Source organism: Drosophila persimilis, unplaced genomic scaffold (genome assembly GCF_003286085.1).
Source record: "Drosophila persimilis strain 14011-0111.01,24,50 unplaced genomic scaffold, DperRS2 tig00000124-arrow-pilon, whole genome shotgun sequence".
In the NCBI taxonomy this organism is placed as follows: Eukaryota; Metazoa; Arthropoda; class Insecta; order Diptera; family Drosophilidae; genus Drosophila; species Drosophila persimilis.
Window position 1 is genome coordinate 8070126 of NW_020825294.1, and position 67390 is coordinate 8137515.

The following is a 67390-nucleotide window of genomic DNA, read 5'->3' on the forward strand; positions in this document are numbered from 1 at the left end:
AGAGCATGAAAGAAGGATGTCGCTGCGACCGGAATGTGACACCGTGTCAGTCGCTGGTGCCTCGTAATTGACAGGCCATTATTGTAATTAAAATAACTCATACGCAGCGCTGTCCCACTCGGGAGGTGCCCGTCTCTGTCTCTGTCTCTGTCTCTCGCATAAATCACGCCACACTTGTGCGAGTGTCACTTGTAGCCTTGAATTTATTCATTCTATATGAAAACCAAACTTTGTTTTGATTTTTGCGGCCATTGTCGCTTAGGCAATAAAATGTGATTTATTCTTTTGAACACTCTCGTTCTGATTTTAATAGCACTGCCCCGCAAAAACAAAAAAGACAATGATATTTGAACAAATTGCCAAGCACTTCCGTATCCAAAATGGCCCACAAACGCTCCCAAGTGTCTCGTTGGAAACAGGGCCAAAGCGTCAGGTGTGCCGGGTCCAGTATATCGTTGGTTGCCAGTTTTTATAAAGTCTTAATTGCTGTGAAAAAGGTCCCTTAAATTAGCTTCAGCGATGATTAATGGTGGGGCACTATATATGAACTGCTTTTGTGGCAAATGATTCGTGGCAATATTTCTTAAATTCGGAGTAATTCTAGGAGTAATTTTATATTTTAATGGAAAGAAAATATAAGGCTTCAAGTGCTAAGAACTCTAAAGCAAATAAATCCCAAGACTTAAGGACTTTTCTATACATTTTTTATTTTATATATTTTTAGATACTCTATTTTTATATAATACAAAATATTTTTTATAATAGAGAAATACTTTTAAAACCTTAAAAAAAAATATATATCAATCACTGCACGATACTTGATTTTTTATATTGTAAAAAAGTTCTATGAGACATCGATACTAAGTGATTTAAAAAAAATATAATGAATTAATAGATTGAAATAAAACTTCACACACTTTCATATAAAAGATGTATTAAACTTAACAAAAAAAAACATTAAAGTAGTCGTAAAGCCCTCTCTTATCGAACCGCAAAGCTTATTGAACACCCTTGTGTAAAATAAAAATAAAACTAAAAAATACCCTCCATACATCGGGATTTTTCTATGAATTAACTTGTCGGTCATTTGCATCGAGGAAAATACAATTTCGGGCGTAGATATATAGAGAGATATTTCTATACTCTACAAGAGCTAAAGGTATATTAATATGTTCTATAGAAAGAAGATCCAACCTAAACTCAAACAAAGACACAACTATTGAGTGCCCAAAATGAATAATTTTTTTTTTAAATATAATAATAGACACAAATTAGTGCCTAGTTTCCACCACTTAAAAAAATGGCTTTAAAAATATATTTATAAAAAAAATAGAAATTCTGGAACATATGCTCCAAGCAGCTGTTTATTCCTTTTTATACCCGATACTCAAAATGAGTATTGGGGTATATTAGATTTGTGGTAAAAGTGGATGTGTGTAACGTCCAGAAGGAATCGTTTCCGACCCCATAAAGTATATATATTCTTGATCAGCATCAATAGCCGAGTCGATTGAGCCATGTCTGTCTGTCCGTCTGTCCGTCCGTCCGTCTGTCCGTCTGTCCGTCTGTCCGTCTGTCCGTCCCCTTCAGCGCCTAATGCTCAAAGACTATAAGAGCTAGAGCAACGATGTTTTGGATCCAGACTTCTGTGATATGTCACTGCTCCAAAAATATTTCAAAACTTTGCCCCGCCCACTTCCGCCCCCACAAAGGGCGAAAATCTGTGGCATCCACAATTTTGACGATACGAGAAAACTAAAAACGCAGAATCGTAGAAGATGACTATATCTTCTAGAGTGCAAAATCTGAACCAGATCGTATAATTATTACAGCCAGAATCACGAAAACAATTTCACTCTTTCTCGCTCTGTCTCACTCTAACACACAGGTTTCATGGTCGGTTTTGCCAATTGCAAAATATGAGTTCAAGGATCTCAGAACCTATAAAAGCCAGAGCAACCAAATTTGGTATCCACACTCCTGTGATATCGGACCTTGACCGTTTCATGTCCAAATTTCGCCACACCCCCTTCCGCCCCCGCAAAGGACGAAAATCTGAGGCAACCACAAATCTCAGAGACTATTAAGGCTAGAGTAACCAAATTTGGTACACACACTCCTTTAAGATGTCACTATAAAACGTATATCTCAGAATTTCGCCCCACCCCCATCCGCCCCCACAAAGGACGAAAATCTGTTGCATCCACAATATTGCAGATTTGAGAAAACTAAAAACGCAGAATCATAGAAAATGACCATATCTATCAGATTGCTGAATCTGTATCAGATCAGATCATTTTTATAGCCAAAAGGAACAAATCAATTTGCAGTGGCTACGCAGCGCCCGACGTCACGCTCAGACTGATTTTCTGTCTCTCTCGCACGCACTCTTTGTCGTGTCGTTAAATATTAGCGGCGTCTGCCGGAGGAGAGCCATACTGACTTAGTATCGGGTATAACCGTAGAGTTGCGGTGTCCGCAGCAACTCACAACGTTCCCCCTCGTTTGATATAAAATAATAGTAACAAATTAGTGCCTAGTCCCCACCCCTTAAAAAAATGGCTTTAAAAATATCTCTAACTAAGTAAAAAATAGTAATGCTGGAACATATGTTGAAAGCAGCTGTTTATTTCGTTTTTGGAATATAATAATAGCTATGAAGAGGTGCCGTACTGGCTGTACTTTTGTTACCACTTCAAAGAATTGTCTTAAAACTCTCTTTATCTAAGTACAAAATATACAGATGCTGGAACATCTGTTCAAAGCAGCTGTTTATTCCGTTGCTGGATATCTATTCCGCTCTTCTTCCGCCAGAGAGAAACCTTGCAGGTGAAGTTTATCCAAGTTGAGTCGGAGCCCGAACAGCTTACAGCGTAAATAATTTATTGCTCAATTGTGATAATTATGGTGGCCACAAGACAACGGCCCCGCCATCGTCAATATCAATAACTGTCCGGCGTGATAAATGCTCTAAGTGCGGCCACGGCAGCCGGAAACGAGCTCAGAATTCAATTAAAAAATACTTTCTGGCATTATTTAATGCGGCTACATTTGTTAGCCGCCGAAGCCGGGTAAAATCACAGCAACCCCTCCCCCTCCACCCCCGCCAATCCGTACCTTCTGATCGGGTGGCGGTGCCACAGAAAAAAATCGCATTAAAAGCCTGCGAAAACGAAAACAAAAACAAGAACAAGAACAGAGCTCTCTCCCTGCACTCTGGCCGCATTTCTGCATTTCCTGCATTTCAGAGGGGCATCGCGACTTTGGGGAGGCGTTTAAAGACGCCTCCGGGATGCTGATTTGTGTATATTTTTAGCACAAAATACGAGGGATATGAGGGATATAATCTTCCATCAATTTCATGGAAATGACTTGGAAAAAGGTTTGGGTCTGAATATTTAATGTCTAAAATGGGGATCTTATGGGAAAACGGATAAATCTTCAGTTTAAGAATAGCGCAAATGGATTAAAATTTGTTTTAAAAATACGGAATATTAAATGTAATCCAAGATATGGAAGATATGTATATGTATGTATGTACAAGTAGACCCACCATAAAATTGTTTAAATCCTTAAAAAACAGTGCCACAAGGCCTTGTAATAATAGTAATAATAATAACAATAATTATAATAATAATAATAAAAAATTAACAATAATATTTTTATAATAATATTATTACAAAAAGATGCTAATAAAGTAATAACAAAAAAAAAAACAATAATAACATTAATAATAATAATAAAAATAAAATATTAATATTAAAAATAAAATAATAATAAAAATATTATTAATATAATAATAAGAATAATAACAATAATAAGAATAATAACAAAAAATAAATAAAATCATATTAATGATAATAAAATAATAATAATAAATAAATTAAATGCTAATATTGAAAATAACAAAAATAATAATAGTAAAATAATAATAATGATAAAAAAGTAATAATAATGATTATTAAATAATAATAGTCATGATAACAAAATAAATAATATAATATCAAAAATAATAATAATGATAAAAAAATAATAGTAATAATAAAATAGTATTAAAAAAAGAAAAAATTAGAATAAAAAAATAATGATAAAAAATGGTAATAAAAAATTAATGAAATAATAATAGTTATAATTAAATAATAAAATTATAAAAATACTAAATCAGAATAATAATAATATTAATTCACAAGTGGAGACGTGGAAATACAATATGACGGAGTTTTTATATACTCTGTCAAATTGTATTTCAACGTCTCCAAATCCCCCAATCCTTCTGGAAAGGGTCTTCAAAGTTCGTGGCTCGGTAGATTCGTGCATTTTTTGTGTTGTGTTAGCCAAAGCGCATTTTTCACTTAGCTTGCTGTTCTGCTTCGCCTTTGTTTGCCTCTGTTTTCCGCGCTGGCCAATCACGCATTTGGCCAAGGCCCAGTCCCAGGCCGAGGCCCGGGCCCGCCCAGCGAGCCGGCAGATAAGGCCAGAAGGAAAAAATCAAAGCGGGCAAAAACACAGCACGGCGGAAAAAACAACGGAATCGAATGCAATTTATTTTCTAGTTACTGTTAAGCTGATTGCAACAGCGATGCAGGCGATGGTGCCGCCGATGTTCTGTGTCTCTGTCCGCCCTGGAACACCGCCCGAGGCTCCACCATCTCTCTCTCTCCCTCTCTCTCTCTCTCTTTACATCTTTTCAGCAAATCCTTTGAGCTGTAAGCTGTAAAGGGGGGGAGGGGGGGACCCTTCCGCATCCCCTCTGCGAACAAAACAAAAAACAAACCTTTTGTAGCCGCGAGTTGGACGTTGGTCCGCATAGAAGCGTCACTTAAAAGCGAATCAGCGGTGCATAACTGCCTTTTGGCGTTGGCGATGGAGCTGGAGATCCAGTTGGAGTTTGTGGGTTAAGCCAAGAGCTAGTTCAAAGGCCAAGACTGCCAAAGGTTGCAGGGAATTTGAAGAAATGGGGGCCACTTTATGGCATTGTAAATAAAGTAAATTAACCTATGCACTATATAGAGAATAACCCCTATCTAGGAACCCTTAAGGAACTATTTTGCACACCATTTTGTTGATAGAACTTCTGGACACACATCCGATAGCCCTCAAATCTCCTCTGAAACACCCATCAAACCCCTCCACTAGTTCTTTTTAGTTCTTTTTTGGAACTAGTTCAACCACACATCTCTGCCAGTTCGTTCCAGCGTCTCTGCCATTCCATTCACGCAGCTGGAAGCGGAAAAAATTCCAATTTAAGCGGCGTGTCAAAATTGCAAATCAAAGTTTAGGGCCCAGTTCGGGTCCACAACTTTTGTATGGGCGAGTGTTTGTATGAAAATTGCTTGATTGAATGCCTGATTGAGTGATTGAGTGACTGACGACTGGCCGACAACAGCAGTTGTCGGGAGGCGGCACTCGGGACACCCCCCTCCCTGCTGAAGCACTTCGAAAGGGGTGCACAAAATGGTCGGTTAATTTGAGGCAATCACAAACCAGAACCAAAACCAAAACCAAATCGAACCTACAGCAAACTGCAGTAACTCTCACGAGTAGGGGAAATGGGTGGTGGGTTAGGAGGGGGGGAGGGGGTGTATTGATGGATCAACCAATGGTGCGCACTGACCAGACAGAAGTGCGATTTCTGTTCGTGGGCAATCGCCTGAGGAGCCCCAATGAGGTCTGGAATTGGTCACAGTTTATGCAAATTTATTGGGGCTCACCGAAACAGCAACAAAATGCTGAGAAACGAGCAGCCCGCACGCACAGGATTAAGGAAGGGGGGGCGGCGAAACGAGTTCGAGAAGGAGCAGAAATTGTTGTCCAAAAAGAAGGGCTTATAGTAGAGGGAATAGATATATATTTAACGTGGAAAAATGGAAATCTCTAATGAATTTAAACAAAGAAAGAAGCAGACATCTTCCTTCTTAGGAGATTCGGCAGCCACTCTCTTGAGTGCCCTAGGACCTGCCTGCCATGGCATCTAGTAGTTGAGGGGTTTCATGGGTGTTTCAGAGGAGACATTGATACTCTTGGAGGGCTATCAGATGCAAAATATCACAAAAATGGTCTCTCAAATAGACATGGGTTATGCTCTATAAACATCTCTCCGGTGAGGTGGAATCCACTGGCCTCAAGAGTCTAGGCCCGACTAGGCATTACCTTCCTCTTCATCTTCCACTCCGACCATGAGTCCTTCCATGGCCTTTGCCATAACTACAATATATCCTACCCTATGCATTCCTTTGACGCTTGTGCTATGAAAAGTCGAATCTACTTTAATGAATAATTTGGAAAAACTTTCCTCAATCCTGAATTGTGTCGGAGAACTTGCCATAGCCTGGTGATAGAGTAATTTATGTGGTACATATTTCTTTCTATACCACATAGAGATATATCTTTACCTTTGAGGGGCTGGGAAATTCTTCTAAATAACAGAGCTGTGGCTCTGAACCAAGGCCTGATGCCCAGGCCTGAAAGAGTATGAGTCCTAAGTATCCCATAGAACCAATTAATTATCAAAAGAGCTCATTCCACGCATAAATAGGCGGCAAATTAAAAGTAGATCAGGAGCAAAGTTGGCCTCCAATTAGGTGCAGGCCATGAATGTGCTTTACGTGTCGTGACTCACGACAAAGCCACCCTCCCAGCGGCTTTCTGGCTCAGAGAAGTGGTACATTTCCCCACAGATCTCATCTTTCAATATCGAACAGAATATCCTACAAAGCATAGCAGGGCATCACATATGGCTTCCTCGAAGCACTAAAACGAAGAGCAGCCCAGCGCCCAATCCACAGCCATTAGCACGTGCTGTCCATGCCACTAGATGGGGCAATGCGACGAAAGTCAAATGCCGTAAGCGCGCCTGTAATTGTGTCGCATGGGACCGGGCAGAGGCCTAATCCAGACCCGTAGCCCGTGGCCCGTGGCCACTTTTGCTGCTTCCACTTAAAAATCCACTTAATGCCGCCGTCTTATGAAAATAACAAAAAAGGGAGGAAAAGAGGGGAAAAGAGGGGGAGCTCATAGCTCATAGGGGGGCAGGGGAGCAGTGGAGCAGGGGAACAGCTAAAAGTTTCGCCCTCGCTCTGACGTATTCAAACTGCAAGTCGATTGTTATTTTTATGCCAGCGGCGGAAATAGACATCCTGCCCAGCGTCCTTCCCGCCCAGCCCCCTGCCTCCCGCGGGCGGAAAAACTTTAACACAACTTGTGTCGAAAGCGGGACGGTACATGGCTCCACCCCCCCCGGCCCCATCCCCACCATGAAAACGGGGAAGTCAATGTCGACTGAAGGAGTACATTTTTGCGAGGCAGTTGGTAAAAGTTTTGCCCGGGCCAGGGCCAGGGCCAGGTACGAGGGGAGAGCGGTGCCCCATTATTGAAAGTGCCCGTTGAGTAATTTAAAAGTTTGGCTCCAAGTCTTAACTTGTAGTCACCCCGTGGAGGGGGGTCGAAGGGGTGCATGTATTGAGGTCAAATTGATTCTTTCTTTCTTTGGAAGTAATAAGGAATAATCCTCGGTGTAGGCCTGGGAAATGCATGCAATGGATTGCCTCTCAAGGACCGAAATTCTTCACATTTTTCGGGGCAAAGCCTGCTCGGCGCTCTACAAATTTGATTGCCCCCAAACAAGATTTGTGTTTTATTACCGAAGGCATTAAATATTCTTGCGTCACGGCGCTGTGGTGGTGGCAGGAAGGTCCGACTATGTGGCACTGGCCTTTTGGGATTTGTTTTACAATTCAGTCACGCGCTCGGATCATTTCTTTCGCATTCCGCTGCATGATGTCCTGTCCTGCTGCCCGGGCCACCTTTTTAATTAATTTCTCCTTTCGCCCTTTGCTGCTCGACAAAGCTTTCCTGTTGGCCTGCAAATCACAATGGCAACACGCTGACTTCCGCTTCCGCTAGCACTCGTCGCCTCGTGTCGCATTTGCCGCATGCGTTAATTTATGTTTTCTTAGTTTCAGTTTTCAACTTTTGTACTTAATTAGCATAATGAGAAGTTGCTGCTGCTCCTGCTGCTGTTGTTTGCCCTCAACAACACCCGAAACTACTTGACGACAGGAGGAGTGCACGAGTATTTAGTTAGTTTGTTGACTTTTCGAGTGCCCGCCCAACTTTGATCAAACATTGAGAATTTCAACATTTAAATAACACTTTAAGCCGCAATTGCAGCCGGCAAAACCACCTGCGGTGCGAGCCTTATTAAAGAAACATTAATTATTCAAATTAAATGCGTTTTTGATGGCAGCTGGAGCAAAGGGGCCGGCGGGCAGGCGTGGAAAAACCTAGCAATAGTCCTACTAAGCTTTGTTTAAAGTGTGGGTTGTACTCACTCTTCTGCCACATATTCGGATTATGTCTAGGGTGGACAAGGGCGTGAACCTGGCCGTTTTGGCAGGCCCTCTTGCGCCACCTGAGAAAGTGGTAATGCAGAATTATCAACCATTAGTTTATCTAATCGATTCTCAGTAGGAATAAGTCCAAAACTCCCCAGGTTTCGGTGTCTGAGAGCACTCTCTCTCTCTCCCTGTGTGGCTTGGCAGTTTAAGGGTGAGTTTTCGCTTGCGTTTGGTGCTTGAGGAGGCACCTGCTCTCTCTCCCTCCACCAAACATTCAATCCAGTGCCAGCAAGAGATCATCAATGCGTGTTTTGGTCATGCACACGACATAAAATTAGTTTAGTCAGACAATTAGATACAAAACCTGGCATAGAGCAGAGCGATACACAAAACTGGAACCAGTGACGTCTATATTTTCGAAAAGATCAACAATGCGTGTTTTTTAGTCATGCACACGACATAAAATTAGTTTAGTCAGAAAATTAGATGCAAAAACTGACATAGAGGAGCGCGATACTCAAAACTGGAGCCAGTGCCGTCTATATTTGAAAGATTCCACTTCTACGGGAGACCATAAGTTCATGGCCTGAAAAATATATTACAAAAGGCTTCTATCCCGCCAATCTCATGGAATAGGTGCCACATGCAACCCGTTTTCTATTACAGCGTTACTTAGAGACTCCCTCTCGATCGGATCGATCTGTTTTCATCCGATTACCGCCTTTTATTCAGTATCAAAACTTATGATTGAATGGGAAATGCAAATCTGTTGTAATCATCTGCCAAATGCCTTGAACCCACAGAATACTCGCATGAAACCGAGACACTCGTCTTTCGGTCCAGTCCTTGTTCTGTGATAACTTAAGCCCCTTGCTGTGGCATGATGAGGCGCATTCAAAACTTCGTATCGCCCATTGAAAGTTTTAGAGGAGAACTGAAACAGGACTGAATGCATCCACATCCACATATTCAATTAGAGTTACAACTTTAGAAGTTCAACAGCAATTTGTGTGTGTGGGGAGCACACTGGAGTCTCCTTTTTGGGGCTTTGGCAAAAGATTTCATTAATATTAAAAGAGCGGGAATTCTTTTTATGGCCACAAAAACTAAATGAAACTCTTGTCAGTGCTTCAAGCGCATTCATATAAAGTACGACTACGAGAGGGGAGCAAAAAAAAGTTCCTAAAAGTTTCCAGCTGCCCCGCCAATCTCCCGCAGAAGTCGAACGCAGCCAGCTGTGCAATTTGCTGCTAGCGAAACTCAACAATTTGTGCCTGAAAAGCATAAGGGGCGCCCAGCAAAAGTTGGCGGCAGCTCCAGCTCCAGCTCCAGCTCCAGCTCCAGTTCCAGCTGGGAAACGGGTGAAACGGCTTCTGGACCGGAAACTTTTGGCCAAGTGCGGTGTCATTGTTGGAGGTGTTTGATTGACTGAGCCGACTGCCGACTGCCGACTGCTCCTCTCTATTCGCAGCGACAATTATCACTGGCAGTCCCCATTTCCCTTGAGATCCAGAGGAGGAGGTGCCAGGCGCTCCCGTTACCCACGTCGATGGAGTATTGATTCCATTCTGTCAGAGGCATAGGCTCCTTCTCCCGCGAGTCCTACATGCCATGGCACTGGGACATCCGGAAAAAAACGCGTTCATTGCGTGGCCTTGGGTTTGAATCGCAGCCCCTGCCTCCTCCAACAATGCTGTTACCCTTCCACTAGAAGCAGGACAGAAGGAAGTCCCACAGGTGGACCCGATCAGAACGCCCAGCCCGTCCAGAACTGATGAAGATATAACTATTTCTCGGGACAAGGGTGGTCTAGGAAGGGCGAGCTCTGGCAGAAGATAGAATCAATCTGTGGGTAAGAATGGATGACATTTTGCAGCCCACACCCCTGATAGGCTCATCAGCAACAGCCTTGTCGGTACAGCCATGTCCTTCTGTTCCAAATAAACTCAAACCCCCACAAGTTTTACTTTTATTAAAATATAAAATGGTGTTATATGAGCCTAACTGTCGTCTTTAGCGGTACTCAAGGCTCATTTATCTTTTGCTTAAAAAGTATTCACTGGGGACACATTCTTCTTTCCCCCCGCCCCAATCACCTTGGAAGAGGGTCAGGGCCGCGGAGGGGTCGTCGACAGGCAGGCACCTTGATCCTTCAGCCTCCTAGACACATGACTGTTCGTCACTGACCTGCTCAATCGAATGTGTCTTTAAGGTTGATTGTGACTTTCTTTAAAGCCCAAGTGGAAGACCACCCCCCACCCCCCACTTAATTAAATCCAATGTTCAGCCAAAGGCCACGCCCAGAGACGGCGGCCAGCGGGGCTTGCATTTTAATTTCCATTTCGAGAGCAAGTCCCAGGACCCCGGATCTTCCTCTTCATTGCGTCTCATTAGTGGGCAGATGGTCTGGAATGGCGGCCGGATTGATGGGGGGCGGGGGGCAAGCCGGCTGCTGAGTTGGCAACGCAGTTTGCCCTCAGCTCCAGTCCCCCACTTGTTGACCAAATGCCAGCAACTTGTTATTTAGGCAGATTTGCGTCATTAGTGCAGTGACCCCCTCGCCGCACCCCCCTCTGGCTCCAACCGGGCCAAATTGTGAACAAATGTTTCTTCTGCCGGGGCCAAGGACCAAACTTAAACCGAGCCCGGCAGCAGCTGTCGAGCGGGCGAGCATTTCTCTGGTAGTAATAATTGAGAGGAATCCCAGAAGCTGAAATTTAACTTTCTCGTGGGAGTGGGGGGGGAGAGAGAGAGACCCTCTCCGGATAGGGTATTATTTTGCAGTCGAAGTTTGGTGCAAAAAATTCCAGCACCTCATTATCACATTCTGTATTTTTTTGTTTTGAATAGAAAACAGAAAAGCCACGAGGAAAGTAAGTGAAACCAGTGGCTCATTTTATTCGTAATTATCCTGGAACTATCGTAAAAAACAGTCCTGGGAATCGGGTTTCAGTCATTTTGGGTCTCTGCCGGGGGAGGCTTACAGATTTCCCATCGAAATGCATTGGGTTTAGGCATTAGACGGGGGGGTCTCAACACCTGTATTAGCATTAGGCCAGGGTCGGACTGGACCAGGGGCAAATGTAATTGTAATGTAAGCGGAAATAAGCGCCGAGAATACTCGTAAACGCAGCTGAGGCAGAGGCAGAGGCAGTGGCTGCTGATGCTGTTGCTGGCGTCGCATTTTAATTAAAATTTATAAGCCTTGGTCGGGGATTTGGCACCGAGCCCAGCCTCAGCGCCAGGGACCCGGAGCAGGATCTGGAGCAGGAGCAGGAGCAGGAGCAGGAGCAGGAATCGTACCAAGCAGTCGTTGCTGGCGTGGCGTTTTAAGCTTTTAAGTTGCGGTGGATTTGTGAGGCTGTGAATCGGATTTTATGTGAAAATCAACTGCGGTGCGCATAAATTAAAAATCAGGCCGCAACAACAAACGAGAAGCCCCCCAATAGAGAGGGCGGCACCGGGCGTGAGCTGCCTTTGAGAGCATCATTTGTAATTAATTTGCCGCATTAGCCTGGCGCCGCGTGGCGAGTGCCTCGTGCCTCGTGCCACAGAAATTCGCATTGATCCCAGGTGGAAAAAAAAGGCGCGTATCAATTTGCGCATTTGCGGCTTTGATTGTCCAATTGAATTATTTTTATTTGAGCTGAAACAGTTTCAAATTATTATTATTATCCATTCGAATGCATGGCCTTCGCCATAATTGATTTCGATCAAATTATATTAATAATATCAATTACGATTATTGCTTATGCAAAGAGTGGCCTTCAATTGGCATGTTTATTTGTTATTTAAAACAATAGAAAAGATACGTTTTTTATTTAAATTTGATTGGAATGTATTATTCAAAGAGCGAAAGGTCAAAGTTATCAGGCTTCAAATAGTTGCTAAGAAAACAATAAAGGACTGCTGCGATAGTAGAACTATCTAAAAATTCATATATCCCTTTCTTTCGTGGCTCTTCTCAAGTGTTAGCAGCTCGGCCTAGTCTCTAAACTTAGTCAAGCTCCAATCGTCAAAGGGAATATTATCAAGTACAGCCATTTCAATCAGCATTGGCTGGTGCTGGATTCCTAGATTACAGCCAGTGGTGCAGCAAGCACGTAAATCCCTCTTATTGTTCGTCATTTGCACTGCCCACTGTTCCATATTCTCCTATACATACATATACACACATCTAATCTCACTCACGGCAGCAGCCTATGCAGCCGCTCATGATATACATACATACATACATGTATGTAGGTGGTCCACTCCCGCAACACGCTCCCTTTTATTTTGCTGCTCTTTTACTCATTACATCAGCAAACTTCGTTCTTCACAGCGCTCTCAGTGTCGAAAGAGAATTAGCTTTTAATGAGTTTCATCATGCAGCCTCTCGCGCCTTTCTTGATTTGTTGCCTTCGCTTTCGCTACCGCTCTCCCGATCTGCCGCGCTCGAGCCGAGGCCCTTGCCCGCCTGCTCTTGTCTAGGGTGAACCTAGCACATCGGCGTGGAGTGGTTAAACTGAATCTTTGTGCTCTCGTCTTAAACCCAACTCGAACCGTTCGTTATTTCTTAGCCGCTGTATCACAAAAGACACGGCACAATAAACATTGAACAATCCTCGACTTTTGCTATATACATACATACAAATATCGCTAACTACGCTATTGAAAAAGCTCAGCAGCTCAACAGCTAGGATATATGTATACCAGTATACACGGTATATATTTATTAGATAGATGCATACATATGTATGTATACATGTGTCGGAGCCTGGTAAATATGAAGCGGCACATCGTGCAGTTGTATTTTGCCAAGCACAGCAAGGCGCAAGCCTTACGTTCTCTTTCTTGTATACAAAGTTGAGTGAAATCCTCTCTTTTCAGGCGATCCTCTTTCCTTCTTATTTTGCTCAACAACAAACACTAACAACATGCTCACTCTTTGTCGCTCAAAGAGCAACATTGCTTTCAGCAACAATGAATCCAAACCAGATGTATTCAGCCAGCTATGGTTGCAACTAACATTTATTGTAGATTACGTATTCTAAAAGAAAATACTCAAATTATTTCCTAATCTCCGAAATATGTACGTAGGTATTGGTAAATTTAAAACTGATTTTATGATTTTAGGGAAAAATTACCATTCCGTGTAGAAAAATGATTCGAATTATTAAATGAATTATGATGGATGAATCTCTAAATTAACGTGAAGAGAATTTATTATAGCCGTAACCATTACCACCAGGACGTAGTCATCGGAATATCTAAATTCCGATACGCGCAGAGCAATTATTCCCCATTTCGGTTAGCACGAATCTAATTCTAATTCCCCCAATCCCGGGCTGGGGTTGTGGGTGGGTTATCTCCACTCTGCATACAGCCACAGCCGTAGCCGTAGCCGTAGCCACAAACTGGTGGCCATTAATTGCCAGCATTCGATCATCCACGAATCCAATACCCATTTGAGAGCTCTAGAGAGGCGGATGGTTATTTACCGGAGCTCTGTTTATTGATATTTTATGCGCCATTCGATTAATTGCAATTTTAGGCACGTTTCCGTACCCATTTCCACGCCATTTTCCATTTTCCCATTTGCATAACACGAACACGAATTGGCCATTTAAGTTTTTAAAGCGGTTTTGACCAAAAACCGAATTCAAATTTTTGCGCACATGTCACGGGCCAAAAAAGAGATGCAAAGAAATCGAATTATACATTGCATTGCAGGCCATTTAATTGCAGCTTTAATTGCACGACTCTATGGGCGGGGCACAGTCATAACGGTGTGGCGGGAAGGGGGGGAGGGGGGAGTGCGGGCCCAATGGACTTTTGTTGTTAAGCCAAAGTGCAGTTTGTTGTCAAGTTTTGTGTGAATATCTTAAAAGAGAGCACACACTTTACATTCAAATGGGCGGACGGGAGCGAGGAGTGGGGAGGGACAGGTGGGGGCGTGCCCGGTGAAGTGTCAAGTTTATTACGGGCCATTGCAGTGGCAGTGGCAGTGGCAGTGGCAGGTAAGGAATCACACAGGATCAAGTGTCAAAATGGCAGCACAGCTTAAAAATTTTGCAAATATTCAAGTGTGTGTGTGTGTTTGTGTGTGTGTGTGGATTGTGCGTTTCCCTCAGCGGCCGCAGCAACAATTGCCGGCCGGAGTAAGTCGAAAACCAAAGCCAAAGCCAGAGTTCAAACACAATTTCTCAAATATGCACAGCCATAGCCATGTGCAGTCATACACACACACCCACACACACAAAACCACTGAGCGTAGGCGTGTGTGCGTGTGTCCAGGCCTACACCGAGGGAAAATAAATTAGATTTTATTTAACTTTGCTTTTCATTCATATACAAAATGATTTAAACTTGTAAAAAGTAGTTCGACTTCATTGCCAGGGGATACAGGGCAGAGTATTGGTAGTATTTTGGGAGGTGCCGTCGTTCGAAGCCCCAATTGACGGATGGGAGTCTTCTTTAGAGCACTGAGCCTTTGGCCAACTGTGTTGTGATGGCCAGAAGATGCTGCTGTCTTGCTAGAATGATTATGCGACTGGAGTTCGTTTTCTGGATCTTTCACGGGCCGTTCGTCAGCTGTTTCTGTAACTAACAGCTGTAGTTGGCTCACCTGGGCTACGATTAACAAGCCACTAATCTTCGCAATGGAGTTTTGTAGTCATAAGTCCCATAGATCCATAAGAGAGGGGCACTGAACTCTTCTTTGATTTGAATGCTTCTTATAGCAGAAATTAAAGTGGATTATTTTAGACTGTGAAAGAGGTTCACTTTAAACGAATGATGAATTTAAGATCCTTCAATTTATACATCCCAGTTTTTTTTCTTAATTTATTATTTTTTATTTTATTATTTATTGTTATTATTATTTTTATTTATTATTGGTAATTTTTATTTATTTATTTATTATTATTATTTTTTCTATTATTAATTTTTTTTTATTATTATTTTAAATTTTATTTTATTTTTAAACGAATGATGAATATTTGAGATCCTTTAATTTATATTTCCCATTTTTTGTTCCTAATTTATTATTTTTATTTTATTATTTATTATTATTATTTTTTTTTATTTATTTATTTATTATTATTATTTTTTTATTATTATTATAATTTTATTTTATTTTTAAACGAATGATGAATATTGGAGATCCTTAAATTTATATTTCCCAGTTTTTTTCTTAATTTATTATTTTTTATTTTATTTTATTATTTATTATTATTATTATTTTTTTTTTATTGATTATTATTTTTTTAAATTTATTATTATTTTTTTTTTTATTTATTATTGATATTTTTTTATTATTATTTTTTTTTATTTTTAAACGAATGATGAATATTTGAGATCCTTAAATTTATATATCCCACTTTTTTTTAATTTACTATTTTTTTATTTTATTTTATTTTATTATTTATTATTTTTTTTTCATTTATTTATTTATTTGAAGGCATTTCCTTTTTTGTAAATTGTTAGTAATTATTATGAGTACTATAATTTCTGCCAGTGGACGTCTGCTCGTACATAGTATGTGTATGAGTGTGTGTGTGTGTGTGTGTGTGTGTGTGAATGAGCTCCTCATGCATTGCCCAGCAGCTGCCTTGCACCTCTGGTACTGAATGGTCTCCGGGCACGCCCTTTCAAGCCGTAAAAGAAGATAAATGACTGAAGTGAGCCATATCAGGCACAGTCAGCATCCAGCAGGCAGCAGTCAGCAGCCAGCAGGCGGCGGCTCTAACTGCTTTGCATTTGCCGATGCAGGCCACAGGAGCAGGCTGGGGGCCCCCGAAGGAGGGGCACACTTGGCCATCTTGAGGCTGCAGACGTCAGCCGTCGTCAGGAATGTCCTTGTCCACTCACCTCAGCCCACCCCACCCCACCGCACCTCTCGCCACCTACCGCCCTGTCCCTGTTCCGGTTCTTTGGTCAACTTTGCATTTGATTAAAAGCGGATAGCCGCCCCTGATGAATGGCACATGTGGCATCTTCTGCTGTTTCCATTATCAAGCGGAGTCCACCATTTTGAATTCCCATTCTCCGCCTGCACGCCCCCCTCCCCCTCCCCCGCCCCCCTCTCACCTTCACAACTCGAATGGAAAGAGGGCACAAAATTTAATTTAATATTCATACGACTGTAAAACGCTACAAAAGTTGCAAAAAATGAAACGGACAGAAAATGCTCGTTAAATAACAAAAAAAAAAAAAACCAGCAAGCAAGCAAATAACTGCGAATGTACGTACGAAATAAAAAGGAAAAATGAAACGAGTTTGCCGCCAAAGCGAAAGAGGAATACGCTTTCCCAGGTTTCAGGGACAAAAACCCTATTAAATGTACACAAAAATGACCTCCGTTGTGGCGCCATGAAATGCCAGTGGAATATTCAGAAGATATTCACAAAATTCATAGGCCTGAAGCAAAGGTATTCGAGTACCCCTCGCCAGTACTCGATCTTCCTCTGGGCATTGTTTATTCCGTTTCCGGAGAGTAATATGCGTACTCCCATTAGCCAGGCAAAATACCTTCCGTAAGATGTGTCCCACAGAAATATGACACTCAGCGGCAGTGGGTGGGACCTGGGACCCCTCCCACAACGTCAGACAAAAGTAAACACGCTCTCGGCTCTCGGCTCTGACAGTGGGCATGAAAATTTATTGCTTTTGCCCCAAACACCCTCAGACGCAGCCGCAGCCAGAGACGCCCCACGTCAGCGGCGGCGGCGGCGGTGGTGGTGGAGGAGGAGGAGTCCGACTCCGTGGCGCATTAAATTTTGGTGGCATTGCGATGTCTGCCATGCAGCCACTGACAAAAGCTGCAAAAGTTGGCCATGACCGGCTCTGCAGGCAGGAAAAAGAATTACCCAAAAAAAAAATGAGAATACAGGAAAATAAATTCCAGCACAAGAAGAGGCTACGAAAGGGCGCTCTGAACCCTGAGAAAACCTATAGCTATAACCTATAAAAAATATATAAATATATGTATATATATTTGCCATGATTTCTCTTATCTCTCAGAACTCGGACGTAGCGATAAGAAAATCCCAGCTTCCCATATAGTCCAGCTTCAGTCTACTCGAATCACTTTGCCTTTGCAGTAGCCCCTTCAGAATGCTGCATTTCAGAATATTATTCTCATTATTATTGACAAGTACTTTTTCCCGCTTGAGTGCGGAAAAAGTCTGCGAAATGTCATCGATCCGTAGTAGTTCTCCTTCAGTGAGATATCACATAAATGCTGTGCGGTAAATACTACGCAGGGATTGCTTGAAAACTCTTGAAAACTATTCAAATCATTCACAGAGTGGAGCAGGAGTGCCATAGAGAGTTGTTGAATGATCTGGCCAAGAAACTGGACACTTGCCTGTCCAAAACTGGGCCGGAGACAATGCCTTACGGGAAAAGCTGCGCCAAGCCCACGATCTTGGCGCAGAGCAGCGAAATCATGTCGATCGTGGTGCCCACGTACAGTGATCACCCCTTTATGGTGGCCTGCGACCAGCTGTCTCACGGAGGCGGCTGGACCATCTTCCTGCGGCGTACTGACGGCAGCGAGGACTTCAACCGGGATTGGATTGACTACAAGCACGGTTTTGGCAAGTTGCAAAATGAGTTCTTCCTGGGCCTCGACAAACTGCACGCCATGACCTCAGCTGAGGCCCAGGAACTACTCGTGCTCTTGGAGGACCATGGGGCAGAGCGGCGATACCAGATGTACGACAACTTCCGAATCGGATCAGAGAAAGAGGCATATGCCCTGGAATCGCTGGGCCTTACCTCTGGGAATGCTGGCGAGGCTCTCGCCTTACATCTGGGCCAAAAGTTCACCACACGGGATCGCGATAATGATCGACATGGGGACAACTGTGCAGTCACTTACTCCAGTGCTTGGTGGTACAATTCGTGTCATGACAGGTGAAAACACTTACATACTCGTAGCTCCAAAAAGAAGGGCTTTCACCGATCTCTTTGCTTAGCCATCTGGCTGGAAATTATGGCGATAACTCCTCTGGAAAGGGCATCCTCTGGGCTACGTTTAAGGGTCACAACTACTCGCTGAAAGGCGCTCAGATGATGATAAGACCGAGGAGACAGGAAACAACCAGTCCTGACGTTGGGATTTAAGGCGCGCCCTAAATTATACATCAAATATAAGACCAATTAGCCATATTCCAGGTGTGTCTCTGTATAGCAGGTTGCTCTGGCATCTAGGCGGCACGACACGGGATGGACAGACGTCTATGGATGTGGCTTAGAAACCCTTCCTTCGGGAAACAGCAAACATATTACAAACTTCAAATCAAACAGGCGAAAAGAGGATAAACCTGTTTACCCATCTCTCAGGACAAAAGCTAGCAAAAGCTGAGAGAGATCGTTGTCTATCGAGCGTTTTGTCCGATTTGGTTATCGATAAATCATCGGAAAATAATCGCAGTTACACCAAATATCGAAGGCACGAAAAGGAGATCACCTTGAAATGAAAACCGAGTGTTTTGGGAAACACAGAGCCATAGTCCGAAGTGTACCGAAGGGACAGCAAGAACAGGGTGGAGGGATTCGTGTCCCGAACTTGGAAACGGGTTGATCCAGTACTTTGTCATGTCCTCTAAGCATTAAAAGTCTACAACGAATAAGTATTGGAGTATTGGCAGCGCGGAAAAAGTCAAGCAAAAGTCATGACACTTGTCACTGCTCATGACAGTCCTCAGGCGTGTCCAGAGGGACCTAAAGGGCATCAAAATAAATATCTTTGAACCATAAACAGCTGATCTAAAGCTGAGGAAAGGTGGGGGACTCCCCGCCCACACTTTTCTAATTGACCGGCTTCAGTTTTTTGGCATTGGTTCCCTCTTGTGTGCTTAGTGTTTGTTGCCAATTTCCGTTTCCTCTGCTGACCAGCAAAACTTCATTTATTCTCGCATTGGCTCTGCCCTAAGCCCGACTGCACACGTATTTGCTGATTGCGAAACAAATATTGACAGGGCCCGGAGGGGGCATGGCCGGCCCTGTTCTTCGAGTAACTTATCGGCCAGTCCGCAGAGACATTTCCCTTATTTCTGTTTTTCTTTGCTTTTTTGTTGGGGCTTGGGTTTTTTTTCCGGTCTGGTCTCCATATCGTGTTCCACTAGCACAAAAGCTGAAATTATATTTAAAACTTGTCTCTTGTTGGCTATTTTTTGCGCAGTTTCCCTTCCCGGCTTGCGGGCTGGCATTTTATTTACTTTTGTGGTCATTGTGCGCCCAAAAGCCCCAAAGTTATAATTCTTTAAGTTTTTATCTGTCCCCCCATCCCCATCCCCACACACATTCAGGATCCAGCAACAAAGGGACAAGAGGGAGACCCGTGGCTCTGTCTGGCTCGCTGGCTGCCCAAGTGGGCGTGTATATGGGGGGGGTGGGGGGCCTCTTCACCCGTCATTTTAGCATATTAATGATTTATGAATGGCCAGCGTTTAGAATTAACAAAAGCAGCCCCAAAGTTGCTGTCTATTTTCATTTAGAATTCGCTTAATTTTCATTTGCTTTGCTTATGAAAATGTTAGACACCCCTCGCTGACTTTTTGGGGGGCACTTTCAATTTTAATTAAGACGGAGAACAGCCTCCACCCTCCCCCCATTGGATGGGGCCGTTTGTTGTTTACTTTTGGGCGGGCGAGCACACATTTGTTGTGCTAATGAGGCCATTTTTCGGGCACAATTACCTGGCCAGGCCTAAGCCCAGATCATCCGTAGGCTCCCAGTCATGTGTGTGAACAAATTGCCTACGAGATGCTGGGCAACGATTGGAACTAGTTCTTTGTCAACCTTGTAGAACCTTGCCCAATACATAGACTCCTAGAAGCCACCTTCAAGGCAGTTCTTTGCCTCGGCTGCCATTTGGCCCGTATGTTTAGGCCGCGTCAGCAGAAATGATTTGTCTCTGGCTTACGTAGAAGTAAGTACCTGCCATAAAGCCCGAAGATACTTGGCCACTGTCCACTATCCCTGGGAGCTGGCAAAGGCGAAAGTTGATGGCCGAAGCTTGGGCAAATTTCCATTTAATTAATGGCCACGTTTGAGAGGTGGCCCAATCAGTGGCCTTGCATTGCAATGCAATAAAAGCAACCGAAAGTCTATTAAGCAGGATAAAGCCAAAATGGCAACGTGGCGCTGGCTCGGATTTAATGCCAATAAACCGCGGGAGAGGCCCGGATCCAGCCCGGACACGGTAGAGGGAGCTGGAAGCTGCGGGACTTGTAACTGAGCTAACCAGCCAGAACCAGCCCAGGGGGGGTGGAGGGGGCCACCGAACTGTAACTCGAAACAATGCTTAATGGGGTCGGATGTTGGGGCGGCTGTGGGGCACCAGTGGGGGGGGAGGCAAGCCAGGAACAGGGTAATCTACCGACTGAATGTGCAACATGCCAATGCACATGATGTGTTTAATGGTTAAATTGTTGCTAATTCCATTACCCGTTTGCTGGCCTCCATTTTGTCTACCTCTGCGAGTGTCTCTCTCTGTGTCTCTGTCTGGGGGTCTGAGGGTCTCCGTCTGTGTTTGCACTGGTGTTTGTTTCTGTGTTTGTGGCCAAAGTGTTGCACCCAGCAGCCAGTCCAGAGCCAGCCGCTGGCAAATGGAACGTGCACAAATTAATGTTACGTTGACGCAATGTTGGCCAGGCTCTCGAGTGGCGTGACCCCAGCCCGGAGCGTTTCCCAATCGGCCCGCTTCGAATTTGGCACATTGTTTGCCAGGGCGTGCAGGTTTGTCAAACGTGTCCGAGACGGGGCGTGGGGACAGGCAGGGCTTTCAGCTGGTAGGAGCCTCAACTGAATATCCTTGGCAATCGATTAGGCATACCGATTTATGGCCCCCATCTACCGGCATCTGCACTTAGCAAACGCTCATCCCCAAAAATGTTTGCGGCAAAGCATAAAATCCGATTTGAGGATTTAAAATTTCTGCATCAGAGACTCTAGCACCGACCCCGACCCTCAAATTAGAAGCCTTCCTCCCCCTCGAAACCCCAAAACGGGTAAGCACATTAAATTTGTTTAGTATGTGCACTAAAGTATGCGCGACAGGGCATCAAGGGCTGCACACAAATGGTTATGGGAACCCAAGTTGGGCGCCACCGGCTCCACCGGCTCCACCGGCTCCATTCAGTTAACGCGTCGCAGTGGCGTAGTTGGCACTTTTCTATTTATTTGCCCATTAACGCTCATTTGTGGTTATCAGGTAAATTGGATAAAAGCCAACGTAGCATGAAGCCAACCTGGCCTCTCCCTCTGTGACCCGGGCCTGCGCCTCTGCCTGGGGCAAGTCCTGCCCTGCTCTGTCTCGCTTTTTGCTCCCTTTCTGCCACTGCTTATCTTCGAGTGTTGTTGCAACATGAAATGAAGGCTTTGCCATTGGCTTTGCTTCACCATGGAAATGCTCCTCCGAGTGTGCTCCTCCTTTACCGCTAACTGCGTCAGTCATTAACTTTTTACGACTGTTTTTCTGTCTTTTTTTTTTCTCCTGTTTGATCGCGGCTTACCCCATGCCCCAGCGCCATTCAAAATTGAATTCAAATATTTGCGGTTGCAGAAACGAAACTTAATTTTTCCCGTATTTAATCCGCAATTTGTTTAGCCCCATAAATTTAGCGTCCCCTTCGTCCCATTTCCTCTTCGACAGCAAAGCAGCCGCCGACCTTTATGCATTCGGTGTCCGAGGGAGATGGAGCCACATTTAAATGCGCCATGTTGCAAGCTCAAATGAAATTCTGTGGCAAAAAACAAAAAGAAGCGCAACAAAAATGCAAATAAAAAATGTACAAAAATATATGCAAGGCCCACAACGGATGCGGGATACCTTTTCCGCGAAAACATATCTACTCCTACGATTTGCGGCCCCAAGAAAATGCATAGAACTCGGTGGAAAGGGTATAGCCGGGGAGGGAGAGCCTGCAACACAATACTCAGGCACAGGCGGTGGCATTGTGGCTGGGGATCGGTGTCGTCGCTGTCCTTCGTCGACGTCCACTGCATGCGGTCGCTCAATATGAAAGGAATATGCAGTATAAAGGCTCAGTTCTGAGGGCGAGGGCTGAATAGGACAGTGGGTGGCACGGGCCGAGGTCTGTGGTCGGTTTGCGCTAAATTAAATTTCGACGCGGCTGGGCCCCAAAGCCCCTCCCCCACCCCCCACCCCACACACACACGAGCGCACATGCACTTGCTCGTATACAAATTACTATTTGTCGACAAAATATAGAGAAATATGTATATGGCAACATCTGCCCAGTGTTGTGCAACACCGAGACACAAATGCGGGGGTATCTTTTTTTCTTCTTTATTATTTTTTCAATTTTGTATATTTCAGCTGCACATCGCCATTGAGGAATATCCCCAGGCCGGTGTCTGCATCCATGGGAACCTTTGTGGTCTGCTCAACCTGGTACTGCGAGAGGATGTGCAGGATGGCCGTTTTGACGCTCAGTTGGCCAACACGCATGCCTGCAATGGTTACGAAACGCTTGTCAAAGAATATACCAAGAATATACCATAAGGAACCCCTTTTAAGGGCTTCAATGGAGTGTCTGACCATCTTATGCCGTCCAATACCCACCTAGACAAATGCGGGGACCATCCCCAAAGGGCAGGTAACAGCCCCGCTTGGTCAGAACACTCGCCGCCCCATTCTCGAAGCGATCCGGCTGGAAGAGGCTTGCCTCCGGGTAGAAGGCGTCGTCGTGATGAAACTGGTAGGCGGGAATCATAACACTGGCGCCTGGCTCTAAGTCCGCCACTTGGCCCTGGCCCAAATCCAGTTGGGTGGCCTTCGTGCAGATCCTCATGAAGAAGCCAATGGGCGTGGTCAGGCGCAGAGACTCTGAAAGGAAAAGTCAGAGACTACTCGACTTAGGGCATGAGACATACCATTCAAGCACTGATCCAGATAGGGCAGGGCGTTCAGCTGCTCGTAGCTGAGGTGCTCGTCGGCGGCCAGCGCCTCCGCAAGTTCCGAGCGTAATTTTTCCTGCTCTTCGGGGTGCTCGCTCAGCTGATAAGATTCGGTGACGTTTTAGTGGGGGGGGTTTCGATGGGAAATTGTGAAATTGTAGCTACCGTGTAGAGCATGTGATAGAGCACGGCGGCGGAGGTCTCGTAGCCGTCCAAGAGCACGGTCAGGGCGTGACCCACGGCGTCCGTGAGGGTGTTGCCCCGCTGCTGGAGCTGGATCAGGTGCGACAGGTAGTCCGTGCGGTCCGAGCCACTGCCGCTGTGGCGCAGCCGGAGAGCATCGCGGGTGAGCTGCAGATAGAACTGTTCGGCCGTCTTGGTGAAGAACCGCATCCGCAGGACCTTGCGCAGGAACGGGGCCACCAGGGACTTGTTGAACCTGATGATCGACTTGAAGGCGCTGTTGGTCCAGTCCGTGGAGGTCTTCTGGAAGGGACTCGTCTCTCCCACGGCGCCGGTCAGGGTGCCCGCGTCAATGCCCCAAATAAAGTCGGCCATCGTGTTGGCCGTAAAGCGATAGGCGAGCTAAAACCATCAAAGATCAGTCCTTGGATCTGCAAATCCGGTGCTGATAACTCACGTCTCTGGTCTCGATGATGTCGCCCCTCTCTTGTCGCACCCGCTCGATGTACTCCAACAGCTTCTTCCCACTCTGCTCCCAGATCGTAAAGGCCATCTTCAGTTTATTGGGAGTGAGTCCGCCCACGCTCTCAGTGCGCCTTCGCTTCCAGTCATCGCCGGCACTGAAGAAGGGCGATACCTGCACGAACCTATCGTCGGGATTGTGGCCCACAAAGCTGCTGGTTACGGTGTCCCGGAAGTGGCTGAACTTATCCACCAGGACCTCGTGGGCCAGGGCCGGGTCCAGCACCAGCAATTGGGGCTGGCGGGTGAGGAAAGTGCCCACCGCTCGGTGCTGGTCTTTGTACTTGCTGTGCGAGGTAAAGCCCATTAGAAACGGGTGGCGCAGGACTCGTCTCCGTTGACTCACTTGTACACCTCCTGGACGTCGAGTATGAGACTGCGGCTCTTGTCGGCCAGAACACCCGGATAGGTGCCCAGGATGGTCAGCGGCTCGGCTGTGAGCACGCCCCGCTTCTGCCAGTACTTGTGGTGCCAGGTCAAGTACAAATAGACCGCGGCAAAGGCCACATGAACAGCGCCCAAGAGCAGACCGACCGTCGTCCACATGCTGAACAGATCCCCACGGAGAACGAATGGAAACTGTTTGTTTGCTGCCCAGATAACGCCGACCACAGCGTCATCCGGCGTATCTCTAATGGAAAAAAATCGGAATAATCGGTAATCTGACGTACTCGCAGCCATTACTGGCGTAATTTGTATTAAAAGTGCTATATTTTACAACTTTATAGGCCAGATACTGATAGCACTATCGCTTGGAGTCTGACGATAAGTAGGAGTGTGTGCTCTATAAGAAATGCAAGGTAGGCTAGGGAAATATTACAAATCTGCACTGCATCGATAGGCCATGGTTTATTGGAAATTACCAAACATTTTCTAGGGATAATGATGGGATCTAAGTTACGCTTCAATGCCCTATCATTAGAGGGGCATTATCTGCTGCAATTACAATGAGTACAAATATTGAAAAACTATATAGAATATATAGAACGATTGTAAAGTATATTTAAACATAAAAATCTATCTAAAAAAGCGTCGATACTCCAGATGAACATTCCCCTGGAGCACCACGCCGAAGCCAGCATCGCCATAGGGGACGAGTCTCTTCTTGCCCCGCACCACCTGAAAATCGCTGAGAATGTGGATCAGGGCGGACTTGAGAGTCAGCAGAGCCAAGCGCATGCCTACAGGAGATATGGGACATGAGATAGAGGCATTGTGAGGCCCCCCTGAGAGCATACCCATGCAAATGCGGGGTCCATCGCTGAAGGGGAGAAAGACACCTTTGCGGGTCAGCTCGAGATGAGCGGCATCATCGAATCGTTCCGGCTTGAACGACTCCGGATCGGGGAAGTACTTCCTATCGTGGTGGAACTGATAGTTGGGTATCATGATGGTCATGCCCTCCTCCACTTCGAGTGTCTTTGATTCGTTGAGCTGAATTTGGGTGGCATTCGTGCAGACCTTGGTGTACTGCGGAATGAGGCTGCTAAGCCGCAGAGATTCTGCAGACGATTCAGATAAAAGCAATTACAAAGAAAGGCAGGGAGCATATACCTACCATAGACCACCTGCTCCAGGTAGGGCAGGGCACACAGCTTCTCGAAGCCGAGACTCTTGTCGGCGTCGAGGCTCTGGAGGATTTCCATGCGCAGCTTCTGCTGGGCTGCCGGGTTCTCAGCCAGCTGAAAGGAGGCGAAAGTCAATGGCATCGGACTCGAATCGTTGTGTTGGCCTCACCCACATAGTACAGGGCGTGGAGGAGAGCCGTTCCTGTGGTGTCGTAACCGTCTAGCATCACGGTCAGCGCATGCCCCACCAGATCATCGTGGGAGGCCTGCTTCTGTTCGCGCAGCTGCAGCAGATGAGAGAGATAGTCTGTGCGGGTGTTGTCATTGCCGGCACTGAGGCGCATGTCAATGGACTCCTTGGTTAGCCGAGAGAAAAACTCGTCCGTCTCTTTCGGGTAGAAGCGCAGGCGCAGCAGTAATCGGCTGAAAGGAGCCACAATCGAGGCCATGAATACGGATATCATATAGAAGGCATGGCTGGTCCACTTGCTGGCCATCTGCTGCACCTTGTTGGGGTGCTCCTGGGGCCGGCTCAGGGTCCCGGCATCTATGCCCCAAATAAAGTCGGCCATGACATGGGCCGTGTAGCGAAAGCAGAGCTGAAAAGGCAGACACATCGAATGGGTTCTTGAATGGGACAGCCTGCTGCACTCACATCTCTGGTCTCGAGGAGATTGTGGGGCGCCTTAATCCGATCCGTCATGTAGCTGGTCAGCATCCTGCCGCCCTCCTCCCAAATGGCATAGCCCTGCTTCAGGCGATGCCCCGATATCCCCGCCTGGGCGTCTGTGCGGAGGCTGCGCCAGGTCTGGCCGGAGGCCCAGAAGGGATTGCGGCGCGCGTACTTGTCCCACCTGGCATGCCGTATATACGAGCTGGTCAGCGAGTCCTTGTAGCAGCGGAAGTTCCGCACCAGAATCTCGTGGGCCAGCTCCGGGTCGAGCACCAGGATCTGCGGCTGACGCGTCACAAACACCCCCACGGCCCGATGTTTTCCCTTGTACTTGCTTTGGACGTTTACAGGGAACTCTTAGATGGACTGAAAACCAAAGCCAAAGGGCCAACTCACTCGTAAACCTTCTGCACATCCTCCACCAGATTGCTCGTCCTCGTCAGCAGTCCCGGATAGGTGCCCAACATGGTGAGCGGACGCGCCGTGACCAGGCCCCTCTTGCGCCAGAACCTGTGATGCCACGTGAGATACACGTAGAGGGGCAGCAGCAGCAGATTAACCACGATCAGTCCCAGCGTCACTAAGATGTACATGTTGCCGCGATCCGCGTAGTTGGAGGCTCCCCGGACTCTCGGCCGGTACTGATCGACTCGACTCTGCCGCTCAGACCTCATCCAGCGCCGTCGTCGATCCGGGCTGCTAGTCTCCATGTAATCGTAGAAGACCGTGTGAAACGGGGTATTCGGAAGAGGGGATAAATATATATTATATATTGAAATATATTTAAATGCTATTGAGATGTTCTTACACCGATATTTATAGATGAGTTATCAGCACAGCCAGCTTTTGTGGGAGCCAACGACCCGGCCGATTGATGAGCCCCCTGGTCAATTTTCCAGCAGAATAAGCCTTAATATGCACATTTTCGAACCAAGAAAATATGGTGAAATGACTATCGCTTAACATTGAAGATTAAAAGGCCCTTGGGCTGTGGCACGTTGTGGTGGCATGACTGAGACATGGGGTGAAGCGATACTTGACACAGAAGCACGCAATATTCCTTGATCGTCTCTCTAGTGCGGACTCCCATTTTTCCTTATTCTTATTCGAAATACGACTTCTTAATTCTTCTCCTTCGATAAAGCAACAGCCCTATTTCGTTATTTATTATATTTGGAACAACGCTTTTTAGTTCCAAATTGAGTAGTTTTTGAAACCATGCAAATAGGTCGATCCTTTGTCATCAAAGAGCAAAAACGTCATCCGAATTTGAACCTTTTTGGCTATGTTTTGGTTGAGTTGTCCATAAGAAACTAGACTTCACAGCGCCATTGATAATTTGGCTACCGAATGTGGTAAAAATCGTATGATCTAATCATAAAGTAGATATTTTGCTCTATGCTTTGTATCGGAACCGCCCCTAGTGTTGTTAACAAGAGCTCTTCCCTTCACAATCCATGGAGCCGCCTACCATCCTACTTTCGGAGTGTTGCTCGATATAGGAAAAACTCTATTGGATCGGTCTGATAGTCTTCTGCTTTCGTGAGCAGGTATGATCAGGTTATTGGCAAAAGAACACCTAAGACTCTGTGGACGCCAATAATTCCAATATATTTTATGTAATAGTACGAGTAGAACAGGAAATGTTCAAATAATACTCTTAAAGGACATCTTAAGTTATGAATAAATATGAAAATGAGCTTAATTATAAGTGTATGCTATTCCTGAGTGGCATTTCGACCTCTGACATAATAAACTGTTGTTTTAAAGGAGGTTTGGGCATTAGGAACACCCAAGAAGAGGTATACATATCCTGCTCATCGATTCTAGTCGATACCATTGAGCAAGGGCACGACATAAAACTGCACAAAGATTTCCTCCTGACCCTCTCCCTGCATCACGAGATGCAGCTCCAGTAGGCCGAGGTTATTCGTTTTGATGGACACCTTTGTGGCCGCCTGCATGGCCTTGTTCGTGAGCCGTATCTGCTGGCTCTTGTATCGGGCCACCAAAGTCTGGGGGCAGTTGAACATCATCATCATGGGGCTGGTCTTGGCCACCTCAACGCTGAACACCGCCTGCATGATGCCGATGGTGGTAATTTTGAAGTACGGCCGATCGGGCGAAGTGATGAACTCGAATTCCTCCGCCGACTTCTCCAGTTCATGGAAGATCTTGGACAAGTTTGGACCGCGCACGAAAATCGTGTTCAGATCCGAGTCCTTCAGGTTCAAATCGTACTCGATGGGCTCCTCGGAGTCCATGGTCTTGATGGCGCACTCTGTGCTCACATCTTCGTCGTCGTACGGGTACAGAATTATCTTCAGGGGGTCGCCCTGGTCCTTGTACAGCATCCGGACGCTGCAATCGGCCGTCCCAAATAGGTTCAGACACTCCGAGAGGGCGTTCATTTTCAGGCCAAAGCTCTGAAAGTCCTGCACATGGAACTCCGTGAAGGCAGCGGGGGGCATAAAGAGAGTGGCTTGGATCGACCTGCCCTGCTCCACTGTGATGCGCAGTCCCTCGTCGGAGACTTGAAGCATGGCATACTGTGGGTGACAACAGAATTTAAGCCAAAAACTATCTCGAGCAAAGCAGGGGGAGGGCTTACATCGTTAAAGCATATTGATTTGATGGCGGCGTTGAAGGTCTTCACGTGATCCAAGCGACTTACAAATTTGTAGTCCTCCAAATGGTCCTCCATTCTAGTCTAGGTAGATGGAGCTACGCAGGGCCCTAAACTCTTCATCAGCGACTGCCTGTTCCGCAGGATGCTGCAGCAATTGATGCAGCTTAAGGGCCAAAACGTGCGGGCAGGTGTACGAAACCCTGCTGGCGTCGCTCCAGCCGTCCAGTGTGGTGGTTATGTCCCTTGGCAGGTCGTGGTACAGCACTCCGCTGGGCAGCTGCAGGACATGGCTTTGGAAGAAGTCGCACTTGCAGTAGTTATTCCCTGGGATCACTCGGTAATAAAGCGTTCCTTTGTGGAGTTCCGCAACGCACTGTTTGCGATTGTTTTTGGAATAGTAGTAGATGAAGCTATATCTGTCCAGCAGGTGCAAGGATCGCTCCACCAGCTCTGCTCCCAGCAATTGCGATAAGTGGTAAAACAACTGCTTTCGGTCCTCTGCAAGAGATATGTTTTATAATTGAAAGGGTTTTCAAATTGCTTGTGCAGGAAAATTCACCTTTCGAGAGGCCGCAACTGTGGGATTTGTCTTGGTAGTTCTTGAAGATGAGATCCACTACTTCAGGGAGGAAACTGTCTGTTAAAGTTGCTAATTCCACCGCCATTCAACCGTTAAAGCTTTCATTTTCATTAAGTAATCTAAATAAATCAGAAGAAACCAAGCCCGCAAGCAAAGCGCCAAAAACATGACCATAAACAGCTGACTGCCGGTGAAACGGTATGGCAAAAAAATACTAGATTGCCTTTGAGCTGGTCACTCTAAAAATTTCAACTTTTGGCGCCATTCCAGAAAAATGTTGCTTGCAACCAAAAATCTACAAAAACTTTCTCCCAATCTTATTAGACCCCTCCGCCTTGGTCAAAATTAAGCACACGATTTTGGTTCAGATTGGAAAAATATCTTCGAGATCTGTAAAATAGCCTACATGTATTGAAGTAGTGTATAATCCGTTAAATAATAAACTTAATCTATGGTGAATAACTTTGTGTTTGGGGTTGTTCCGTTCGGTGCTCCATAACATAAAAACTAAACTAAACCATGTTCTCCTTCCCGTTGACCCCGCTGGTGCGACGCTTGCCGTTCTGGATCTTCAGCATTTTGTTCTCGTCCGCGCACTTTGTGGTGATGGCATTGCGGACCTCCTTCTCGCTGGCGTTGCATTTGTGGGTGACGGCGAAGATAATGTCCTGGATCTTGGCGGGGTCCAGCATCTGCTTGAGCGGCTTCGGCTGGTCCCTGAAGGCGGGCGAGGGCTTCCCCGTCATCGAGTGGGTGGCCAAGGTTTCGCGGTCGAAGATTGTCACGAGCAGCTTGCGGGTGGCAAGGGAGCAGGCCGTCCAGTTGATGTTCTCGAACACGCTGGCCGGAACACAGGTGTTGTTCGGCCCCAGGGAGATCATCACGTTGTCATTGGACTGGCCGTTGCTGGGATCGCTGGTTCTGGGCTTCAGCTTCAAGGGCAGCTTGGGTTTTGTCTTCGGAGACGGGGTCTCCTGCACCTGGATCTCCTGCAGCTTGCGCCGCTTGATGAACTGCAAGGGCGCGGTCTCCTGCTGTCTGGACAGTTCTCGCTTGATGTCTCTGTTCAGTATTTGGGGCGAGGGCTGTGTCTGATTCTGGCTGTCCGTCCCAATGCACATTTCGAGGCGATCCGAGTCGGAGGAGGAGCTCAGGCTGTTGAGACTCTCTGCTGCGAGGCGAATCTCAATGGCGTCGGCGTCGTCCGATGCCGAAATGATCTTGTAGTCCAGCACCTCGGTCCGCTGCTGCTGCGAGCCTTGGACGGGGGCACAGATCACCGAGCTGGGCGGCGTCAGGATCTGGTGGCTTGGATAGACGGGCGGCGTTGGGGACGCAGCATCCGCCACTCCCAACGACTGTTGCATGCGCGCCGAGGTGGCATGGATCTGGGAGAGCAGATCCGTGTGCTCCTTCAACTTGTTCTCCAGGTAGCGCACCTTTTCGAGCAGCACACGGTTCTCGGCATCCATATTGGAGTCGATGTTGACGCTGCGCAGCACCTCGAAGTCGTCGCTGGTGGTCTGGGACCAGGCATTCAGCATCAGTGGCTCCTCCCGTCCGCGATTCTTCTTCTCGTCGTGCACACTGACAAAGTGCGACCCGTTGGCGCTCACGACGCGTTTGTATACCTGCAGGGAGTCATCAGGGTCAGCACTGTTCCTGATCTGGTTTGTGTAGCCAGAAGAGACACTTACGTTCGAATCCATTGCGTTTTGGTTGGTTTGGTTCCAGTTGAGCCGTGTGTCTGGTGTTCTGGTGTTCTCCTCGCCGGATCAGCGTCAAATGAGCGCAAAAGACGGAAAAATTGGCGGCAGAATGTCAGAGAATGCTACGCGAAAAGCAGACTGCAGGCTCTAGGCTCTCGGGGTAGGTTTTTAATAAACAATGGATTCCAACTACAGTAAGCTACCTGGAGCGCCGCATACACACAGGAACAGGCGCACGCACACGCACACGACGGCAAAACTGCATTTGTACCATGTACATGTGCAGGGGCTGCGCTTGACTGTGCTGGAATCTCTCCCTTGTTCTGGTCTCTGGCTTCCCTTCACTTTCTATTCAATATTCTATTCTATTTCCCAACTAGCCGGCCCAGCTGTCGCCTGTCGCTCCGTCCCTCTCGTTCGTGTTGTCTTTCATATGTTTCGCGCGGGAACAAGCCGCTGCCCTGCGAACGGCGACAGAGTTGTATTTCGCAACATCAGGGATGGAGCGAAACTATTCCGCTCTGCAGACGTTATTTAAATTGCAACTAAAGTGGAAAATATAATTTAAATAGGATATTATTTCCAAAGAGTTTTCCCAAGAATCCAAAAAATACAATAAAATTTGTTTTGTAACAAACCGGTTTTGAGGCTCATTGAAATTCGTTGGAATCCGAACCGAATGCAATGGGACCACTACCAATAAACAATTTCCTTTAAGAATAGGCATACACACACACACACACACACACACGCGCGGGACTTATATGATCCTCTCTGATAGGAAACACACCCTTAAATTCTATACCGAATTTTCTGGTATTGGCACTGATATTAATATATGTACATAAAAAACCATCAATTATACGGTCAGGTAGGTGGATATTCAAGATGGTATCCACTCCCAAAGGCCTTGAACAATTTGCTACTATAAAAACTATTTAAGTAAACCCAAACTTAAAGTCTCTAAAAATCATTCGAAAATCTTAGCTATATTTCTGCCCATGATCCTTGGTCTTCAGCCCTAAAAACGTACAGGTAGAGCTGCCATCTGCTGAAAAGGAATGCCGTTAATCCAAGATCATAAAATACAAAAAAAAATTCAGAGCTTAAGAATTTTCGCAAATAAATCTAGAAATCGCAGTGCAGCTGCACATTTGCAAAACCCAAGGAATATTTCTACCTGTTGAAGAAATTTGAGGGAATGGCGGCCGGCGGGACCTACTCGAGCGATCACGTATCTAACCCTACAAATAGCGAGGAAAATGAGATTTGCATGTCAGTAGAGCCGCATCCACTTGCCGCAGCGCACTTTCAACCGCAGACATCGTTTCGACTGCCACCTGTACAGTATTCGCATCCGTATCACCAGTATCTGAGCCAGTTTGCACCCACGTTTGTGCCCTACTACCAACGACTGCTCACGCGTCCGATCGTGAAGCTGGAGGAGATGGACATTGAGAACTACATCAACTGCGAGGTGGCGGCGCAGCGCACCACACTCATGCGACAGACAGCTCTCAGGCCTTTGGGCCAGCACCAGCCAATGGTGGAGCCCAAAAAGGGGCATACGCAAGGCCCTCAGAAGACGCTTTCAAAACAGACCAAGGTGATCCCACAGGCCAGCCGTCGCATTGTTGATGCCAAACTGATGGCCATGACCACGGCAAGCGGCAGTATACGGAACATGCAGACCGCCATGGAGCCGCTGCCTCCCGTCGAGGACTCGTTCAGGCAGCAGGTGGCCAAGGTCCAGAAGAGCCAGCACCACTACGAGCAGCTGTTCGGCAGGCTCACAACCATGCTGCAGACGCTGAATCAGCGCTACGACAAGGAATGCGAAGATGTGCCGGCTCCACCCTCGAAGCGACCACGCCGCTTGTCCACCAGCTCGGCCGAGTCCCACCTGCAGGACACCACGTCTGACCACGAGCGGGAGAGCCTGGTTCAATACCCGCAGCGGGTTAAGGGCAACGACGGCAGCTATGTGTACGTCCTGGGGCCGAACGGCACGCAGATCAGTGCCCATCAGTACGGGGAAGTCTTCTGGACTAGCGCTCCGGTGGCCACCCGCTCCCTGTTGGGTGTTGTCTTCAGCAGCGACGAGCTGGCCACGCACACGCTGACGGGCAAGCCCTCGCCCGCTTTTTACGGCCGCGAGAGACCGCCCAAACTGCAACTGGATCAGCAAAAGGTGGACGACATTGTGGAGTGCGTCGTGAACCGCACGGGCGGCAAGGAGCGCATCATTCGAGCCACCATCACCACGAAGTGTGCCGACACGGCCAAGAAGTACAAGCGACGGGCCAAGAAGGCGCTTAAAATCAAAGAGGAACCCTTCTAGATTGCCCCTCGGGCACCATTAACAATAAGTAACGAGTGGCTAGATATGGTCCAGTCATAATTATAGGTACATACAATAAAATAATCCTTGATCTGCGTATACAAACGTCTACGACTCATTTCCCTTCGAGGGTACGACTTACACACAAATAAGTTAACAAATTGAAATTTATTAACATAATTGCAGCCATTTGCACTCGAATTTTAATATTATTGTAAAGCTATTGAACTCCTATTGTTTCTTCGCTGAGGGATCCCAGGCCTCCACTTTGGGGGGAGTGGTGGTGTAGGGCATATAGGCCTCTGCAAGAGACGCATTTCAAACAAAAGTTGAAAGGAGCCGCGCATGCACTTACCCTTGGTGCCGGAAAGGTTCTCGCTGTGATCCGCTATCCACTTGTATTTGGGTCTGCAGCCATCGCGAATTGGTGGAAGATCGGTCTGCAGGAAGAGTTAAGAGTAAGCGTTAAGAGCAAACAGAAGCTGTAGCTATTGCCATACCTTGTAGTGCATCCATCCGTACCACTCGGCGGGAATCTGGGAGCCATCGTAGTCCATGTTCACATGGGGAGTGAACTCCACCCAGCGATTACGTCCGTAAAAGTAGTACGGGTTCTCGAAGTACTTGTTGCCGTACTTGTCGATGCCCACCAGGGTGCCGATCTTCAGATCATCGTTTCTGCAAAACAATACGGAATTGCTGCTGCAAGAACTTATATAAGAACAGGACTCACCTGTACAGCTTCAGGTAGGCCTGCTTTAGGCCGCCACACTCCTGGACGATCTGGAAAAGCTTGGTCAGCCGATTGAGGCCCAGGAACTTTGCCATGCTGTGCGGAAAGCTAGTGTTTTACCAAATTTATTAATTTTGTCTCTACGAAAACTCACTTGAAACAACAACAAAGTAAATCTGCAGTGTGGCCAGATGCGGACGATGCCTGTGACGCTGTTCAACACTAAGAAATACTAGGAAAAATACTAACAATTTTGTGTGCATGTGGCAGCCCTGTCTTCACATCTGTTCGCCGCTTGTCTTCTTCGTGATTCATTTTCCCTGCCCTGCAAAGAAAAGTAAAGAACGTAAAAAATGGCAAAGAACACCTCGAGCAGTGCGTTCCGTAAAATCGATGTGGATCAGTACAATGAGGACAACTTCAGGGAGGACGACGGCGTGGACAGCGCCGCAGTCGGGCCGGACGAGACCGAAATCACAACGCTATTGACGCAGGGAAAGGTGGTCGAGGCGCTTCTCAGTGCTCTCCAGAACGCTCCGTTGCGCTGTAAAAACCAGATTGTGAAGGTAAGCAGGTGCACAATCGGCTCGAGCGAGGCGTAATCATTGTACTACCTTCGCTTCCAGGACCACGCCCTGAACATTACGCTGCGGGTGCTCTTATCAATCAAGTCCACACAAATCGACCAGGCCATTGATACGGTTGACCAGAACGATCTGATTGATGTGCTGATGAAGTACATTTACCGCGGCTTCGAAATACCCTCGGAGGGCTCCAGCGGGCATCTGTTGCAGTGGCACGAGAAGGCGTTCGCCAAGGGGGGCGTGGGCTGCATAGTCCGTGTGCTCTCCGACACGAACCGCGCCTAAGGGCGCCCAGCAGCCGCAACAGCAGGAAAACCAAAGGCTGGCTCTGGCTTCATTCCCCCTATTTATACGACCCAAAAACACATACACGAACACACAGCGCGGAGCATTTAATCAACGCAACGTTTAGTCATAACTGGAACGCGTATCGCACCGTGGACACCCACTATAGGATGCCGTCAAGGAAATGCCACACCTGAGCTGAGCCCCCCCTATCATTTTGCCGCAATACAAATGACGTTTTCCAAATTAGATTTTAACTGGTATTCAAGTATTAAAGATTTTATTATAAAAGATGAAACAGCCACTCGGCGGAGTATGGATTTGTAATGGAAAAGCCGCCACTGCTGCCACACACCTGCTCATCTCATCTGATCCCATGTAAACACACCGCACGCAGCCTTGGCATAGTTTGAATCAACCTTTTCTTCTTTTATTAGACTATTCAAAATGTAATAAGTGCTTTGAGTAACCTAAACAAACCAGTCGTGGTTTCTACATTGACGGCCACTGCTCTGAAGCGGGGACAGAGTGGAGTCGCCACATCGGCAGACGCGGGTCTTCAGTGACGACTCAAAATGCTCGAATAAGAAATGAAAGGCCTACAGCAATGGTGGGTCTGCATGCAATTTGATGATTTTTAAGTGCCTGGGGGTAAACATTCAACAAAGGAGGAAGGAGTTCGCTTCAAACGTTGTCTTCAATAAATAGTTCGTATGCTGCATATATGTATGTATTGTTTGTGGGTTATTAAGTCGAAGCAGGCTCCAGATTTTCGCCCGCATCAGTGTCCACTCCGGTGGCCTACCACATGTGGGTCTCACGTATCTCGCTGATGATGTGATTTGCCCTGGTCAGAGCCTGCCACAAAAAGAATCAAGTGTCAAGCGAATAGAATGGCATATCGTTTCACGTCTGGCGCTCACCTTCAACATGTCCGCTGCCTCTTTTCGGCGCACTGCAATGTGATCGGACTCGTTGAGCAGCGTTTCAGCCCGGTCCGACTTGTACAGATGTGTGACCAGCTCGCTCTGCAAGTTGTCCTTGACGTGGTTAACCAGGAAATGCATAATGGCCTTCGGTACAGAGTCCTGAATGGATTTGCGCACAATGTAGAAATACGATTTGATCAGACGCTCTGCAAACACAATCGGTTAGTTACTTAGCTTCCAATTTATCAGCGAATTGATGCCATTGATCAAACATACCAATGACATCGCAATCCTTCTGCTCCTTGTCGGTCAGACGACGGGGATTGTGGTTGGCCGGCACATCGGGCAGCAGGTTAACCGGCTTCACTGGGCTCACCAGGTTGTTGTGCACTGGCGTGTTGCTGGCCGAGTTTTCAATGCTGTCCGGACGCGTCGGGCCCGGTGGTAAGATGTTGGACAGCCAAGTGCTGGCCATCGAATGGACCGAGTTCTCGCCAACGTGGTTCTAGAGTACAAAACAAAAAACATGCATCTTGTCTGGATTAAAAATAAAACAAAGATGGGACAGCACCTGCTCAGGGCCGTCATGCTGCTGCTGCTGTTGATTATTTTGCTGCTGCTGCTGCTGTTGCTGTTGCTGCGAGCCTGTGCTGTGCGACGAGACCTGTGGAGAGGGGTGATTGCGCGGAGTATTCGCGCGACGCTGCCCCATGTTCATCTGCGAGTAGGGATCGTTGTCTGTCTTGAGCAGACTCGGCACCAGGGCGGCATCCTTGTGGAAATCTGGGTGCTTGGTGTTGATGTACGCCAGCTCGATGGCCACAATGTTCTCCACCATCACATTGGTGGCTGGCAGACGGCGACGCAGCAGCTGCGTGACCACATCCACAATCTTTTCGTGCAACTTGGGGAAGCTGCGCAAAGGGGAACACAGATCACAGATCAATCGTGGATCACAGACTCTACTCTATGGCTCTCTTACCGCATCATCTCCTGCTGCACTTCGTTGCCGCAGTGCTGCACAATGCGCTGCATCTCCTCGTGTATCAGCTCGACGCAGCGCAGCGAAGGCTCCTCCAGGCGGCGGATCTGCCGCTTCACCAGCAGCTCGAACGAGACTTCCGGCACGAACAGAGCTGGTCGGGGCCCTGTTGCGTTGCGTATGGCCGTGAGTATGTCCATTTTGCTCAAACCCGCCAGCGGGTGTATGGAGTCCAGGGTACGGCCGAAGGTTTCGTGGAAAATGTAGCAGATCCGAGCACCACCGCACAGCTCGGTGGTCTCAATGTTGCGCGCCGTGCCCTCGATGGTGGCGTTGTAGGCGCTGGCAAACTTCGTGATTATCTGCAGCAGGGTCTGGCTCTTGTCAGACACATCCTCGCCGTAGGAGTTAAGCAGCGATTGGAATTGCGTGGACATGATGTTGACGCGTGTCTGTGGAGCATTGGGCAGAGCCACAGTCCATTAGTGCATTTAAAAGGGAAAGCGAGGAGTACCTACCTTCAGATCGGGCAGGCAGTCTCGGATGTGGTGCATCAGCAATCGGTTCAGTGTCTTGGCCAGATACGGAGTGCCATTGCGGGTGGCCAGAGTCGGGTACTTCCTTTGCAGGAAGGCTGCCTCGTCCTTCATCTGCTCGTCGATGTGTTTCTGGTCATTGATGTCTTTCTGCGAGCGATTCATCACGCCAATGATGCCCAGCTTGACGGGAATCACACGGCCACAGAGTATATCAATGGCATCTGTGCCGGCGTCCATCAGATCCAGCTTGGTGACCACGGCCAGGGTGCGTCGGCCGTCGGGGTCCACATCTTTGCCCAGCTTCAGGGCCTCGCTGGTGGCCATGTCCGTGTTGGCTGCCGTCACAGCCAAAATAATGGAGTTGGGGTTCTCAATGTACTTGAGGACCAAGTCTTTGATCTGCGCCTCGATATCCTCCGGCTGATCGCCCACTGGCACCTTGGTGATGCCCGGCAGGTCGACCAGCGTCAGGTTGACCACCCGCGTGGAGAAGATCTTCAGGTTGATGGGCTCGGGGCAGATGCCCTTGTTGCTGCCCGCCGCCCGCTCCGTCTCGTTCTCGATCTCGCGCCGTATCTCATCGAAGTCCGTGAAGCACTTTTTCGTGTGAAGAAAGCGGCCCCACTCCTCGGCATTGGAGGTGCCTGCAAGGGAAAAGCTTTAGAGGAGGTCTCCTACAATTATAGACAGCCACGATGCTCACCATTCTCCGCCGAACGATTCTCGCGATCGTCCAGGGGGCAGTAGATCAACTGCAGCACTAGGGGCCGCCGGGTGACGATGCCCGTTCCGCGAGGCAGGAACGAGCGTCCCACCACGCTCTCGATAACCGAACTCTTGCCGGAGCTCTGCAATCAGTAAAGTAGTTAGAGTTAGAGGATTGGTTCGTTCAATGATAGGGCCGGGCCGATAGCGCGTGCATCAGGGAAGTGTTCCCGACAGATTAGCAGTGTTATCTTGGCAGCCACAACTCAATGACCAGCTCTGGCTCTGAGAGATCTCAGACATCGTCATCGGCAAATGAATCAAAGTGCAATTAAAGCCGCGATCGAAACATAAAGACAGCACATATACATACATACTATGCACATATGTGTGTGTACCGGAATGTGTCACGGCGACAGCTGCTTTTGTGGAATGCTGCGGAATATTGATTTTTCATAGCAGACCCGAAACATTGCCAAAAAAGTGCACTTATATAAATGGGTGACATATTTTTAAGCTGCAGAGAATAAAGGAGGGGTGGGTCGGGGGAAAACACCGTTTGCCGGCAAACATTTATCCCGTTATATAATCCTGGGGAGGGCCGCCTGAAAATCGCGCGGCAGGAAGGGGCAGGGCGGCCAAGGAAAAACCGTCCATGTGGGACCACCCCGGGGATGGCGGTCATTTTGGGAACTGGGACTGCCGCTGACGCCGCCGAGGCGCCGCTGCTGCCGCTCTGCTGCGGCCACTGCCACTGCTTACCTGACTTCCGAGTACAACAATTTGCGGCAATTGTATTGAGTCAGAGCCGACTGTATTGAAGACATCTTGCAACTTGTTGATAACTGGAATAAGAGCTTCCATTCTGTTTGCTGAGTGCTGGCTGTGCCTTTGATCGCTTTCGACTCGATTGCCTCTTTATTTCACGCACATTAAAATGGTTCTCTTGTTAGTTTTTTTTTGGTTGACGCTGTTTCTTCTTTTTTTGCAAATTGTGTGCCAGGGCTGCCAACCACACGAGGGTTGCCAGATCAGTGAAATGAGATGGTGAAGGGCTGCATTCTGGAAGTTATCGATTGTTCTTTGAAAATACTGCCATCACCAGCGAGCGGTGGATATCTATCGAAGGACTGCCATCACAATTGCGAAACGTAAACAAAGCAACAGACACACATTTGAGGACGACAACATCCACGGAGGAGGAGTGTGCCAGGCTTTAGGCCGTTCCCTAGCCGCGGTTCATGTGCCCACGATGGGACCCAAGGTTTATTTGCCCCAATGGGCCCGTACAGTGGTGGATGGTAAACATAAACAACATGTCACCTGCCTTTATTTACCAAGAGCATTTTTAGAGTTTTCTTGCAACGGATGATTCTACGAACTGGTGCATGTGATGGCCCTGTTCAAGCACCATATTCCGCAATGCGGTCTGAAGGTGGAGGCTAGAGGCCACATCTTTAGCCTGTGCTGCCACAGCCAGGAAATTCGGACCAACGTCAGCAGCATCAGGGCGATATCAAATCTCAGCTGCTGAGCGGCTCCTCGGCTTTCCTGAATACCGACACTATGTGTGGGAGGATCTGATGCGACAATATGCTGCGCTCGCAGACAAGGAGGATTTGAGTCTAGAAGAAAATAAATGCAATTGAATTGCCCGTTCTAGCAGTCACACACTCCAGTAACGATTGAACCATCCTCGTCCTACAAAGTTCCTGCCATTATCCAAATAAAACAAACAAATTTTAAAAAACCCAAGTGGAAAACATACAGTTTATAACAGAATACCTGAAAGAAACAAATAGATACCACGCCATCGTAATAATCTTAACTTTGTTATAACACAAAAATAACCATCATACAATTTAGACAGTAATTAAACTTAATAGTCTAGCCGTACTACAGCTGCACTATACCAATGTACATATATTTAACTGAATCTACAGTCGATGGCCCTGGCAGCTAGTATTATTTAGATCTCATGCCTTAGAAGCAATTCCTGATATCAAATAAATCAGGTTTATTGTTTATTGCATTACTAATTGGGTGTTCATGTTCCCATGTATTTTAGAAAATATTTTGTAATCATAAATCATCAGAATTTATTCCTTAAACGGACTGTCGTGAACCGCAGCACCTTACTATTCATAAAATCCCTAATTCAATGGCAGTGGTGCAGCCTTAAGTAAATCCCCACTATTGTTCACTATTTGTACTGACCACTGTAGAAAAAACTTATCATACCGCATACCAATTGCATTCGGATAATATAAGTTCTGATATTCCAAAGGACAGGGAATTGCAGGGCATTTTGTATATATTCCAGGGCTCTAACTGCACCTGTTCGAAGTATATATGGAGGAGTGTGTGTATCCAAGATTGAAAACTGACTATAAGTCCAATATGTATACAGCCATTGTCTCTACTTAAATGAGCAAAAATTTCAATTTGGAGACATCTTAATAAAGCGCTGCCATAGCCAGGACATTCCATCGCTTTAGTGGAACCTGTAATAATTGAAATACAATATAATTGTAGTTTTAGCCTGTAAGAAGTCACTACATTCAGCCAAGAAACTTGTTTGGGGCAAAAGCACATATGAGTAAAGTGGAACCCATCAAAAATTAATCAAAATAGCTGCCCCTTCAAGTAGTCTAAATTGGATCCCTATACAATAGCTTGAAGCTTAAAAAAGGAGCTTGAATTCTCATACGAAAGATAACTTTTTAGGACACTTACTTTATATTCATCCTTCGATAATATCGGTACAAAAATATGCATAATATTCAATAGTCAAATTGCACATTTCATTCTTATCTTTTGCTGATTTTTTCGAACCCAATTCTGTTGAAAATTCCTTGGGCAAAAGCCACAACGGGAACGCTCTAACAAAGTGCCAGGCAACAATAGATGGATCCATTCCATGCCACTCCGTTGCCTCCAGTCCGGCAATAGTGGAGGATTCGTTTTTAAGGATTTTTATTCTTTTGGCCATTGCTGACCAACAAAATGCGCATGTGTGTCCTCCATTGTGCAAACGTAATGATATGGGCCGAAACTACTACCCCCTGTCCCCCTGTCCCCCTACCGAAACTACCCCCTGCCCCCCTACCGAAACTACGAGCACTACACCACAATGGATTGTCGAAACCATCTCAATATATTCGCCCAGGGTAATAGATAAAAACTCTGAAGGAGGAGGAGGAAGCAGCAGCCAAGTGGTCAGGCTTCGAGGGGAAGCCATCTCCGAGCACAAATAGAATATAGAATGGTAGGAAAAAGGCACAATAGGGCTGGCCTCGCCTCAAGTGCCCGAAGCGAGATTTGCATGCGGCCAGGGGGCCTTGGTACCGGGTACGGGCGTGGCTGTGGCCCATTTCGGTTGCTACATGAATTGGACCCAACCACAGACAAACCAATGGATGGCAGGACGGGGCTCAACTGTCGATTCTATCGTTTTATATACGAGTATCAGTGTTCGAGGATACTTGTCGCCCGGCCCGGTACACTAAGCATTCAAAAACCCAGATAGTGCCCCAAATGGACCAGAATATTAGATGTGCGATTCACGTTTTTCATGTGAGTTATTCGATAACAATTGGCATTGTTGGTTGCCCCTCCCTCGCCCGCCTGATTTCCCTTTGTGAATTTCGAATTTTTGAAGACACTTTTGTGACTTTAATTGAACTGAAAGTGGGACTTTTGTCGGTGTTAATATTTCCACAATGAAACCAAACCGAAATCTATCATTTTATTTGATTTTATTCGCATTCCGAGTGTTTGATGGTCTGCAAAACACCTGAATTGAAGCGAATACTGAACCTTAAATTATTACCTTAGGAAATGAAGTGACAAATTTTTGTGACAAATTCCTGATTGCAAAAGCTTTTCCAAGGCAAGAAGTACCAAGAGAAGTGGGGTTTTTCACACAGGAGATGTGGCCACATCGTCCCACACGATTCCACAAAATAAGGGGTTTTTAATACGTATTTGTTCACCAAAAAAATATGAAATTAAACACGAATAATCAACCGAAATGTTTTAAACATTGATCATAAATTTCTTACTATCGTTCACAAAATAAATGTGCCTGCCGGAACCCAAAAAAAACCTCTTGCCCGCGTGTTCCGGCCTTACCTAAATGGAAGTCTATAGGGATGCCACTCTTAGTGGAAAAGGAAGCGTGCCAGATGTAACCAATTCAGACTGGAGACCCCACTGGGTTCTCGTTATATACAGCTGTTCCACTAGCACACATTCGGGTACATTCGGCTGTGAAACTTTCACCTAAACGAACGGCCACATTCGCTGTGAATAAGGCGTACAAAAACCATTCGCCTTGAGTGATTCATGATTTTTCTGAACAAATGCTTTGAGCCAAACAAATTCTGGTTCATTGCCGGCCTAATCATGCTCTTCAAATGCTAAACAATCTAATTTCTTGCTTCATTGTTATACAGTTTTGTGAAGTTCTTTAGCATTTTCATTGACAAACTTTTGGCTTCCAATTAACGAATTTGGACAGCTCGGAGTCGGAACAGGAACACCTCTCCGCAGTGGAGAGTGGCTTATAAATATATTTCGAAAATGTCGCTCATCAAATTGCCATTGTTGGACCGGACAAGTTTCGTATTTGGCCTGACAACTTCTCGAAAAGTGCGCCTTGAAGATGGGAGCTGCAAAGTTCTTGACAGCCAGGAACGGAGCCACAACTAGCTCCACGGCAGACGCCATTGGGACTCGCTCTGGGGGCGGAATATTAATTTGATAATTTTACGGCTGAATGCAAATGCGGTGTCAGAGTCCTTTGGCCCCTAATTGACTGACGAATATTTAAAATATGAATTTCAAATGAAGTTCAACAAATGTCTGCCACCATTTGGCGCTTTCTTTTGCTTTATGGGGGATTAATTATGGATGGTAGATGATCGGGGCGGGGGGGATGGATATATGAAGCGCCTGAAGCCATTTTCTGTGGCTGCCACTGAACACACTTTTGCCCCGGTGGAGCATTAATCATGTGAAAGTAATTTTGCGCATTTGCATGCGTTGCAGAAAACGATAATTTTCATCCATCATTTTCAAGTGTTTCCCCAGGATTATAGTGCCTGGCAGCCAGCCGTTGCAAGGAGTCGTCTGCATCCACTTGATGATGCGTTGCCTTGTCATGTGCTCCACTCCACGCCGCTCCACCCCGCTCCACCACGCTCCCCTTGCTGCTGTGCTGTGTATGTGCTCCCCTCATTATCGTGTCGTCGTCAATTATTCTTGTTCTACAGCTAGAGCCAGCACTCTTGCCGAGCCCCAAGCCCGGCCATGGAGGAACTTTGCATTTAGTTGATGAGCTTCCCCTTTCCTCCACCCCCGACCCAGCCCATACCATCCCAGCCCGATCCAATGGCTCATTTTCTTGGTCCTTTGTGCCCCATCTTTCTGCTGGCTGCAAGTTGATCAATGGCTCTGTCCGCTCCCTGGCTGTCCCCGGCTGTATAGTGTTTCATGCAATTACGAATTTATATTGCGTATACGCCATGTGGAGACACAGACACTGCCAAGGAAGTCTCCTCGAATGTGCTTACCACAACTGCAGCAATAATGAACTTTGATTTGGCCCTCCCTGTGCCCCCGGCCTAGACCAGAAATGTTTCACAGTCTGTTTCACAGCTCCTCCCTGGGCCGGGTGCACGAGAAATTGTATATAATTGCTGATTGATGCTGTTGTGGTGCTTGCCATATCGTATCTAAGAAGAGGCATTAATCACCACAACTGGAGCACTTTCTAAAATTGCATTTCTTGATAACCCATCCACCGAGTACAAGAAGGCTATAGTTTGCACGATAACCTGTCCAAAATGAAGGTTTTTCTGCCAACACCTCAACGTCTTAGGGATCGTTTGATTGAATGACGGGAGATTCTGTCTGATTGAAGACCAAACCCTCCCCAGGTTAAAGTTTAGTAATCATCATTTTATTCATTGAGGAAAGTGTAAAGAGTGTCAAATGATAGCTTTTAAAACTCTTCTCAATGCAGAAAGTTCTTTAATGTCAACAAAACCTGAAGACCAGACAGAGCCACGAGGCGATCGTCTGCAGAGAGCAGTCTTCAGTTCTGAATGAGCCGAGAGCGAATCCGAGGAGAGATCCCTCAGTTCTCTTGGACCTCTACTTATGAATAAATGTTCATCACTGGTCATAGCGCCATTGTTGAGCCATAGAGCTTCTTCAGAAGTGTAAATGCGATCCGGAACTGTTTGAAATGAGTAAACAATTTGTTGGAATACATATTATACGAGTATAGATTTTGCTAGGGTTGATTTAGGTGCGAGAATTACCACAATCGGGCCAGAATTGTCCCCTGTCTAAGCGATAACAACGTCTTCTGATTATGATGAGATTATACAGAATATACATACATTCCAATCTCATCATCGCCAACCAATGAATCGATCGATTCTTAAGTGTTTTCCGCTTTGCAGACGAGCCCCCTGGCAGCTCTCTTCGTTGAAAATCGATGAGCAAAAGCGATTGAGAGAAGCGTAGGGAGAATCCCCCAACGAGTGGCACTACGTTTAGAGATCTATTCTTTGTGCTGCCATCAAGCAAATGAAAATTCTAAATAAATATTTGCAGGCATTTCCCACAATCTGGGATGATCATATAATTTAAACTAATTTAAAGACATGCCAAGGCTTTCCTAGTTTAAATGTTGAGTGTCACAGCCCGCTGGCTGTTCTTTAGTTATGGTTTCTGGGAGTAATCTTTGCCCTGGCTGCTCTTGGCCTGGCTTTCCAGTTCAAAAACAGAGCTCTTTGGCTGCATTTCTCTTTTCAGCCTCTGGTTACTGGATCCAGTGCTATGATCGTATAGGCTCAACCCCCAGACGGGCAGTCGTCGACGGTCGTGTTCGGGCACTGAGGGAAACACAAAGTCGGGCTTATACGTGGGCTTTGGTCGTGGATCTGTAATACGAGTAGAGTCGAATTATAAATCAAGCCATAAAATGCTGGGAAAGTAAACCTTACTGACAATGGAGCTGCCAGGGGAGACGAGAGCTGTGAGCGTGTACACCATGAGGAGTAATCCGAGTCTCCGTAGATTCCGCATTGTGGCAGTAAACCGATCCGACTGATCCGAGGGTTAGAGTTCTATTGAGGCTAGATCTATTGCCAGCAGTCAGTGCCAAAGCTCTTGCTCTCTCTCTCTCTCGGGAATGCAGCTTAAGAGCAGATTTTTATATTGATGATTCGTCTGATTCATTGAAATTTCTCAGTTTATAACTTTGAAAATTCCCAGTAAGGCCCCCCCCCTACCATGAGGCGTATGCTGATCAATGACTACTGTTTAATGACTATAGTTTTCCCCATAATATTCTGTATTCATTCGTTGAAACCTCACTAGCATTAGGCCATAAAACGTCGTGGCTTTGGGCCATTGAAGTGTCTCGCAAGTGCGTCCACCATCTGCTTGGCCTGCTTTAGATCTTGGCGGCACCAAGTGGAAACCATTCAGCATATGTTGCCGTTTTCTTGGCACCGAGCCCCTCCGTTGGCCATTAATCTACTGGGGAACGCCCTTGCCAGATGTTCGTGGGAGTGCGAAAGCATTGCACACATGTCTCTGCCTTTCTTTCTTTTTTTTGGCAGCATTTAGTCTCTGTTTAATTGGATTTGGGGCTTAGCTGAATCAGAGCCCCAGAAGGATGGACAGAATAATATTTGCATATTCGAGCAGTGGCGACAGGCGACAGGCGACAGGCGACAACAGCCAAGTGTAAATTTCACTTGAACTGATAATTTCACTCAATTTGTGTGCGCTGATGAGCAAAGTTTTCCCATTTGCATGGGGCTACGTGGGGCACCACCTCCCGGGCGAACGGGCGAATGGGTGGCAAGTTTTCATCTATGGCTGCCGCTGCCGCTGCCGCGATTTCTTTTTTCTCGACGCTGTCGTCGTGGTCCTGCGTCCCCGTCCTGCGTCCTGGCCCTCGTAGTCGAGGCTGACTTGAAGGTGCCAATTAGGGATTTCCGCCTCAATTACTTTCGCGAGCACACGAAAACCAAGTTTGTATGATTTTCGCATGACAAACTTAGGACTGGCTCCAGTCCCTGCCCCTGCTCCACCCTCCCAAAAGCGAGTGCCTGAACCTGCTTCCTTTCGCAGAGTATTTGCTTCCTTGAAAGTGTAATTGCACGAGCAGCGCCCCCGAATGTTGTGTGTGCGTGATAAAAAACTCGTTTGCATTTTACATGTTTCATCAAAAAGGTGGGGGAGGTGGGTTGCCGCCGGGAGCCCGAATACTCCAAGTAGTTCGTGTGGCTTTCCATCGAAATGGAATTCCACCCAATGAGGGTGGGGGCTGGGGGCTGGGGGGGGCCCAAAGTAATTTGAATTTCTTGCGAATGCGTTTCTAGTTCATTGATTGGTTTTTCGAATATGTTAATACTTTGGCAACTCTGGGGACATGATGGAATGCGACTGATTTTACACACATACGATTGTAGGAAATTGGTGTTAAAGTAAATGAAAGTATGTCTGCTTGTGAATTTCAACTTATTTTAATAGATTTTGCAGCGAGATTTTGTCGTCTAGATTCAGGTGGTAAAGTATTTTCATTGATCTGTGGCGAAGATTCAGAAGCAAATTCGATTCTGGCTTAACACCTCAAGACTCTGAATTATCTACTGGAGCTGCCCGCGGAGATGGAACGTCCACCTCTTAAATAAACCCTTGATCTTCTACTTCTGTTAGACCTTTCAAAAGGCAGAATTTTTTATGGTAGAGGACAAGCTTGGTGTCTTTTTTGTATGGAAAAATGCTTGATGCTTGACCGCCTCTACGATCGTGTCCGTCCTGACCATTCGACTTTTCTCAAAGAAAGCCATTAACGATGCCAATTGCTAGGCGTGGACGGTGGTTTGGAGCCACAGGAGCCACAAGAGCATCTAGACTTCTGTCCACAAAAGTCTGCCAGGACTAAGCTCCTATCAGCCGCGACCGTGAAGTCTGCCAGCAAGCCCACGCCTCCCCTTCGGCAAAGATCAGCTGGGGAGGAGCTCCGTCAGGGCTTTGAAATGGTTCTACCAACGGGTGGCCCTCTCCTTTGGTCTCTGGCAGGAAAGCCAAAATGATTTGCCACGCACTTCCGCCAGCCTAAGGTCTTTGAAGGTCTCTTTCGAGGAGAAGTAGAGATCCGACCAGCAGAGCCACAGCCACATGACCTCCAGACTGAGGAAAAGAGTTCCCCATCCTTGAAGGTGGTGGGAAATGATTCGTTAAGCACTTCCACCAGCCTCATTAAGGCCTCTTCAGAGGAGAAAAAGCCACAGCCACATGATCCTCATCGGCCTCTAGAATGAGGAAAAAAGTTCCCCAAAGTCCGCCTCGAAAGATCTCCAGCTGAATGCCAAGAGCGAGCCTACAGCTGCAGGAATTGATTCCCTCGTGAATGGCAGCTGCTGGATGTACCTATATTTATATGTAAAATGTAATAATGAAAAGGAATTAATCAATCAAAGTCTCAAAGGAGGAGCAAAACCACAGCAGAAGAATACTTCTGTGTTTCGTCTCGATATACGAGAGTGCACCGAGGCTCTGGCAATCTATTTCATGACATTTGCAAAGAGAATCCTGCCAATATACTCGTTTGTGGGCAAAAATAAATCAGGGCACAAACTGAAGGCAAACCCATGGCCATGGGCAAAGGGGGGTGGGGGTGGTGGGGTGGTGGGGAAGGGGATGTGTAATCTGTAGCAGAATCTGTAAATTTGCAATACCTCAACTAACAGCAATCGGTTTATCGGAGCCTTTCAAATCAAAACCAATACCGGACTAACGACAAAGACAAACTTTCAGCTGTGTTGTGTGCCTACCTTTTGTCAAGTCATGGCCCAGCCCAGTTCTCCGAGCACTTAGCAATATTGAATTGCAGTCGGAATCGGATCGAAGTGGTTAGAACGACAGGGAATTATTTGCTGCCCGTCCTTGGGCAAGGGGCTGTGGGGGGTGGGGGGGAGTGTGTGACGATTTCGAGTTGAGTCCTGCTGCTTAAGTGTAATTAAATTCGTTCTGCTACCCCTGCTGATTCTCATCAAATGGATTGATTTATGATGATGTGAGAGTCTCTCCCTCTCCCTCTCTCTCTGTGACTGACTGACGGGCCGTGACATAATAAATCGCTTGGTCCTGGGGCCGGTTCAACACTCACATGAGAGCTGCCTGCCAGATTTCACATTTGAAAATTAATTTGCGAAAAACTTTTGCCCAGGCTTTCGCCGGCTTTCCCCCGGGTTTTCTATGCTCGTAATACTACAGAGTATTTATTATTTAATTTTGTGCCCCGTTGTGTACTTTGGCGTACTTTTCCGCTTGGCTGCTGATGTCGGGCTCTTTTCTGCTCTTTTCCGTTGTGTTGACGGCAAAGTTTAATTTTTATTGTTGTTTGACTTTGTTAAATGATTTTTATTGCCTTTTTCTTTGGCAAGAAAGAGCAGCGAAACCTTTGTAGGAATTTAATAAAACTGCTGTGACCATATTGCCGAGCAAACACACACAATGCAGGTCCACTCTTTCGTCAGGACATCGCAGGGCATCTCCTTCTTTGACAGAGTGCCCTTCGTCTTTTATTCCACTTGGATTTATTGAAACGCTCCGACGAGTTTTACGTGAGATATGAGAACCATTTGATTGTGCTTTTACAAGGGCCCGGCGGATTGTGAAATATTTCATCCAGCCAAAAACCTGAAATATTGCCGCATCTTTCCAGGCAAAATCAAAGTACAAAGCATAAATAACCCAAAAACTTGGTGGAAAACCGCAGCAAAGTATCCTAGAAATATACGTGTTTCTTCTCCCACCCCACCCCCCTCCTGTTTCCACCTTCAAAGTCACCACAATAAAGGCTCCTCTGGAGTGCCTCACGCGGTTCAAAGAACTTTTGCTTTCCTTTAAGTGGAAGAGGTGAAAATTAAATTTAATTACAGAAGCCAGACCTGGGTGCTCATATTTGGAATACGCTTAAGTCAGGCAGCAGGCCCTAGACCGCATTAGGCGTGCAATTTTGGTCCCTTAAAGTCCCTTAAAGAAGCAAGAGATTGGTCCTAAAGGAGGTCCAAAGACCTCCAAAGACCTCAGTGATTCGATTTGCAAAGGTATTGAGTGGTTTGGGCCAGAAGAAGGTGCTGAAACTCCAGCACCCCCATTGGGCAAATAAGGGAGACTATCACTGACTGATACCCTTCCAAAACAGTGGCTTACTGCCTTCCTATAAGAGCCTGTTTGCAATGAATTGATTATTCGATTGGCCAGTAGACTATTGTTAAATAAATTGCATGTGGAACTATTGGAAGAATTCCCAATGAATGCCTGCCAAAGCGAACAAAGCACGGATTAGAAGGACGATTTGCAGTTCACTCAAGATACCAGGGGGGCAGAGGGGCAGGTTGGCAGGGGGGTCGCTGCATTTGTGTCAACTGGTTTTGTTATGGATGTTTGCATTAGTGAGCAATATATCTTTTTCAATGTGCCCCCCCCCACTCCCCCCTCGTCCCGCCCAGACCCCTTCTGTTGTCCGAAAGCGAACAATGTACGCATTGCGTCACTGCGAGAGATACTGCGAGCCTGCGAGCCCATTGTTTGACCTGAAACAAAGCCAAAGCTCTGCGACATTGTGCCCCTTGTGAGCATTTCGCTTTGGTCATAGTTTTAATCTCACTAATGGCAGCGCCAGTGCCAGTGCCAGTGCCGGGCTCCTGGGCCATGTGGGGCACAATAGACCAGACTCTCGAGCTCATGTCAAAAAGGTCCTGCCTGCTGCAGACGACAATTCCATTTTGCCCTCCCTCAAAAGATCCGCCAGACAAAGCCATCAAAATCTGAATAACCTACATACGAGAATAGTTCGGTGGACTCGAAAGAGTATTTCTTTCTCCATTATTTGTAGGCCTTTAGCTATAGGTAATGCCGAAGAATTATCCATTTTTGCATTGACTTATGATCTGGTTTAGGCAAAGCCTTCCGTGTTGGTTAAACATTCACAATATCCACTGTATTTGTAAAGTAAATTATAAAATTAGTGCCTGCTGAAGCATGTTTGAACCCCATTGAACCCCCTCACTATGAATTATATATTCGATAATCCATGCTACAATGCCTTTTACACTCGAGAGAACAGCCCCGATTGTGACCCTCAGGCATGGTGGAATTACCCGTGAATTGTAAGGCATCGAAAGGTAACAAGTTCTTATATATATCACCAATACTAGGGCATATTTCATAGAAGTAAACGACCCATTTATCTCATATGGAAACCAGGTCCCTCTATAGCACGAGCTGCCATCGCTTGCATCTTTTTTAAAGTCCCAAAGATATTGCTGGCCTTCCTTAATGGTTCTGCTGCACTCTTAGATCCTCGCGTTTCGGTAACTACTTGAGTTCCTCCCGCCTGCCTGGAGTTTTGAAGGCCGTTTCCCCATTGGAAAATCTGTGAAATTGTTCAGCGAATAGTTCTACAACTGAGAGACATCCCCACCGACGTATACTGTGTAATTTTCTGGCCCCAAATCTATTGATTCATTCCCAAAATACCCGATCTAGAGGGGACCCTAGTTAAGCCCTTCGAATGGTCGTTCTGCCGCCCGTCGACAGGTGAATCTGCAGTACATAAATGCAATTAAGTATTGGCCAACGTCACCACGCATTTTGGGATGTTTGGCTGGTGGCTGGTTTTTGCATTAACTAGGGGGCCAGGAGCCGCACTTTCCCGTTGCCGAGCCACAATGGAGCAGGGCCACCTTTTCAACAGGGGGCTAGAGAGGACGGGGTGGGGCGGGGTCTAGCGAGGCTTTACAATTTACACATTAATTATGAGCAGACATGTGTTGTAGGCGTCTGGGCAGGATCCTCGAGTCGGGTGGAGTCGTGCAGTGCAGTGCAGCGCGGTAACAGGTGCCTGCCTCTCTCCACCCAGAAAGTATGCAAATTCCGAGGCAAGGCGAAATATGCCCCTGGCCCTGGTTTTATGGCAGCGAATTAATGAACGCAGCCAACGAGCAAACCAGCGCCAGAGCCAGCAACCAGGAAGGGTCATTATTTTGCCCGTATCCCTGCACCCTGCTCCCTGCAACACATTGTGGCATGGCTTGGTCAGTTATGGGTTTGTGTGTGCGGTGCGGTGTGGCGCCTCCTCCTGTGCAATAATAGCAATAATTTATCACCCAGACCAAAATTATGCATGGACTCAATTGTGCGTGAAATTAAATTTTAAGCGCAAACAAGCCGACTTGTCGGCTCTGCCCCTGTTTGCCTCCATAATTTGGCTAATTTCACTTGGGAGGCCTACTCCCAGTCCCAGTCGCTGCCTGGTAATAATTGAAAATACTTCACATTGCTCGTCTCTGCCACAAATGACAACTCGCCGGACAGCTCTTCGATGTGTCTTCGTTTCTGCCTGAATTGATTTCAATTTAATTAAATGTCTCCGAAAGCTAAATCTGTGTGTTTTGAGTGTTTGCAAAGTGGATTTTAATTTGAAATTAATATTTTTGGGCTTCATTTGAAGGATTTTAACGCCCCAGCATAGCCAGAGTTTATGACTTTTAACCAGCTTAGACATAAATATGTACAGATGCCAACAAAAAGATAGACATTTGAACCCTCAGAAGATATTTTGGACCAAAACTCTTGCAGGTCAAAATATGACACCTGTCCTCATATTTTCATGACAAATAAATGGTAAAATAGTAAAATAGCTCTGGTTAGGCTCCTGTATCTTATTGCTATCTAAATTGTGGAGACCTGCTGGAGGCGGCAGTTTAGGAAGGCCTCATTTATGTAGAAGCAGAAAAAGAAGGCCAATGGAAGGCCATTAAAATTAATACCCTTTTAGTGAAGAGATTCCATGGGGCTAGCTGAATATTCCATCTTCATCGCTGAAGGGACACAGCGCCTGCCATCCAGCTGGTCGCCCAATTGGTCCTCAAAGAAACGGGCTGCTCCTTGGCACCTGCCTCTACAGCCTTTTTCCTCGAATAAAAATCTTAAACCAAATACACCTGCCATTGGCACAATTGGCAGAACACACAAAATTAAATAAATTCCAAAATGGAGCTCCACTCTCTCGTCCTGCCTTGGCCTGAGGCACTTCCACACTTGGAAGATGTATGACGTGTGTGTATAGTGGCTAGTGGCTTGTGGCAGCTAGTAGTGGTAGGAAAATTCTCCAAAGACATAAAATACCAAAGTTTTCGATTGCATTTTTGTCGCAGAAGTAGCTTTGATTGCTTTAAAAATAATTTATTGAGTCAATTGACTTTTGCAGTGGAGTCTCCGCAAATAAACGCAGTGCAATCGAACTTACAATCACCAGAGAGACCGGGAGACCAAGAGACGGAGAGATGGTGGTGGGGGGGACTCCGGACCACCGCAGCCCGGGCCCGGGCCCGGGCACACTGATTTGATTGTGTTGACTCTATAAGGGGCAGAAGTAAACTTAAGTGCAGAAGCAGGCAGGCCATTCCTTAGTTTCGGTTCAATTTGAAATTTATTGCGGCCGGAGTTCGTTCACTTGGCAACTTAAAGCTCCGGCCGGCTACATGACTCATTCACAGGGACGGACACAGAGAGACTCAAAGACACGCCCTCCATTTGCCATTTTGGCATTTGCTCATTTTGGCCTAGGGACTAGCCCGGCCAGACCCGACCAGACCCGACCAGAGCAGACATTTTCCAAATTCTGAAATGCAAACCGAGTCACACATGTCAATTCAATTTGATCGGAGGACCGTGACGGATGGAGGCCTAGCCTGAGCTCAAAAGCTGAGCCCTTGTATCCGCCGGGGACACAACACAACTCCGTACGATGCTCGGCATCGGAAAGGGCGGCGGCGGGAGCAAAGGATGGGGCAAATAAAAGTGTCTCGTTCTCATTCTCATTCTCATTCATGTTGATTGACAGACAGATGGAGCTGAAATATTGAAATGTCTAGCTTGATATGCGGACAGTTTGGTCTGCCACTTAAAAATCATCAATAATTGGCTTATCCACATGCACATTCAAGAGTTCGAATATACATATGTATTCGAGCACACCCAGAGAAATATAAAGCCCTATGAATCGATATTAGATTTGAAAATGTATGCCCATGGAGTGTGAATTTTAAAAAGAATGTTTTTTCACCTTTTTCATATAAAAATATTTCATCTGAAAATCTAAAGATACTTAGATGAAATATATTTCTTGCAAATTTTTAATTTTTATTTATTTTTTTGTTTTTTTAAATGAATTTTAAATTATTTTGTATTTAATTAGCTCAGTTTAATTATGTTTTTAATGAAAATTTATACATGTATTTTATATACACTTTAAAGTTTTTATTTAATTTAATTTCGATTCTTAATGCAAATTTATATATTTTATATACATTTTAAAGTTTTTATTTAATTAATTAAATTAAATTTCGTGTTTAATGCAAACTTGTTTATTTTATATTAATTTTAAAGTTTTATATTTAACTAATTTAATTTCGGTTTTAATGCATCTTATACACATTTTAAAATTTTTATTGAATTAATTAAATTTAATTTCGTGTTTAAGGAAAATTTATTTATTTTATATTCATTTTAAAGTTTTTATTTAAATAATTTAATTTAATTTAAACTTAAAAACATTTTATATACATCTAAAAGTTTTTTATTTATTTAATTTAAATTAATCTCGATTTTAAATACATTTATATTGAAGTAAAATTGTCTTTTAATTAATTTCTAAAAAATCTAAATTGTATTTAATTTAAATATGGTTATGTTTCCTTTTATCATGCAATTTTTCTCTGAGTGTGTGTACATATGCTTCTAAGTCTGAAGCTTAGAAACAGACGTTAAGGGCTGACATCAAACTCACAATTTTCTTTATTTTTCGACCAAAAAACTTTGATGAAAATCAATAATAAAGCTAACATGTTTTATCGGCTCGGAAAACTATCCTTTGATCGGGAATTAAACTTATACAATCTTTTTCCTTGTTACCTCATGTCGTAAGGAAACCAAACACCAGCGCCAACAGCCACTGCTATCTATCTATCTGGCAGATACTCAGTTAACAGACTCTCCACTGGCATTCAGCGCCTGCCAAGCCACCACCAACCCTCCAGTGGCAGCCGCAGAGCCACTGTGCAACAGCCCCAGCAAAGCTACAAAATGTTGCTGCCTTTGTGGCCGTGTGGACTGCGAGTTTGTAGGTGGCTTGTGGGATGGCTCTAACCCGTATAAGAGTCGTAGACTGTGTGCAGATGAGGGGGCGATAAGTCGGAAATATATTCACTGTTTGTTCATGAGGAGTTCATCTAAAAGAGAATATTTATAGTCTTGCCAGATTTGTACTACAAATTAGCTAATTTCGGATATATTCCATTGAGATTTTAGTTTGATTTTTGGCTCAGGTTCAGGAGACTATTACAATTTTAGTATGAGGTATTTTCCTGCCTGTGCTTCCCTCTAGTTCCTCTACAATCCAATTATGTGAAATTAAATATTGAATTGGTTACTTGTTTTCTGAGAAGAGAACACAAGTCTCTTCATGTAGTTCCTTCTCTTGGTCTATGGGAAAAAACTTCTAGAGCGTACAAAAATGTATTTGTACTTTCGAAAAAATCTCTTAAATTAATTGAATTTGTTTGTACACAAGTCAAAACGGAAAATTTATAACTGCATAACGGAACAATCCCATATGAATTTGCATGGGAAATATATTTATTGCTTTTCGGAGTGCGAAAATATGAGAAATGTGTATCAATCCTTTGCCAAAGGATTGCCGCTGCAGTGTAAATATTTTTTGGTATACGGTGCCGCAAGTGGCACCCAGCAAGGCACTCCCCCCCCCACACATACTTTTGGGGGCCATAAATAATGCGAAATAGAATATCATAAATAAGAATATTGAAATTTTGCCATTTGGCAATGTTTTTGGGTGCAAAACAAGCTGAATATCTATCGTATTTCATTTTACACTTGCTGATAAATATATATATGAAATATATATATATATTTGAGTATATGTTGTGCACTTATTTCAGCTTCTAACTATTGCTCTTTCCTTTGAGGCAATTGGCATGGCCAAAGGCATAAAAAAGGAGTAATATCTTTCATCTAGAAGTCATCAAATGATCGGTTATAGGGACATATTAGAGGACTGATTAGGTCTTGATCGAGGGGGTTTATCTGGTGTTTATAGACGTCTATGTTCTTCAGATGATTCCCATTTGTTAAAGACAACAATTTTGTTTGTTGTTTCAGTCGCTGGTTAATTTTCTGGCCGTTGTCCGGTGCCAAGTATTTTCCTTTTGTCTTGCCGGTCTGGTCGCTTAATTAATTTATTTAATTACATACGAATTTGCATTCATTTTTAAACAGTCGGTAATGCCGTCATTATGCTGGACTTGGATTGTTTTTCTACCCCAACGAATGCCGAACGAAATGAATAATAAATCGAATAAAAATATCACTCAATTATAGTTTTTCCAATCGGTCCAGAACAAATGCCAGAATCAATTACGATATGTAATTGTGTGGAAATAATCATAAATTGAGTTGAAATTAATCGCAACAGTTTCAAAGCTAAGCCCAAAATATTTTCGGCTCGAATAAAATACATTAAATATTACAAATCCCCAGATTGAAAGGACTCCGAACAGGGCTTAAAACTAAATTGCATAAAAAGTCTTTTAACTGTTTTAATTACGATAATTATACACGGGCCCAACACTGAAACCCTTTTAGCGGAAATCCCCCCCCCCCAAAAGGGTTACCATAAACTGGAGCCCAAAGTCGTAACTGGGGAGCCCAGGTGGGACCCATGGAAATCATATTGGGATTCAGGGATTTTGTTATTTTTTTACTGCCTTTATTTTTAGGCCGTTTATGGCCTCAGATTTTTCTGTTTAGCCAGCAATTACTTGAATAAATTAGCAAATGGCTTCCTCTTTGGCTTTTTTAATTGATTAAAAACTGTATGCATGGCGGCTGGCTGGCAATTAGTTTAATTAAAATTTTAATTAAAAATTCGACATGACCCGCCAAAGAAGTCAGCCACCAAAGCCGCAAATTTGGATTTTGAATAGCATCCGAAATTGTTTTCTGTGGGGGGTGGGGGCGACGTTTCAAGTGGTCAAAATAATTATTAAAATTTATTTGAGCATAGATTGAATAAATGCCGTGTGCATTCAGCCCTAAATCAGTTTAATTTGTTTAAAATTCATCACTTGAACCTCGAAACCCCCACCGATTCGTATGGCCAGAGCCAATTTTGTGTGATTTTAAGAGCTGAAAGCTGTGCATCTCTTATTTGCATTGGAATTCGAGCCCAGAGTGGGGGGATAGACACTGGGGCACATACATATTCAGAAAGATTTCGCATGCGGCGCACATTTTTGAATACATTTGACAATTTTCGTTAGAGAAATGAGAAATATTTGCATTTACTTGAGTAGCAAGCGACGACGACAACGGCAATGCAAAAATGTAATTTCCATGAAAGCAGCCACCAGACGGTCCGACCGGCAGTCGAGTGGAGTCATGAGCCAAGCAGCAGGAGTCATCCGGAGTGGCTGCAAGTGCGCAGGCATGCGGGATATGCCATCAGTTTTACTCTGATCCCATTGCAAAGTAGTACAGTCCCGACTGTACACGTACCCACTAGTCAGAGAGGAGCTTGAGATACTCAAGGGTTTCAAGAGGAGTTTTTCTATCCTTCGGGAGATCACCATCTGATTGGCTTTTTTATACTCTTGATGAATATCCTCTTTTATTGTACATTTCTAGGGTATTCAAATTTGTAGGCAACGAAAGTTTTTGCCGGGCGACAGGCGAGACGGAGCGTTGACGGCGGCGTCTATTGTGCGGGTTGCATTTGCATACCGCCAGCAGATGCTTCTCCCTCCATGGGAGGCCTTCCAGAGGCTAGCCGGCTAGTCCTCATTCCGATGCATGGCATGAAATATTTGACTTTTGATTAAAGCACCAACTCAAGTGCTCCGCTCCGCTCCGCTCGGCTCGGCCGAGGCTCTGTACTGTCTGGGGGTACTGTCTGCCAGCCCTGCACGCCACTTGACAAGATTCACTTGTCTTTCAAATGCATTTCATATTGTGCTGCATAATTTTCTGGGGTTTTTCCTCTAATGTGAAATGTGCGCGAGGAAATAAAAAGCCCCAGCTCCCTCCCAGGGCAAACTTTTCTAAGAACTTTCTGGGAACTAGTTGGGTCGCTGTTGCCGCTACTGTTGCAGCCAGCATTGCGGTGTTGCATTGTTTGCTGTGGTGCAAATAACCGCCTCTGGATGGGGATAGTGTACGCCGAGCTGCTGCCAGACCGAGACCGAGACCGAGAAGTTTTATGGCATAAGATGGCGTCCCTGGCATGTGATGGAAGGGAAGTTGTGCAATGGGTGATAGCACTTACTTCTGCGAAGGATTCAAGTCAGAATTCCGGATTGCAGAACAGTCTACTTACTTCGCTTGCATTGAAAGGATCTCTCTCTGCCTGTGGGTTAATAATCATGATCATTATTAAGAATTTTCTACCTCCTTTTGCCTTCGAACCTCCAGCGCAGTTAAGCCAACAATTTTCTGGGGCTACGACAAAAAATTAATCATACGCTCCGGCTGCCAGCCGCGTCAAGGGGAACTCGCGCGTATAAAGGGGGTGGGGGGCGAATATTATTGCGGTACAAAGAGCAAATTAATTTTTCATAAAAGGCAAACCAAGCGGCGGCGCCTGGCCTCAGAGTGTGGGGGGGGGGGAGCCCAGCGCTGCTGCGGTTGCCACACACGCACGTACCTGTACACACACACACACACACACACACAGGCAGCATTCGTCCACCCACACGGATGAGGCAGGGCGCAATTAATTTTCAATGTGCGCTTTATGCAGCTCCTTCCAGAGATGGTGGGGGGGGGTGGCTGGCCACGGGAATGCGGCTGCCAAGGTCCCCCACGGCCGCGGCGGAGAGTGCGGCGGGGCGTGCTAATTGCCACACAAAAAAGGCGAGGAAAGAAATGCATTCAGGCCCGTTTTCGACGCTGGCAGCCCACTCGAACGCTTCTTGATCGCATCGCTGGCTAATGCGATGTGTGTTTAATTTCCGTATTCCAGCTAATTGGCCTCGTTCGCCTGGATTTGGCTAATTACTTAATCATCAACAGAGGCCAGAGAGGCTCAGAGAGCCCCAGAGAGCCCCTAGAGAGCTGAAGGTTCTTTAAAGCGGTGACATAGACCAAGGAAGCCCCAACATCGCGACATCGAGGGTGGAAAGTATACCAGATTTCCTCTCCTAAGAAGTCATGGCCTTTGCTGGGCTTTTTGAGCTGTCAAGCCTGATTTTTGGTGGATTTTTATACCGAAAAGAGTGTCTAAAGTCCTCCCCTGCCACTTCTGAATGATTTGAGAGGTTTTCCGGCTCTTAAGGATCGGGAATGGTGATCTTGCAGCGGAGTTCAAGTGCCGGTGGAGTGGCATTTCGGTAGAGTGCAATCTTATCCATCAAATACAGCATTCGAGTGACAGCCCCTTGAGTCCATCTGGGTTACCGTGTCGCCCGCTGGTGTCTCAGTTTCGAACTTAGTTACGGGCTCATCCGCAAAGATTGCATTGCCCACAGCCCCCAGCCCCCGGCCCCCTTCCACGGCTGTCTGTCAAATTGAGCGCAAAAGCCCCTGCAGCCCGCCTCACGTGACATCAGTTCCGTCTCGTTACAGTTTGAGGTTTACAGTGTGTGACAGACAGGTTGGGTCGAGGGGGGGGTGCGGGTGTGGCCAACCCCAAAAAAGTTGAGCACAAACTTTTGGCGGAGAAATGCTGCTGGGGTTGTGTACGTTCGATTTGTTTTCGGTGGGGGATCAACTCTCGGGCAAAAGGTTTTATTCACGGCCTAGAGTATTGTGTCGCGTATCCACGCCACGCTGTTCGAGGGTGGGGGCGGGGGCTAAGCGGAATTTAGAGGGTATAAATCGAAATATTATCAAGATGCCAGCTCGTCGCGTCGCAACCAAATTGTTTCCCTCCAGAGCGACCAGGCGGCGCCTTCTGGACAACGACAACAGCCGTTGAAATGTGTGCAAAACAAGTTTTATCCACCTATGTAGTAGGGCCGCAATTTATACCCGTATCCCAGCCAAAGAGAGAGTTTTTGTGGGATGTATTTCAACACCAGGTCCAGGGCCAGGCAGCCCGGCCTGGGGCCCAACTTTGGGCATAATAAATAACATAAAAATGAAGCGAATTCAACCTCAAAGTTCAATTCAAATAACCACTCAATAGATCTAGACTCCCAGGAACTCCTTGGAAGTCCTCCTCCCTCCGCCTCTACTGTGTGTGCATACGAAATGGCCGCCGGCTGGCCTGAATAGACGATGAATTTAAATACGGCCAAATTGAGTATTGGGCACGTAATAAAAAAAAGAAAAAAAGAAAGGGCTACGGCTGGAGGAGTCTTCTGGCCCGAACTGCCCCGGACGGCCCTTATGTATGGCATCGTAAATAAACCCTTTTTTTACTTAATCCAAATTCGTCCCCGGGGAACAATTTGTTACACAATTTAAAAGAACGGAGCAGGAGCAGGACGGAGCAGGACGGAGCACAGGCCACGGGCTTAGATTTAGTCCAAGTCCAAGTCCAAGTCCAGGCCGTGTCCTTGCCTCGGCCTCGGCCTCGGGCTCCGGTCAGTTGTGCATACATTGTCCCTGTCCTAGCTGCCATATTTTCGCCATAAAATATTTACATTTTCCTCTGTCCTCCCTCCCAGTAATAAGGTTTTAAATTTCCATTTGAAATACATATTTGATCCTGGGGCAGATACGAGAACGCAGGGCCTTGGAATTGCTTCGCTTGTTAATGATTTGAGTGCTGAAGGAACAGAAAGTACATACATATATCATCACTGTTTTCCTATTCAAATTGGAATGAATAAAGAATTGTAAAGGAGAGCTGGTTCAAAGGGCTTTCAATTATTCTTCATGGCCCACATACAATAAGTTGGAGAGGTCATAGTTCGCAGAGTTGAGGGTTTTTCTAGATAAAGTACACACATTTTTATACGCCCAATCCTTTATATTTTTAGTGCAAGTACATTTAATGCTCTCCTTAACTCTAACAGTGTGTTATTCTTCATCCTTTTGGTGGCGAGAGGTATTCAAAGATAGACCAATACGTCTACGTCTCAACCCTGAATAGTTTGTCCTCAAAGTCTCGTTTCCCAAGTCGAATTTTACGCTAGGGTAGTCAATGGGTAGTTTTCTAGGACCCATGGATCGTGAATGAAATTGTCAGCAAATTTGGAAGCAATCTATTTTCATAGATCTTTATGTATAGAGCGACTGGCGATCTATGATTCTATAGAGGGAAAACCATTAAGTCGAAGGTACTCGAATTCGAATGTACGGATTCTCTACAAGGAACCATCTCTACAAGGAACCATCTCTACAAGGAACCATCTCTACAAGGAACCATCTGTAGAGGGAACCATCTCCACAAGGAACCATCTGTAGAGGGAACCATCTCTACAGAGAACCATCTCTACAAGGAGACCATCTCCACAAGGAACCATCTGTAGAGGGAACCTTCTCTATAAGGAACCATCTCTACAAGGAAACATCTGTAGAGGGAACCATCTCCACAAGGAACCATCTGTAGAGAGAACCTTCTCAACAAGAAAGCATCTCTACAAGGAACCATCTGTACAAGGAACCATCTCTACAAGGAACCATCTCTAGAAGAAACCATCTCTATAAGGAACTATCTGTAGAGGGAACCATCTCTACAAGGAACCATCTCCACAATGAACCATCTTTAAAAGGAACCATCTCTACAAGGGACCTTCGCTTCATTGGCCTATGGAAATGAACAACATTACAGTGCTTATCGGAAAGAGGAGATTACTTTGGTTAGCCCTTTCAATGCTACTGAGAAACACCGAATCCTCTTTTATATGGGGTTTCCCCTTCAGCTACATTCCATGATTAGCATCGTAAGAACATCGACTGTTCATCCTCTTCCAATCAGCCAATTTCCCTTTTTGAGTCCTGTTCTCTATTGTTTTCCCATTGGAGCGGGACTGCATCATCGGGATGAGCTTGCAATGTAATCAACCGAGCCGGAGCGCCTTTGAAGCTTGTTCGGCTCTAAAAATACAAATAGTGCCGGGCAGAGGGGCAGCCGGGAAAGGCCGTAATTCGGCGCCAACTTTCCAAAAATTAGCGGAAACGGAAGCCAATCAGCTGGCAGCGGAAACCGCATTGTGCCGCAGTACTTCAATTTCGTGGCTTCGATTATGATGAGGCGCTGGACACACACACACACACACCCTGCCCTCCCCTGGCCGCTTGGGTCTGCGGTCAGAGCCAAAAATAATGGCCAAGAGCCAAATTACGTTTCCGCCATTCGGGGCTGGGCGGCAGCTCTCGCTTGACCGGAAATTGTGAAAAATCAACTCGGTCAAAGGGCCGGACGGACGGGCCACTGTTTCGGACTGTACGGAAAATTGACTCTGGCCACGAAAATTGCCGCTTAACGAGCAAATTTCAATATAAAATAAACTTGAAGAAAATACGACCATTCAAGAGCCACCAAAAGAAATGAGCGAGCAAATTTGTTTCACTCCCGATTGAACGGCCCCAAGGAGTTGAGTGAGTGCCAGCCTCCTCCGCCCTCCGCCCAAAGGAGGGCAACGGCAAAGGCATCGCTGGAAAACTGTACTGAACTGCTGGCATCTGGCAAATGTCTGTGAATTTCATAATGAAATTCCACAGCGTTTAATTATGCCCGAAGCCGGAAGCACTTCATGCCATAAGTCCTATGATCTGACTATGGAATCCCAACTTTGTTCAGCATCAACTTGCGACCGGCACTAAAAATGCGTAAAAATATCACAACGAATGCCAGAGCTCGCTGGAAATCGAATTTGGCGTAACATCAGCCATGTGCAGGCCATTTCATTCAATTACGAAAATTGTGTAATGTGCATTAATATTTTTAATGGAATTTCAATAACCTGATTACCAGGGGGCTCTGTCAATTATTTTGGATAATAATAGCAGAAGCTCTTCCTGGTGGATGGCCATATCGTCTGGCTGGTGGATGTTGATCACCATCACCCGCTCAGAGAAGGTTCTTTGAGTTCGGTTGGATATTCAGAATACTTTCTGCAAGAGTTTCAGACTGATGTTTTACATTTAAAGGACGAACATATTACTAGGAGAGGAACTGGCGGTTTTCCATAGCTCAAGTATTGATAGTACTTTCTGCAAGAGTCCGTCTGATTATTTTCAGAATGGTCTTTCACATTTCAAGATTTAGGAATCGGTTGGCTTGGACCAATATATACGATTTCAAGGACAGGAACTGGCGGTTTTCCATAGCTCAATCGTGAAATTTGATTCCCAGCTGCTGGTTTTTTATTTGTATATATTTTTTATATGTATATATCTTTATTCACACAATAATTTCTTTCTCTTCCAGGCCGGGCCTTTTGGTAAGTACCTATGAACGTGGCTAAAAATTTTCGATCGGTCGAATGTGGCTCAAGCGGGATCTAAAAGAGAGGCCCGTGATCACCTCTGCCTCAAAGACCTTTCTATTATTACTCTAATGTTTAATGACTGTTCCTTCATCGAGCAAGTACTTTTTTGCTTCTTAGATAAAAGGATCCGTAGGTTTTTGGAGGCACAGCCAGCAGATATTGGAACCGATTCAAGGGAAAAGTTTCTAGGGGTCTGTTCCATAAAGAAAGGACCCATCCATGCGGACCCAAAGCGGATCAAAAGCGGACCAAAAGCGAACCAAAAGCGGACCAAATGCGGACCAAAAGCGGAACAAGAGCGGACCAAAAGCGGACTAAAAGCGGACCAAGAGAAGAGCGGACTAAAAGCGGACCAAATACGGACCGACAACGGACCAAATGCGGACCAAAAGAGAACCAAAAGCGGATCAAAAGCGGACCAAGAGAAGGGCGGACTAAAAGCGGACCAAAAGCGAACCAAAAGCGGACCAAAAGCGAACCAAAAGCGGACCAAAAGCGGATCAAAAGCGGACTAAAAGCGGACCAAAAGAGGACCAAGAGAAGAGCGGACTAAAAGCGGACCAAAAGCGGACCAAAAGCGGACCAAAAGCGAACCAAAAGCGGACCAAAAGAGGACCAAGAGAAGAGCGGACTAAAAGCGGACCAAAAGCGGACCAAAAGCGAACCAAATATTCGTATTTTCAGGGAACTATAATTATAGTTTAAATATAGTTTTCATTCGCCTCCTCATCAACCAGCAGCAGGACTGGCGGGCGATATTCGGCCCATTCATCCTGCGGTTCTTACGCCCATTGTTCGCTTTGCTTCTGCCATAATAAGAAAAGACATCACTAGACACTATGTAAATGTCTGGAGGCCATGTGATGGGAGTAGCCGCCTGGGGGTGAAGAAAACTCCAACGACAGCCGCTCCAGGGCTGCCTATGAGCGTTTGGGCTCATCATAATATACGCCTATCCATTTTCTTTTGTTTTATAGTACCTATGGAACTTGTATTGTCCCAAGGACCTTGCCAGGGGAGGCGTACAAATCGCTTGCCGGTTGAAAGACCCACAATTTAATATTGACCTGGGCTGAAAAGTGACTTACAAGTTGATTCCGGCTTAAAGTTCTAACGCTTAGGACTAAATGAAATGCCCGTGTAAACACGGATCTGGGCTTCCACTTGAGATATCCATCCGGGATAGTTTGTCCTCCCGGGGGGACAGGGGGGAGGGGGGCCCTACGTGGCCGCACGTATGCGCATTCGTTAGCCCTAACTAAAGCTGCGTGCAAATCCCCGGCAGACCATAAATTACACACCAAACCAGACATATTTTTGGAAAAATCCTTCAGTCGGGTCGGAGGGTCACGTTGCACGTGAGAAGTTTGAGCAAATGTCGCACGGAGCCCAGAGCCCGGAGCCCGGAGACCGGCAAGGGTTGCCCCTGTTGCTGCTGCATTCGTAATTAAATAAGGCAACAAGATGTCGACAATTGGGGATTTAAATAAACACACGAAAGCAATTCCCGACTGTGACCCACATAACTCTCTTCAGGCCAAGCCCATCCGCTCCTGGCCCGCACCCGCACCCGGAGCCGTGGCGCAGCACACGCAAAATCCGGGGAAAGCAAAGTTAAGGCGCCGCGGTCGAGGCTCTGTGAAATTAAATAAGTTGGGCAACCGCTAACGAGAAAGGTGTCTGGCACTAGGAATTAATGCAGCGGTTATGTGAGGCCTTCACCCCGGCGCCGGATCTGACGGCGGTGGCAACGCGTAAAATTGCAGAGCACATGTGTTTGGAGTTTAATCTGTTTAGGCAACACGAGAAGCGAAGCGCCTGCCGACAACTTGGGCAAAACTTCTGGCGCCAGAGCCAGGTAGCAGCAACTTCCGCCGGAAACCGAGCAAAATGGTGGGAGGGGGGGCAGGAGCGGCAGCCATGCGGGTCACAGAATAATGCACTAAACGCATGGAGCCAGTCTGCAACACTTTTACTCGTTAACAATAAACAAAAAGTCCATGGAGATACCCCAGCAAATCGATTGTTTCACAGCCAGGAACACGCCAAGTATTCGATAGTTCCAGGTGGCAGGATATACAGGCACTTAAAGGAGTTGGAAACGCTTAATACCCACTGCCAGAGTATACAGATGTTTGTGGCCAGCATTTAATTGCCATTGCGGAGGCCTTGTTGTCGGCTGCCAGCAGGCATCAAATTTCAAACAAGATGTTCCCAGACACTGCCCGTAGGAGCCAGGACTCTGTCTCCTAAGTTATTCATTATGCTGCCACACCTAAATTAATACACAGCATTTCGAATTACCATTTCCTTTGGCCAAATATGTACGTTTTTTGCTGGCCAACCGCAAAACAGTCCGAGCCCACATTTCGTTTGCGGTCGGAATTCTGGCACGTCAAGGAAAATGACAATTTCTAAATTCAATCTGCATGTGTACAGCCTTTAGCTGCATTTTCTTTCAAGATACATTTAAATATTTAAGGAAGAATAAATTGAGCCAGATAAATACCTTTCTTTAAGGGTATTATACGCCTTTGTGGCTCTTCGAATCCATCTTTAATCGAAAGATCTACCCTGTAAGCTAGATCTAGCTAGATATCCCGCCCTGATATATCTCTGCCCTTCTTTAATCGAAATGTCTGCCCTTCTACCCAACTGTTCTTCTTTATGTTCCCAAACTCCTTTATATTTAGTCGTAATAGGTCATATATTTCCGGCCTCATAAATTTCCAGGGATTATAGAAAATATTTGTTTTCCATTACGAGTCTGGGAGTCCTTTGATTTAATTACGAGTGCCCTCCCTCCCCCTCGTGGACAGCTTTAGCTTGGGAATTTATCATTGCCAGGACACGGGCCGGGGTCGGAGTCATGATAAGTTTGCTTGCGGCAGTTTTCATTTTGAATTCTTGCTTACCTTTGGTCGGGTGCAAAATTAATATTCGTTATCGTCTCGTAAGTTGTTCGAGTGCGAGTGTGTGTGACAAATACCCGTAATGCCATCTGATTTACGGCGTGCGAGCCACACAAAACACCGTCAAATGGCCAGCAGGCTTAGCAGGGGGCTCCTGACAACTGCAGCTGCACTCGGCCCGGACACGCCAGGACACGATTACCGAAAGGACCCAGGACCAAGGACGAAAATTCAATTCAATTTATGTGAACGCGACCCAGATGGGCAGGTAATATTTTCCAGCCAGGACTATTTCCATGATTAGTTAATTAAAACGTCAGCTTTCATTCGAAATGAACTCGGATTCGGTCCTGGTCCTGGTCCGGGCTTTTGTTTGCCTGTTGGGCTTGTGTTTGACATTTATTAATTTCGAATAACATTCGGTAATGACACGTTGGCCAGGTGCCTTTGCTGCTCCGATGGCTTTGTGCAATCGAAGCTGACACAGAATTTAATTGCTTAATTGAAGATGGACACACACAGAGCCCGGAGATATAGCCGCAGGCAGTGGGAGTCCTTTGGCTCGTTCTTTGAATTCGTTTTCCACAATTTTCGATTTACATAATAAGTCCGTAATCTAAATTAAAATCAACGAGTGGCTACCATTTGCATTAATTAAGTCTGCCCGGCAGTGCCCGTCAGGCGGCCAAGAGTATTGATTGGGATCATTTCTTTGGCCCCCCCCCCCCTCCCACTTCCAGTCACATCAACGCCATCATCTACCGCAGAGGGAGCAGATCCAGAGACCCAGAGACAAGTTCATTTCGAGCTCCCTCGGAGCCGCAGAGCATCGGAGCATCGGAGCATTGTCAGCGCCCTTTAATGGTCCAGGTAATAAACATAAAAACTAATTTCCCCCCCAAAAAACGCCAAGAATGTTAATCAAAAGATTGTCCTGCTAGATTGCGGCCACAACAGCAGCAAACGATTGCAAGGGACCCCCATACACCCCACAGTATGTGTGTGTGTGTGGGGGGGGGGGGGGATGGGGCACCGTATACGAGTGTGTCCTCTGGTGCCGCCGTATGGGGTTGGTTCGGGGCTCTGCGGTTTCTATTTTGTGGTAATTTCCGTTTATGTTTTTGAATTTTTTACTCACGGCTGCGCAAACACAACTGACTGCTGATGATGGCCTGGTCCTGGTCCTGGTCCTGGTCCTGGTCCTGTCCTGGCCTGCTACAAGGCGCAATGTTGTCTCCTCTTCTCCTATTTCGTATTTGTTTTTATGGAATTAAAAAATTGCTGAAACTTTAATTAAGCATGTCCCGCAAAAGGGCATGAAAAGCCATCTGGCTAACAAGTTTTTCTCTTTATTGTAACAATTTTTAAATATTTAAATACAGAACATCTGCAGGACTCTTAGGCATCGAATGCAGAATATCATATGAAATAAAAACTATGTATTCACAGAGGAAATTCGTTATGCAGAAAATTCATAATTATTTTCGAGCCAAATTTGAGGTTGGGTTGGGAAATAATTATTTATAAATAAAGCAGAAGCTTAAAAACCCTGAAATAAGTGTCAGATTTAGGTTAATGCATCAATAAGTTATCTATTTTTTTCTTTTCAATTAAGATTCGTTTTCGTCGGGAAAAAATATTTTCCTTTTGAAAAGTAAGAAATCTGGCGGATTGTGAAAACGGGAGCCCCAATTTATGTGATTT

At 46.0% G+C, this 67390-nt stretch overlaps 11 protein-coding genes across 12 annotated transcripts; 3 read left to right on the plus strand and 8 right to left on the minus strand.

Moving 5' to 3' along the window:
• Positions 1-17483: 17483 nt before the first annotated feature.
• On the plus strand, positions 17484-18494 carry LOC6596381 (ryncolin-2). The gene is made up of 3 exons (XM_002021498.2): positions 17484-17569; positions 17628-18239; positions 18302-18494. The coding sequence occupies exons 1-3, from the start codon at positions 17514-17516 to the stop codon at positions 18447-18449; spliced, it is 816 nt and encodes a 271-aa protein (XP_002021534.2). The 5' UTR covers positions 17484-17513; the 3' UTR covers positions 18450-18494.
• Positions 18495-22640: 4146 nt separating this feature from the next.
• LOC6596382 (probable cytochrome P450 309a1) lies at positions 22641-24518 on the minus strand. Its single transcript, XM_002021499.2, has 6 exons — positions 24304-24518; positions 23893-24244; positions 23418-23837; positions 23229-23352; positions 22918-23181; positions 22641-22805 (listed from the first exon to the last, which is right to left on the minus strand). Exons 1-6 carry the CDS (start codon positions 24501-24503, stop codon positions 22645-22647), a joined length of 1521 nt encoding a protein of 506 aa, XP_002021535.1. The 5' UTR covers positions 24504-24518; the 3' UTR covers positions 22641-22644.
• Positions 24519-24737: 219 nt separating this feature from the next.
• LOC6596383 (probable cytochrome P450 309a2) lies at positions 24738-26944 on the minus strand. The gene is made up of 6 exons (XM_002021500.2): positions 26595-26944; positions 26181-26532; positions 25699-26124; positions 25516-25639; positions 25196-25459; positions 24738-25138 (listed from the first exon to the last, which is right to left on the minus strand). The coding sequence occupies exons 1-6, from the start codon at positions 26906-26908 to the stop codon at positions 24975-24977; spliced, it is 1644 nt and encodes a 547-aa protein (XP_002021536.2). The 5' UTR covers positions 26909-26944; the 3' UTR covers positions 24738-24974.
• An 844-nt stretch (positions 26945-27788) lies between these two features.
• On the minus strand, positions 27789-28909 carry LOC6596384 (cell cycle checkpoint protein RAD1). The gene is made up of 2 exons (XM_002021501.2): positions 28810-28909; positions 27789-28747 (listed from the first exon to the last, which is right to left on the minus strand). The coding sequence occupies exons 1-2, from the start codon at positions 28900-28902 to the stop codon at positions 28025-28027; spliced, it is 816 nt and encodes a 271-aa protein (XP_002021537.1). The 5' UTR covers positions 28903-28909; the 3' UTR covers positions 27789-28024.
• LOC6596385 lies at positions 28891-29525 on the minus strand. Its single transcript, XM_002021502.2, has 2 exons — positions 29387-29525; positions 28891-29325 (listed from the first exon to the last, which is right to left on the minus strand). The coding sequence occupies exons 1-2, from the start codon at positions 29490-29492 to the stop codon at positions 28904-28906; spliced, it is 528 nt and encodes a 175-aa protein (XP_002021538.1). The 5' UTR covers positions 29493-29525; the 3' UTR covers positions 28891-28903.
• Positions 29526-29795: 270 nt separating this feature from the next.
• LOC6596386 (protein insensitive) lies at positions 29796-31504 on the minus strand. Its single transcript, XM_002021503.2, has 2 exons — positions 31105-31504; positions 29796-31038 (listed from the first exon to the last, which is right to left on the minus strand). The coding sequence occupies exons 1-2, from the start codon at positions 31114-31116 to the stop codon at positions 29920-29922; spliced, it is 1131 nt and encodes a 376-aa protein (XP_002021539.2). The 5' UTR covers positions 31117-31504; the 3' UTR covers positions 29796-29919.
• A 722-nt stretch (positions 31505-32226) lies between these two features.
• LOC6596387 (early boundary activity protein 2) lies at positions 32227-33556 on the plus strand. The gene has a single exon (XM_002021504.2). It carries the CDS (start codon positions 32318-32320, stop codon positions 33455-33457), a length of 1140 nt encoding a protein of 379 aa, XP_002021540.1. The 5' UTR covers positions 32227-32317; the 3' UTR covers positions 33458-33556.
• A 50-nt stretch (positions 33557-33606) lies between these two features.
• Positions 33607-34312, minus strand: LOC6596388 (probable NADH dehydrogenase [ubiquinone] 1 alpha subcomplex subunit 12). Its single transcript, XM_002021505.2, has 4 exons — positions 34191-34312; positions 33958-34135; positions 33813-33897; positions 33607-33759 (listed from the first exon to the last, which is right to left on the minus strand). Exons 1-4 carry the CDS (start codon positions 34283-34285, stop codon positions 33689-33691), a joined length of 429 nt encoding a protein of 142 aa, XP_002021541.1. The 5' UTR covers positions 34286-34312; the 3' UTR covers positions 33607-33688.
• Positions 34313-34543: 231 nt separating this feature from the next.
• LOC6596389 (actin-related protein 2/3 complex subunit 5-B) lies at positions 34544-35357 on the plus strand. Its single transcript, XM_002021506.2, has 2 exons — positions 34544-34756; positions 34817-35357. Exons 1-2 carry the CDS (start codon positions 34544-34546, stop codon positions 35057-35059), a joined length of 456 nt encoding a protein of 151 aa, XP_002021542.2. The 3' UTR covers positions 35060-35357.
• Positions 35358-35860: 503 nt separating this feature from the next.
• On the minus strand, positions 35861-39206 carry LOC6596390 (dynamin-1-like protein). The gene is made up of 8 exons (XM_026987497.1): positions 38977-39206; positions 38213-38357; positions 37489-38153; positions 36971-37422; positions 36560-36902; positions 36265-36493; positions 35983-36194; positions 35861-35917 (listed from the first exon to the last, which is right to left on the minus strand). Exons 1-8 carry the CDS (start codon positions 39076-39078, stop codon positions 35861-35863), a joined length of 2205 nt encoding a protein of 734 aa, XP_026843298.1. The 5' UTR covers positions 39079-39206.
• Positions 39207-44832: 5626 nt separating this feature from the next.
• LOC6596391 lies at positions 44833-45346 on the minus strand. Of its 2 annotated transcripts, none has more exons than XM_026987728.1 (2): positions 45238-45346; positions 44833-45170 (listed from the first exon to the last, which is right to left on the minus strand). In XM_026987728.1, exons 1-2 carry the CDS (start codon positions 45313-45315, stop codon positions 45081-45083), a joined length of 168 nt encoding a protein of 55 aa, XP_026843529.1. In that variant the 5' UTR covers positions 45316-45346; the 3' UTR covers positions 44833-45080. The 2 variants fall into 2 exon arrangements, with proteins under 2 accessions (XP_026843529.1, XP_002021544.1); XM_002021508.2 differs by having other exon boundaries at positions 44906-45170; positions 45234-45339.
• Positions 45347-67390: the final 22044 nt, after the last annotated feature.

Excerpts from the sequence above, each read along its gene's own strand:
- LOC6596381 (XM_002021498.2), top strand. The coding sequence starts at position 17,514 with ATGTCATCGATCCGTAGTAGTTCTCCTTCAGTGAGATATCACATAAAT. Across the intron at positions 17,570-17,627 it reads TATCACATAAATGCTGTGCG|AGTGGAGCAGGAGTGCCATA; the intron begins GTAAATACTACG and ends AATCATTCACAG. Across the intron at positions 18,240-18,301 it reads TACAATTCGTGTCATGACAG|CCATCTGGCTGGAAATTATG; the intron begins GTGAAAACACTT and ends CTCTTTGCTTAG.
- LOC6596382 (XM_002021499.2), bottom strand. The coding sequence starts at position 24,503 with ATGTGGACGACGGTCGGTCTGCTCTTGGGCGCTGTTCATGTGGCCTTT. Across the intron at positions 23,838-23,892 it reads ACATCATCGAGACCAGAGAC|CTCGCCTATCGCTTTACGGC; the intron begins GTGAGTTATCAG and ends TGATGGTTTTAG. Across the intron at positions 22,806-22,917 it reads TGGTCCCCGCATTTGTCTAG|GCATGCGTGTTGGCCAACTG; the intron begins GTGGGTATTGGA and ends TAACCATTGCAG.
- LOC6596383 (XM_002021500.2), bottom strand. The coding sequence starts at position 26,908 with ATGGAGACTAGCAGCCCGGATCGACGACGGCGCTGGATGAGGTCTGAG. Across the intron at positions 26,125-26,180 it reads ATCTCCTCGAGACCAGAGAT|CTCTGCTTTCGCTACACGGC; the intron begins GTGAGTGCAGCA and ends CTGCCTTTTCAG. Across the intron at positions 25,139-25,195 it reads TGGACCCCGCATTTGCATGG|GCATGCGCTTGGCTCTGCTG; the intron begins GTATGCTCTCAG and ends TATCTCCTGTAG.
- LOC6596384 (XM_002021501.2), bottom strand. The coding sequence starts at position 28,902 with ATGGAGGACCATTTGGAGGACTACAAATTTGTAAGTCGCTTGGATCAC. Across the intron at positions 28,748-28,809 it reads AATCAATATGCTTTAACGAT|TATGCCATGCTTCAAGTCTC; the intron begins GTAAGCCCTCCC and ends TGTCACCCACAG.
- LOC6596385 (XM_002021502.2), bottom strand. The coding sequence starts at position 29,492 with ATGGCGGTGGAATTAGCAACTTTAACAGACAGTTTCCTCCCTGAAGTA. Across the intron at positions 29,326-29,386 it reads CAGTTGCGGCCTCTCGAAAG|AGGACCGAAAGCAGTTGTTT; the intron begins GTGAATTTTCCT and ends TATCTCTTGCAG.
- LOC6596387 (XM_002021504.2), top strand. The coding sequence starts at position 32,318 with ATGGCGGCCGGCGGGACCTACTCGAGCGATCACGTATCTAACCCTACA.
- LOC6596388 (XM_002021505.2), bottom strand. The coding sequence starts at position 34,285 with ATGGCAAAGTTCCTGGGCCTCAATCGGCTGACCAAGCTTTTCCAGATC. Across the intron at positions 34,136-34,190 it reads GCCTACCTGAAGCTGTACAG|AAACGATGATCTGAAGATCG; the intron begins GTGAGTCCTGTT and ends ATTGTTTTGCAG. Across the intron at positions 33,760-33,812 it reads GAACCTTTCCGGCACCAAGG|AGGCCTATATGCCCTACACC; the intron begins GTAAGTGCATGC and ends CGTCTCTTGCAG.
- LOC6596389 (XM_002021506.2), top strand. The coding sequence starts at position 34,544 with ATGGCAAAGAACACCTCGAGCAGTGCGTTCCGTAAAATCGATGTGGAT. Across the intron at positions 34,757-34,816 it reads GTAAAAACCAGATTGTGAAG|GACCACGCCCTGAACATTAC; the intron begins GTAAGCAGGTGC and ends CTTCGCTTCCAG.
- LOC6596390 (XM_026987497.1), bottom strand. The coding sequence starts at position 39,078 with ATGGAAGCTCTTATTCCAGTTATCAACAAGTTGCAAGATGTCTTCAAT. Across the intron at positions 37,423-37,488 it reads ACTGCCTGCCCGATCTGAAG|ACACGCGTCAACATCATGTC; the intron begins GTAGGTACTCCT and ends AATGCTCCACAG. Across the intron at positions 36,494-36,559 it reads AGCATGACGGCCCTGAGCAG|AACCACGTTGGCGAGAACTC; the intron begins GTGCTGTCCCAT and ends TTTGTACTCTAG.
- LOC6596391 (XM_002021508.2), bottom strand. The coding sequence starts at position 45,315 with ATGCGGAATCTACGGAGACTCGGATTACTCCTCATGGTGTACACGCTC. Across the intron at positions 45,171-45,233 it reads CCCTGGCAGCTCCATTGTCA|ATCCACGACCAAAGCCCACG; the intron begins GTAAGGTTTACT and ends CTCGTATTACAG.